The sequence below is a fragment of the Suncus etruscus genome, chromosome 4 (genome assembly GCF_024139225.1).
Source record: "Suncus etruscus isolate mSunEtr1 chromosome 4, mSunEtr1.pri.cur, whole genome shotgun sequence".
Taxonomy (NCBI): Eukaryota; Metazoa; Chordata; class Mammalia; order Eulipotyphla; family Soricidae; genus Suncus; species Suncus etruscus.
The window spans coordinates 15963230-16033721 of NC_064851.1; the positions used below are offsets into that span (position 1 = coordinate 15963230).

The 70492-nt window shown below is 47.2% G+C and overlaps 3 protein-coding genes and 1 non-coding gene across 4 annotated transcripts in view; 2 read left to right on the forward strand and 2 right to left on the reverse strand.

Annotated features, from left to right (window-relative positions):
• The first annotated feature begins 2000 nt into the window (after positions 1–2000).
• Positions 2001–17865, forward strand: SLC2A3 (solute carrier family 2 member 3). Its single transcript, XM_049772037.1, has 10 exons — positions 2001–2163; positions 4164–4256; positions 4911–5071; positions 7102–7342; positions 9905–10067; positions 12521–12708; positions 13866–13970; positions 14474–14575; positions 14905–15108; positions 16716–17865. Exons 1-10 carry the CDS (start codon positions 2149–2151, stop codon positions 16956–16958), a joined length of 1515 nt encoding a protein of 504 aa, XP_049627994.1. The 5' UTR covers positions 2001–2148; the 3' UTR covers positions 16959–17865.
• Positions 17866–33473: 15608 nt separating this feature from the next.
• NANOG (Nanog homeobox) lies at positions 33474–42624 on the reverse strand. The gene is made up of 4 exons (XM_049772504.1): positions 42465–42624; positions 38494–38750; positions 34656–34742; positions 33474–33857 (listed from the first exon to the last, which is right to left on the reverse strand). The coding sequence occupies exons 1-4, from the start codon at positions 42622–42624 to the stop codon at positions 33474–33476; spliced, it is 888 nt and encodes a 295-aa protein (XP_049628461.1).
• On the forward strand, positions 41480–41586 carry LOC126007333 (U6 spliceosomal RNA). Its single transcript, XR_007494914.1, has one exon. It is a non-coding gene; the product is annotated as a U6 spliceosomal RNA (small nuclear RNA).
• A 15164-nt stretch (positions 42625–57788) lies between the features above and the next one.
• The window catches only part of NANOGNB (NANOG neighbor homeobox), a 15461-nt gene continuing 2757 nt past the window's right edge, over positions 57789–70492 (reverse strand). Inside the window, exons 2-3 of the mRNA XM_049772505.1 lie at positions 59196–59440; positions 57789–57881 (exon numbers count right to left, since the gene is read on the reverse strand). Of these exons, the coding sequence (XP_049628462.1) occupies positions 57789–57881; positions 59196–59440 (338 nt within the window). The remainder of the gene's footprint in view (positions 57882–59195; positions 59441–70492) is intronic.

Below are 70492 nucleotides of genomic sequence, written 5' to 3' on the forward strand. Positions count from 1 at the left end.
GGCACTTTGTTAGGGTGAACTGTGGATTCTGTACATCAAAATCATAAAAGTGTGAGGGGCTGGAGAGATAACATGGAGGTAGGACATTTGCCTTGCATGCAGTAGGACAGTGGTTCAAATTCCGTCATCCCATACAGTTCCCCCAGCCTAGCAGGAGCGATTTCTGAGCATAGAGCCAGAAGTAACCCCTGAGTGCTGCTGGTGTGACCAAAAAAAAAAAAAAAAAAAGAATCATAAAAGTTAGCACAGTTGTAGGGTGTTTGTCTTGCACACAGCCAACCAAGGTTGTATCCCAGGTGTGGCCCCAAAACAAAACAAAAATTCCATAAACATTAAATATAGTAAACCACTGATCACTAATCATGTTACCTGAACTACAAAAAGATTTTGTTAATTCACAGTGGGGAATTAATAAGATTCTGATTATTCTCTCCAGTTGCATAAGAACCAGTTAAGTTGATCTTGTTCCCATTTTTTGGTGGGGGGGGTCACACTGGTGCTTATGGGCTACTCCTGGTTCAAGGGACTAAGTCTTTCCTCTAGAGCCCCCCCCCCTCCCTTTATTTGGCCACGCCTGGCAGTGTTCAGGGCTTACTTCTGACTCTGAACTCATAAGTCACTCCTGGCAGGTTTGGGGGGACCATCTGGAATTGAACCAGGCATCTAACATGTGCAAGGCAAACACTCTCCTCCCTGTGCTATTGTTCTGGTCCCTACACCCCCATTTTTAAATGAAAGATGGGAAATGCTACCAATTCCTTAAAGTCTGGGAGTTTGGGGAGAATACTCAGAAAGTAACCTATACCCTGGCAATAGCTCTTTTGTTAGTTTGGTTTGTTGTTGTTGTTGTTGTTAGTTTGGTTTTTTGGGGTGGCACACCCAGTGGTGTTCCAGGCCTACTCCTGATTCTGTGCTCAAGCAGTGCTTTGGGGGTCACTCCATCAGCTGTGCAAGCACCCTATCCGATTCCAGCGTCCTTGCAAATAACTAACTGAAATTGATGATGGTTTCCTCTGGTCTCTGGATGGATGCTCTGAAGCTGAGGCTAGAGGCAAAGCTTGTCAGACGAACAGAATTTTTTTTTTTTTTTTTTGGTTTTTGGGTCACACCCGGCAGTGTTCAGGGGTTACTCCTGGCTGTCTGCTCAGACATAGCTCCTGGCAGGCACGGGGGACTATATGGGACACCGGGATTCGAACCAACCACCTTTGGTCCTGGATCGGCTGCTTGCAAGGCAAACGCCGCTGTGCTATCTCTCCGGGCCCAGAGGAACAGATTTTTACATCCAGGCAAGATCTTGAATCACATTCCACTGGCAGAAGCTTTTCTCCTAGCTGAAGTCCAGCCAGAGCCGGTCTGGCTTAAATATCTAGATCCATGCACTCATCTCTCTCTGGGTCAGGAGAGCCCGAAATGGCCACATCCCTTGATTTTCTCTCATTGCACCCAACCATAAGGCCCCCAAATCCCTAGATAAATTGGTGAGGTCAGGGATTTTTCTGCTCGATCTCCAGAATTCACAGGTGGAAGCACCCACTCAACAATTTGTATTTGGAGAGGGATGGCACGGTTAAGGCCTTCACATATCTTGGAAGATCCATCTCAGTTCCGAGAAGGTGCCAAAGGGGGGGGGTAACAGTTTTTGAGCCCTCCCTCTAGTCTTTTCTGGTAGCATTTTGTCTGTGAAACGAAGAGGCTGCTTTAGAAGAGGGAAGAAGCTTTAAAAAAAAAAATACCACCAGAGTAGGAGGGTATAGGATGTGGTTTGAAAGGAAAGGGAGGGGGGGGGGCATCAAAGAAGGGGGCGCCTAGAGAGGTTGCCCAGGATGGGGGCAGTTTGAAGTCGCTCAATTCCGAGAGGTCACAGGATTGCTGGGGGCGGGGTGGGGTGGGGCCGGGAAGGCGGGTTTCCAAACGCACGAAGGGAGGCTCCGCCTGCTGCAGAGATTATAAAGGGGGTGCACGGCCCGGAGAGGGAGAGAGAGTGAGAAGGAGGCGACTCAGTGATGCTCTGAGTCCTGGAGCTAAGTTGCCGCTGAGCTCGGGGACATTTTGGAGGTTCTGATCTTTGGTTGGAGCATCTCTGGAAAGCCCAATCCGAAATCTTGTCTGGAAGCTTTGGAGAAGAGAATTAAGTTGAGGGCAGCCATGGGGAGCACGAAGGTAAGTGGGACTCGGCAGTGGCCCGTTATTTCTGCGTGCTTGGCTGCGCGGTTGTCTCTTTTTCTCTCTCTCTCTCTGTCTCTGTCTTTCTCTCTCGGACTGAAAGGCCACTCTTGACGGTGCTGGCCGAGCTCAGCCTCTGAGTCACTGGTCCTCCCCTTAGCCATTCTGCCTGCGCCTCCCTCCGCGCAGTGCTCCTGGGGTCTCTGGTTCCCTGGGGATGTCACATCTGGCCGGAGGTCTGTCGGGCCCCATTCATTCTCCTTCTGACCCCTTCGGATCAGGCGTGCGCCCTTCCCCGCTTGCTGCTGGGTCTCGGGGTTCTTGCTGGCTGACGTTGATTCTTGAGCGTAGGCGTCCGAGGCAGCCTTGGGGGACACCCCCGGAAAGCGATTGCGCCTTGGAAAGGGGGGTGTCTGGGGGCATCAATGAGATTTATCTGGGGGCAGGACTAGTCTCTCTGCCAGCTGTTTTCCCGACACATGCACGTGTCCTTGCGATGGGTACCTGATTGATGGTTGTGGAATCCAGGATCGATTCGTCTGGCTACGTATTGGGGTGTGTGTGAGTGGGTGGGGTACAAGATGAGCGTGGAGGGGGGGGAACAGGCATTTTTGGCCAAGATACACTTGGCAAAGGGCCTTCTGGGGTGCAAATGATTCGTGTGGGGGTGGAAGAAGGGTGTCAGCTTGAGGAGGAGGGGAGGAAGAAGGCGTTCTTAGGGGGCACACACACACACACACACACACACACACACACACACACACACACACACAGCCAAAGGATTAAAATGAAAGGTTTAGCCTCTGGCTGGGGCCTCAGCTTGTCCCCGAGGCAAGGTCACTTTGAGGAACGGTCACAGTAGCCTGATGGGCCTGGACACGGAGGACTCTAGATAAGGATGGGGGCTGAGGGTGGCTGGGGGGGGCCTTTGCCCATCGATGGCCTCGGACCCAGGTTTTACTTGCCCTGGGGACTGAGGGTGGTGGCAACTGGGCTGAACGCGTGGGGCCCGGGCGGGGAGATCTGACAGGACACTTGCCCAGCTAGGTGTCTTGCCTGATGGCCGAGGTCTCTGCACCCCTCAAAACCCAAGCTGTCGTTATCTGGGCGGCTGGGTGGCCGGTGAGCTGCGTTCTCCCCCTGCCGGGTAGGAGGTGGCAGTGCAGTGGCGGGAATGCGGTGGGTCACGATTTGATCCGGAGCGGTTGGGTGCTGGGGGACAGCTTGGAGAGGGAGACGAACCCCCAAATCGAGTCACGCGCACACACCCCACCTCGCCGCCTCCCGGGCTCCTGGGTGGGTGGAGGCGGACACAGCTAAAGAAACCTAGGGATGGGGGCCGGAGTGTTGGCACAAGCGGTAGGGCGTTTGCCTTGCATGCTGCTGACCCAGGAGGGACCTTGGTTCGATCCCCGGCGTCCCATATGGTCCCCCAAGCCAGGAGCGATTTCTTTTTTTGTTGTTGTCTTTTTGGGGTCACACCGGGCACCGCTCACGGCTCACGGGTTATTCCTGGCTCAGAAATCGCTCCTGGCAGGCTCGGGGGGACCATATGGGATGCCGAGATTCGAACCACCATCCTTCTGCCTGCAAGGCAAACGCCTTACCTCCATACTACCTCTCCGGCCCCCAGGAGCAATTTCTGAGCGCAGAGTCAGGAGTAACCCCTGAGCATCACCGGGTGTGGCTCAAAATCTAAAAGAAAAGTAAAAAAAAAAAATTAAATTAGGGATGTGGGGAGGAGGGTCCTGCAAACGGTGGTTTCTAGAAGGGGTCTGGGGATGGAGGTTTTATGGCTGAGCCCAGATGGGACTGGAACCGAAGTGAACAGTGGCTACTTTACCCCACTGACCTAGTTCCCCCAGGATTCTGGCCGTGCTCCCGCTAACACTCACTTTTGTTTGTCATTCCTCTCCTAAGTTGCTAAGTGTTGGGTTTGTTTTGCACCCCAATAAGACTTTGCCCTCCTAAGACAGCCTCTTCCTTCCCTCCTTCAGGTCACTTCATACCTGATCTTTGCCATCTCTGTGGCCACCTTAGGCTCCTTCCAGTTTGGCTACAATACCGGCGTGATCAATGCTCCTGAGACTGTGAGTGGGATCCCCCTACCCCTTGAATATCTCTAGTAGTGGGGCTGTTTCTTTTTGTAGGGTCTGAGAAGCCAAGAATTTGAAGACTATGGGGGGGGGGACTCTGAATCAATTAGGGGGGTTGCTACACCCAGATGCTTAGGGTTTAATATACTACTCCTGGCATTGTGCTCAGGAGTCACTCTTGGCAGGGCTCAAGGGATCAAATAGGGTATTAGGGGTTGAATCAGTTGAGGGTTTACTATACTTGCTGTCCTCCACCCCTTGTGAGGGGAAACCTTTTTGTATTTATAGGTTTTTAGTCACATTCTGCAGTGCTCAGAGCTTACCTTCTGGCTCTGGGCAGGGCTTAGGGGGCCAGATGGGGGTGCTAGGGATTGAACCCAAAGGGTGGAGAAGAAGACTTGAGTCCACCAAAGCAAGAAGTGTTTCTCACTCCCTGTGTGTGATGTTTTATTTCTTTTCTTTCAGAAGTGAGGTGAGTGGCAAAGAAGTGGGGTGGGAGGTTGATCTTAGAAGAGAAAGTCGGGGGGGGGGGAGGGGGGAACTTCTGGGAGATGTTACAGAACTTAGGGACCCATGCAAGGTCCTGCGTGCCCAATGTTTTGTGTTTTCTCATCCAACGCTCCATCCATTTGCCTGTTTAATTTGCAGATCATCAAGGAGTTTCTGAATAACACTTTGATAAATAGACAAGGAACCATACCCAGCGAGGTGGTGATCACGACCCTCTGGTCCTTATCGGTGGCCATCTTCTCCATTGGCGGCATGATGGGCTCCTTCTCTGTTGGAGTCTTCGTTAACCGTTTTGGCAGGTACTAACTAACCAGAATGGATCCTGAAGGGACTCAGCAGATGCTGAGAAGTTAGGGTGATAATGCTGCACTTGAAGGAGGACTTGATCTAGTCCAAACGGCTCTTTCTTTGGATTTTGGGCTCATCTGGTATAGTTGGGGAGAACCATGAGGTGTCTGGGATGAACCTGAGGGCAAGCATCTTAATCTCTGTACTATTTACCTCTGTTACCATGCTCTCCAGAGGTTGGGTATGGGACTGCCTGGCATTTGCAGTATGCTCTAGAATCAGTCCTAGTCAAGTAAAGGCACTTGCTCTATTCCCCTTGCATATCACCAACCCAGATGTGTTCCCTGGTGCCCCACTTAGCCACACCCCACCCCCACCAGGAATAATCCTTGAGCACCTCCTAGCTGTGACTTCAAACCTCCCATATCCCTAGTAAAGAAAAGTTCACTATCAAAAGTCCCAGAAATAGACTGTCTTCAAGGTCAGCCTGCTGTTTGATTTTCTTTTATGGGGGATGTGTGTGGTTTGGGCCACACCCTGCAAAAGTCAACTGTTCCTGGTCCTGAGCCCTGGAATAACCTCTGGCAGTTCTTGGGACCTATTACAAGGTGCCAGGGATCAAAACAGGGTTGGTGGGATACAAGGCAAGTTCCTTAGCCCCTGCACTATCTGTGGTTTGATTTTTGTTGTGTTGTTTTGTATTGGGCTACACCTTGTTTTGTTTTGTTTTGCTTTTTTGGATTTTGGGTCACACTCAGCAGCACTCGGGTTATTTCTGGCTCTATGCTCAGAAATCGTTCCTGGCAGGCTCGGGGACCATATGGGATGCCAGGGTTTGAACCACCATCCTTCTGCATGCAAAGCAAATACCCTACCTTCATGCTATCTCTCCGGCCCCCGGGTCACATCATTTTGTGCTCAGAGCATAGGCTCTGTGCTCAGGAAACCATATAAGATTCTAGGGATTGGGCCTGGAGAGATAGCACAGCGGCGTTTGCCTTGCAAGCAGCTGATCCAGGACCAAAGGTGGTTGGTTCGAATCCCGGTGTCCCATATGATCCCCCGTGCCTGCCAGGAGCGATTTCTGAGCAGACAGCCAAGAGTAACCCCTGAGCACCGCCGGGTGTGGGCCCCCCCCCCCAAAAAAAAAAAAAGATTCTAGGGATCAAATATATACAGATAACTATGTGCCAGGTAAATCCTGGGGCAAGAAGGTTAGTACAGCAGGTAGACTGACTCAGGTTTGATCCTCCTCATTCTCATGGTCCCTCAGAATGGCCAGGAGCAATTCCTGAGTGCAAAAGTCAGGAGTAAATCCTGAGAACCTTTAGGTGTGGCCCAAAAACATATTCCACCCCCCAAACAAGAGTACCTTAGGGAACCTTAGGTTCATCCCTGACACCACATGGGTCTCCTCAGCTCTATCAGATGAGCTCCCAAATCCAAAGACAAAATAAAAATGCTTTGGGGCTGGAGATAGCTCAGTGGGCCAAAGCATATGGTTCTCAGACAAGGGCCACCACTAGGTTCTGTTTCTGCTGAGAATGTGGAGGGTGTGAATTTCCGGTGACTTTTCCTGCTGCTGAGAGTTTGTAGACCAATTTGAGAATTGGTGGGAAGTACTTGCTAAAACCATATAATCCGGCTGACACTCAGGAAGGAAAATCTGATGACCCATTGCTAGTTTTCTGGATGAGTTTTATAAAAGCATGTCAAGGTGAAAAACAAAATCTGTGGTGCCGTGGCAGGCCTAGTGGCCCCTAGGACGGACCGCGGTTCGATCCCCCGGTGTCCCCCAAGCCAGGAGCGACTTCTGAGCGCATAGCCAGGAGTAACCTGGCTTAAAAACCAAAAAAATAAAAAATAAAAAAAAATGTGGTGCCAGCTCTCCCAAGTAGAAATGTTCTGCTAAAAGAGAAGTTAGATTCAAAGAGAAGAGCCTAGAAAGATTTTGAATGGTAAAGGGAAAAGGAGGCTTGATCAGATCTGTATTCAGACCTGTTTTTCACTGACTTGGCTTGTCTTTTGTTTGCCCCTCCAGGCGCAATTCCATGCTTATTGTCAACGTTTTTGCTGTCATTGGTGGCTGCTTCATGGGGTTCTGCAAACTGGCAAAGTCATTTGAAATGCTGATCATCGGCCGACTGGTCATCGGCTTCTTCTGTGGCCTCTGCACTGGTTTTGTCCCAATGTACATTGGAGAGATCTCCCCCACTGCCCAGCGGGGGGCCTTTGGCACCCTCAACCAGTTGGGCATCGTCATTGGCATTCTGGTGGCTCAGGTACTGTACAGCTTTTACTGAGTATTTATTTCACGGTTCCTTACATGAAGGGTTGATTTCCTGGACCGCTACATGACTTAACAAATTCAAGTCCTTCGAATGATGTCTCAGGCACTTTTTTTGGGTCAAGCATTCTTAATTACAGATGAATTGCAACAATTCCTTTTTTGTTTTGTTTTTGGCCACACCCAGCGGTGCTCAAGGGTTTCTTCTGGATCTGCTCTCAGAAATCGCTTCTGGAAGGCTTAGGGACCATGTTGAGTGTCGGGAATCGAACCTGGGTTTGTCCTGGGTCAACTGCATTCAAGGCAAATACCCTACTGCTATGCTATCACTCCAGCCCAAGTTGCAACAATTCTTACTGCAGCTCACAGGCAGCTTAGGAAGAGAATGGGGTGAAAATACATCAGGGACGCTAGAGCGATAGTACAGTAGGTAGGGCACTCCATATGGTCCTCTAAGCCCCCCCTAAAGCCAGTCCCCTGAACCCTGTCAGAAATTGAACTCTGGGGCCAGAGCAGTGGCACATCGGTAGAGCATTTGCCTTCCATGTGGCTGACCTAGGACAGACTACAGATCAATCCCTGGTGTCCCATATGGTCTCCTGAGCTAGGAGTAATTTTTTTTTTTTTTTTTTGATTTTTGGGCCACACCCGGCCGTGCTCAAGGGTTACTCCTGGCTGTCTGCTCAGAAATAGCTCCTGGCAGGCACGGGGGACCATATGGGACACCGGGAATCGAACCAACCACCTTTGGTCCTGGATCAGCTGCTTGCAAGGCAAAACACCCGCTGTGCTATCTCTCCGGGCCCTAGGAGTGATTTCTGAGCGCAGAGCCAGGAGTAACCCCTAAGCGTCACCAGATGTGCCCCCCCCCAAAAAAAAAAGAAATTTAATTCTGAGGACAGAAACAGAAGTAAGCCCTGAGCACTGCCAGATGTGACCCCCCCCCCCAAAAGAAAAACAGGAGAGCTCATTCTTGGAAGGGCTTTGGGTGGGCATATAGGATGTCTGAGATTGATCCCTGGTTGGCTGCTTGCAGGGCAAATACCTGACCTGCTGTATCATCACTCTAGCCCTTATTTTTTTGGTGGTGGTGGTGGCTCATTTGGTTGTGCTCAGGGCTTACTGCTGGCCCTGCACTCTGGAATCACTCCTGGCATTGTTAGTAGGATTATATGCAGTGCCAGGGATCAGTCACATGCAAAGCAAGCTTAACAACCTTGTACTAGCCCTCTGGCCCAGATTCTTTTGCTTTGTTCTGGGATTCCACTCAGCAGTGCTCAATGTTCTTCCTGAGTGCACTCAAGGATTTCCCCCCTGCAGTGCTAGAGGACCATATGTTATGCTGAAGCTTGAACCCAGGTCGGCTGCCTGCAAGGCAAGTGCCATAAACTCTGGCCTCTTTTTGGGTTGGTGAGGATGCCCACACTTGGCAATGCTCAGAGGTTACTCCTGGCTCTGCACTCACTCAGGAATCACTCCTGGTGGTGCTCAGGGAATTATATACAATGCCAGAGATTGATCCCCAGGCCCTGGTCCCTACCTATAGTATGATCATTCTAGTCACTTTTTAAAATTAGTTTTTGGGGGGTTGATTGCCTTCTTTTGTTTTGTTGTGTTTTTTTTGGGCCACACCTGGCAGTGTTCAGGGGTAACTCCTGGCTGTCTGCTCAGAAATAACTCCTGGCAGGCACGGGGGACCATATGGGACACCAGAATTCGAACCAACCACCTTAGGTCCTGGATCGGCTGCTTGCAAGGCAAATGCCACTGTGCTATTTCTCCGGGCCCTGGATTGCCTTCTAGTATAACTAGCAGTGCTCAGGGGAACACATAGTACTGGGGAGGGCTACATTTCAGCAAAGTACTTCATCTTCTCTCTTGCCAGCATTACTACTCTTGTAACTACAGAAAGGGGCCAAAGAGATAGAATGGAGGTAGGGCATTTGTCTTGCATGCAGAAGGACGGTGGTTCAAATCCCAGCATCCCATACAGTCCCCCAAGCTTGCCAGGAGCGATTTCTGAGCTTAGAGCCAGGAGTAACCCCTGCATGCTGCCAGGTGTGACCCCCCCCCCAAAAAAAAAAAAAAAAAAAACCCTTAGAAAAAATGGCTTTAAAGTTTGGTGATTTTTTTTTCTTTCTGTTTTGGCCTATACTTGGCAATACCTAGAGAACTATCTGATGCTGGGGACTGAACTGGGGCTGGGCCACATACAAGATGGGCACCTTAGACATTCTGTACTTAACCCCTTTAGCCTTGAACTTCAGATAGTGTGACCAACAAACATCTTATAAAGCTCTAGGCTTGGGCCAGAGAGAGAGTATCAGGGCATTTGCCTTACACACCGCCAATCCAGGATGGGGGGTTGTTCAAATCCCAGGATCCCATAGGTCCCCCGTGCCTGCTAGGAGCGATTTAGAGCACAGAGCCAGGAGTAACCCGAGTGCTGCCAGGTGTGACCCAAAAACCAAAAAAAAAAAAAAAAAAAAGAAAGAAAGAAAAAAAAAAGATAAAGCTCTGGGCTTTATAGTATTATAATTGTCTGCTTTCTTTCCAGATCTTTGGTCTGCAATCCATCATGGGCTCTGAGACGTTATGGCCTATGCTGCTGGCCTTCACCATCATTCCAGCCATCATCCAAGTCTTAACCCTTCCGTTTTGCCCTGAAAGTCCTCGATTCTTGCTCATTAACAAAAACGAGGAAGTGGAGGCAAAGACAAGTGAGTCTTCCAACATCCACTTGAGAAATTTTATGGTTATGGTTGAATTGAGCATGTAGGCATGGAATCCTTTGGTAAAATGTATCTTAGACATTTATTTTTTTTAGTTATTTCACTTTTTGGGTGGGGGGGTTGTTTTGCACCACACCTGGTGACGCTCAGGGGTTACTCCTGGCTATGCGCTCAGAAATTGCTCCTGGCATAGGGGACCATATGGGATGCTGGGGGATCGAACCATAGTCTGTCCTAGGTCAGCCACGTGCAAGGCAGATGCTCTACTGCTGCGCCACTGTTATATTTTTTTATTACCTGTTTATTTGTTTTTGTTTTTGGGCCACATCTGTTGGTGCGTAAAGGTTACTCCTGGCTCTATAAGCTCAGAGATCGCTCCTGGCAGCCTCTGGGGACCATATGGGATGCCAGGAATTGAACCTGGATCTATCCCGAGTTGGCCATGTGTTACTGCTCCAGCCCCTTGATTTTGGTGGGGGGCAAGACAATTGTATCCAATGGTTATTTCTGGATCTGTGCCCAAGATAAGAGTGACCCCTGGCAGTGATGGGGAAAATCACATACAGTTTTGGTGATCAAACATCCACATTGAAGGCAAACAAACTCAACCTCCTTTTTTATTTTTATATATTTGGGTTTTGGGGTCACATCTGGCAGCACTCAGGGGTTTACTCCTGACTCTGCATTCAGAAATTGCTTCTGTGAGGCACGGGGTACCATATGGGATCCCGGGATTCGAACCACCATCCTTGATAGGCTGTATGCAAGGCAAATGCCCTACTAATGTGATATCTCTCTGGCCCCATTCTTTTTTACTTAAAAGGAAAAAGTTTGGGGCTGGAGTGATAGCACAGCAGTAGTGCATTTGCCTTGCACGCTGCCAATCCAGAATGGTTGCATGTGAGACAAATGTCTAACACACTGTACTATTACTCTAGCCCCTCACCCACCTTTAATATCTTCCCTGGTCCCTTATTACTTTGTGGGGCTGGGGCTTGAAGAGGATCTCCCAAGTAGTGCTTATTTAGGGGTCTCCAGCATTACTCCCAGCAATACTCACACATTCAGGACATTTAATTCTGGGAGCACTCTGCCACAAGCACCTCTACTAGGATGCAAATTTGGGTTCCAGCACATAGAGGTAAAACATACAGAGCTCATGTATGTATGTGGCCCTGGATACCACTTTTTTCCCCCCTGCCCTTTTGACCCAAGTAGAGGGTTTTCTGAACTTTTTCTTTGCCCTTAATGAATGAGGTGAGGAAGGGATTTAAGAAAGACATGGATGCCAGATGGCCAGAACTCATTCCCAGTGTTCTTTGGAGATTCAGACATCACCTCATCTTTTCCCATTCTTTATTTTCTTCTGGGGAAATACTGACTGATATCATTGCTTACTCCTGACTCTGCACACAGTGATCACTTCTGGTGGGGCAGAAGGGACAAAATATGGTGCCTGGGTTGGTTACAATGCAACCCTACTTGATCTCTATAACTCCAGTCCTCCAGTCTCACCTGTGTCATTTTTGTTTTGGGTTTTTTTTTTTTTTTTTGGGTCACATCGGGCTGCTCTCCGGGGTTAATCCTGGCTCTATGCTCAGAAATCACCCTTTGTAGGCTCAGAGGATGATATGGGATGCCGGGATTCAAACCACCATCCTTCTGCATGCAAGGCAAATGCCTTACCTCCATGCTATCTCTCCAGCCCCTTTTTTATTTCGGGGCCACACCCATTGACATTCAGGGGTTACTCCTGGCTCTGTGCTCAGAAATCACTCCTGGCTTAGGGGACCATATGGGACTCTGGAGGGATCGAACTACAGTCCATCCTAGGCTTGCTCTTGCAAGGCAGACACCTTACCTCTAGCGCCACCGCTCAGACACGTTTTTTGTTTATTTTTATCTGGAGGTGTGTATGTGTGTGCCACACCCAACAATGCTCAGGGTTTTTTCCTTGGCTCTGCATCCAGGAATTGCTGTGAAAGTGCTTAATAGGATAACAGGAATAGAACCCAGGTTGGTTATGTGCAAGGCAGGCGCCTTATTGGTTGTGCTATTGCTACAGCCCCCACCCCACAACCTGTGGTCATTTTTTATTTGTTGGCTTTAGTGTAGGGAATCTCTTTCTTGTAGGTGCAACTTGGGGTTTATTTTGGAGGGGAGGAGTCATACCCCACTGTTCTCAGGGGTTAGTTACTCCTGGCTCTGCACTCAGAAATTGTTCCTGGTAGCCAGAGATGCTGGAATTCGAACTATCAACCATCCTGGATCCGCTGCTTGCCAGGCAAATGCCATACCACTGTGCTATCTCTCTGGCTCACTAGAAGTGCTTTAGAAACTTTTTGGGGGCCCAGGATGAAGCATGGGTGCCTCCTGCTCATAGAGCTAGTGCTCAGATCTTTGTTTCATCTCCTTCCACCCTCCTGTACTTTCCTTGCCAGTCCTCCAACGATTGTGGGGCACTGAAGACGTGGGCGATGACATCCAGGAAATGAAAGAAGAGAGTGTCCGGATGTCACAAGAGAAGCGAACCACCCTGCTGGAGCTGTTCCGGTCCCCCAACTATCGGCAGCCCATCCTGATCGCCATCATGCTTCAGCTCTCCCAGCAGCTCTCAGGCATCAACGCTGTGAGTAACCTCTGAAAGGGGTCCCAAATTCTTTGACACTCAGATGCATGCATATTACTTGGTGGTAATTACTTGTGCCCTCCCCATTACTAACAGCCACACCCAATCTGGATTGACATAGTCTCCCATTTATTCTCATTGGTGGTTGGGTTGGGTTGGGTTGGGTTAGGGAGAGGGACTTTTGGTGGTTCTTGTTGGACCATAGGGCTTCATGGAGCTCTCTGGCCCTTGGCTGTTTTGACTTATCTCTGGGGATCCAAGGATGTGTCTCAATGGAGAAGTATGTGTCTTGTGTACATGCAAGTTCCACATCTGGAAAATATGACGGAAGAAAAAAACATGTTGTCCATCCATAGTCTTTGAATTTTTGGGGTTTTTTTCTTTTTTTTTTTTTCTGTTCTAGACATTATGTATACACATTTCTCTAATCTTCCGTCATCTTAACTCTCCTTTCTCCTATGGTGTTGATTGGTGATAGATGACCATACAACCAAAGTGTTGTGTGATTGTTGTAATAATGTTTTTGCCTGTCATCCCACCTGGATCTTCCAGGTGGGGGTGATTAAGAAAAGAAATAAGTAGCTTGTTGGGGAGGCATAGAGAACTCTTTTGCCAGAGCTGACGGCTTGTTCAGTTTGCCTTTTGGAGCTGGCTGCAACTGACAAAAGACTTTCTTTGCTGAACCTTTGGTCCCCTAATCTTTTGCATTCGTTGATTATTCACGTCTGATATTATTATCAAAGTCTCCCTCAAAAAGGGGGGACGGAAGAATGGGATTCAATTTATCTTTTTGGGAATCATTCTTTGACTTGGAGACCATCAATAAGGGGTTTGACCTCCCACCACACCAAAGTAGATCTTTTTGGGGGTTGGACTCATTTGGCAGTGCTCAGGTGAATCTACTCCTGCCTCTGTGCTCTGGAGCAACACGCTGGCACTGCTTAGGAACCTTGTTAGCAGTGCTCGGGATCAAAAGCCAGGAACTAAGGTACACATTAGAAGAAGATAAGTTCTCTTGCCAAAAATTGATTTAGGTGCCAGGGATGTTACTGAGTGGTAGAGTGTCCTGAGTTTGATCCCTGACAATGAGAAATAAAACAAAACAAAACAAAACAAAAACCTTTTTTTACGCCAAATTGCACCTTGTTTCTTCCTAGGTATTCTATTACTCAACAGGAATCTTCAAAGATGCAGGTGTCAAGGAACCCATCTATGCCACCATTGGTGCCGGTGTGGTTAACACCATCTTCACTGTCATATCTGTAAGTTGGAGTGTTTTGATCATTTCCAGGGAGGTTGAGGAGGATTCTTGCTATAGGGTGGGAGCATGTACTTCCTTTTTTGAAGCACATGAAATGAAGTCATGGGGTAAGGGTGTCCAGTATAAGGCCATTTAGTTGGTGACGAGTTTTGACCATATTGAGCACTGTTTAGATGCTACTCCTGGGCCAGAGAGATAGCACAGTGGTAGGGCATTTGCCTTGCACACAGCCGATCCAGGATGGATGATGATTCGAATCCTGGCATCCCATATGGTCCCACTTGCCTGCCAGGAGCGATTTCTGAGCACAAAGCCAGGAGTAACCCCTGAGCACTGACAGGTGTGCCCCCCCCCAAAAAAAAAAACTAAATAAAAATAATAAATACATAAATTGGGCACTGGGCTAGACGACTGGGTGATGCCAGTGGTGAAACAAGGTCAGGCAACTCATATTATATGAAAGACATCAGCAGAGGGTCCCCTCACTTTCTTTTTCCCTTCCAGCTGTTTCTGGTGGAAAGGATGGGCCGAAGGACTCTGCATCTGATAGGCCTCGCAGGAATGGCTGGCTGCTCCATCCTGATGACGATTTCCTTGTTACTGAAGGTGAGCACTTTTGGAGAGGACCAAAGGGCTGCTCAGGGGGACTGGTGGGGTGGGTTGGAGGACAACAGCATGGTAGGAGTTGGAAGACCAGGAGATGTGCTCTTTCACTGCTGTCCTTGAATCCTAGAGAAGAGTTTGTTTCTTTGGCTAATTTTCCTCTTATGAGATCTGCTGTTATTCCCATTTACAGGTGATCACATGGCTTTGTAACTAAAGTTTAAAAGCCCTTAGGGATCCTTGAGGCCCTGTCATATCTCCTTTCACAGACTCTGGATGGGAAAGTGAGGTCTAACAGTCTTGACTGTTTTTGTTGTTTCCTTCTCACACAGACTGAATATGCCTCGATGAGCTTCGTCTGCATTGTGGCGATCTTGGTCTTTGTGGCCTTTTTTGAAATCGGCCCAGGCCCCATTCCCTGGTTTATTGTGGCAGAGCTCTTTAGCCAGGGACCCCGGCCAGTTGCCATGGCTGTGGCTGGATGTTCCAACTGGACTTCTAACTTCCTGGTGGGCCTGCTCTTCCCTTCAGCCGCAGTAAGTACATGGACTGGACGGACCACTCAACTAAAATGTAACTGACAACAAAACAGCAAACAAAACTTTTCAGGCCCATCTTGAAACCAAGTCACTTATTTTAGATAGTCCTTGAAAATGGCTACTGATGCCTTGAAGACATAAAGTAACTTAGTACAAAGGACTTTAAAACTAGATTTTCTTTCTTTCTTTCTTTCTTTTATTTAATTTAATTTAATTTTATTTTATTTTATTTTTTGTGGTTTTTGGGTCACACCCAGCAGTGCTCAGGGGTTATTCCTGGCTCCATGCTCAGAAATTGCCCCTGGCAGGCACGGGGGACCATATGGGATGCCGGGATGACCTTCTGCATGAAAAGCAAATGCCTTACCTCCATGCTATCTCTCCGGCCCCTAAAACTAGATTTTCTACCTCAACCACCACCTAATTTTTTGATGACTTCTCAAAAAAAAAAAAAAAAAGTGTAGGGCCGGAGCTGTAAAGCATCTGCCTTGTGCGCAGTAGCCTAGAAAAGACAGTGGTTCAATCCCCCAACCTCCCATATGGTCCCCCAAGCCTAGTGCGATATCTGAGTGCATGGCCAGGAGTAACCCCTGATCATCACCTAGTGTGGCCCAAAAACCAAAAAAAAAAAAAAAAAATTAGTGTATGGGGGATAGTAATGGATGCATAAAGGTGCCAGGTGATAGCATAGCAAATAGGGCGTTTGCCTTATATGGTGCTGATCCAGGTTTGATCCCTGACATATCCCATATGGTGCCCTGAGCCTGTCAGGAGCAGTTTCTTTTGTTGGGGGGGCCACACCTGGCTGTACTGAGGGGTTACTCCTGCCTCTGTGCTTAGAAATTGCCTTGCAAGTAGCTAATCCAGGATGGACCTCAGTTTGATCCCCTGGCATCCCATATGGTGACCCAAGCCAGGAGCGATTTCTGAGCACATAGCCAGTAGTAACCCCTGAGTGTCACCAGGTGTGGCCCAAAAACCAAAAAAAAAAAAAAGAAAAAATGACTGAGGGGATCGAACTTGGTTGCTTGGCCTTGTGCCAAGGCCCTTATTGATTAAACTATCACTCTGACCCTAGAACTTCTTTTTCTTGATTTTTGGGCCAGAGTGATAGTACACAGCTGACCTGGATTCAGTCCTCACCACTCCATATGGTCCCTCAAGCCCTGCCAGGATTATTTCCTAATCATGAGTCAGCTTTGAGCACTGCTAGGTGCATACCACTCCCCACAAAACATACAAAAGAAAAGTACCAAGCTAGACTCTTTTTTGTTTTGTTTTGTTTTGTTTTTGGGCCACACCCGGCGGTGCTCAGGGGTTACTCCTGGCTGTCTGCTCAGAAATAGCTCCTGGCAGGCATGGGGGACCATATGGGACACCGGGATTCGAACCAAGCACCTCTGGTCCTGGATCGGCTGCTTGCAAGGCAAAAACCGCTGTGCTATCTCTCCGGGCCCCCAAGCTAGACTCTTAAATGGATATGAAGAAAGTTGTTTTTCTTTCCAATGGATTGGGAGGGAGAGAAGTGGGGCCTAGTTAATGATGAGGCAGGGCCCTAGATTGATTTGCCAATACTGACCCTCTTTTTGTTTTTTTTTCCCTAGTTCTATATGGGACCCTACGTGTTTGTTGTCTTCACCGTGTTCCTCTTGTTTTTCTTTATCTTCACCTACTGGAAAGTCCCCGAGACTCGAGGCAGGACTTTTGAGGAGATCACCCGAGCCTTTGAAGTAGGGGGGGCGGTAAACACAGATGTATCCATGAAGGTGATCGACCCCTCTGTGGCCATGTCCAAGGCTGATGACGAATCCTCCATGGTAGCACAAGGTGTGAATGAAAGGGTCTAAGCCAGGCTCTCTTCTTCCCACCTCTCTCCCAACACAGAAAAGCACCCTCTCACAAGAAGTGAGGGGGCACCTCATGAGTATGGAATCCAGGACTGTTTACGAATGCTGCTACTTGATCTCTTCTCATCCAGGATTGCCCAACATGGGCTCCTGAGGCGCCATGTTGCATTGGTTGTCTCTTCAATGGCTGTCAACAGTTGTCCTTTCTTGGACATTTCTCTTCCACTGAAGAAAAACAACTTGGTCACTTCTCCCTTGGGCTCTAATCTTGCCTCCAGGGAGGGCATTTTGTGGGGGGGAGGATATCATGGTGCCATCCCCCAACCTCAGAAAGTAGCAGGTGTGCCATGGAGCATGGAGGGCAAGAGTTGGGAATCCCATGAGCCACCTGCCTCACTTCTGTATAGCTCAACAGAGCAACTTCACTTGAGTTTTATTTATTTTATCTTCTAGTGTTACTGCATAAATATTTATTTTTTTAACTGTAAAGGACTTTTACCAAATAATTATTAAAAATAATAAAATAAGGGCAATTGAGGATTAGAGGGAGGTGTCTGAAGAGAGGTGAGAGGAAGACAACTGGGATGATGGAAGTAAAGCTGAGGAGAGGGAGGTGAGGAAATTCTCTGAGGTTGGCCTCAGTCCCTCTGAAGGAAACACTTTGGTTTCTCAGAACAGTGATGTGCCTGTATAAAGAAGCTACTGAGGTTTTCTTTGGATTTTTTTTTCCCTTTGCTTGAAATTAAATGTAGTTATTACTTGAAATCTAGGGTTATCACGAAGACTAGCATTATTAGTTGGTGGTGGCTGCAGGGTTTTCACTAATGGGAACTGAACAAGGAACAGTTCTTTCTAGAAATCTCTACCCTATGTGTATAAAAACCTTTCCCCTTGTAATGAATGGACTGACTTTAAAACAAAAAAACTACTACAGTCCACGTGGTAGGAGCCAATGCCTCTGTTGGTTCTTGGTTTGAGGTTTGAGGTTGATTATTTTCTCCCATCTTTATCCTTTAGGGGATTTTTGGATATTGACTTTTTTTTATTTAGTTTTAAACAATACTATTATTAGCTGGTGTGGACTGGTATGGAATTTGTAAAGTGGCTTCTAAGAGTTTGTTTTTTCCTGACTGGTTCTTAATGAATGTTGTTGATCTTAGGGCATGCTTGTCTATGTTTATGACCTGTATTAATGTGTCATGTGCCCAGATCTTTCCACCAGACACCTCCAAGGCCACAAAGTCTACCAGAGTTTTAACTCTGGAGGGGGTCCTGGGCAGCCCCAATTTCCCTCTCTTCACTTTTTCTTAGATTACTCCATCTCCGTTTCCCTTGGTGCTTACATATTTCAGATCCTTGCCTGGAACAGGATTTGGTTCAATTCTCATCCCTCCTCTGAAGCTGGGATGTTGGGGTATGGGAGGTTGGCTGGAACATGGGGGGCTCTCTGGGTGAAAGTATTCCTCTTTTTTCAGTAACCAGATGGTGAATATTTCCAAGTGGATTTCTTATTATCATGTTAAACTGGTTCTGTTTTGAAATAAAAATTTTGAATGTATCTAAGATGGCACATGTTTGTTTTGTGGTTTGGTTTTAGGGGTTTTTATGGGCTTTGGGCCACACCCAGTGGCACTTAAGGTTTACTACTGGCTCTCCACTCAGAAATCACACCTGGGGGGCCAGAGCCATAGAACAGCAGGCAACAGGGTACTTGCTTCCTTGCAGCCAATCTGGGTTCTATCCCCTACATCCCATATGGTCCCCCGAGCCCGCCAGGAGTGAGCACAGAGCCAGAGAGTAACTCCCGAGCATTGCCGGGTATGGTCCAAAAGATCCAAAAATTTTAAGAAAATGAAATCCTACAGCTGTTTTATTTGCTGTCACCCTACCCCACCCCCCATTGCAGAACACAGGAGCTATTCTCAGCTATGCTCAGCAGTGACTCCTACTGATGCTGGGGGACCAGGTGTTCTTAAGAAGCTCAACTTGGGGCCAGAGAAATAGCATGGAGGTAGGGCATTTGCCTTATATGCAGAAGAATGGCGATTCGAATCCTGGCATCCCATATGGCCCCCCGAGCCTGCCAGGGGTGATTTCTGAGAGTAGAGCCTGGAGTAACCCCTGAGCGCTGCTGGGTGTGACTCAAAAACAAAAAAAAAACTCAACTTGCATGTGTCTCATCCTGGTACCACACGACCCCCTGAGTACACTTAGTCCCTGATCTACACCAGGTATGGCCCAAGCTCTATTGAGTCCCCAAATTTGGATAATAAGTGCCAGAAAGATTGTGCAGGAGTTAAGGTATGCAACTGGGCAGACAGGAGTAAGCCCTGACCACCATAGTTGTGGCATAAGCCCTGAATACTGGGTGTGGCTGGAAGAAAAAATGCTTCGGAATAAGATCGCAGTCTTACACCAGGGGAAAGAGCCTAAATTCAAAAGACTGGAAATAACCAGTGTTGGCAAGATGTGGTGAAGGAACCTTTATCTACTTGGGAATATTTGGGTTAGCTTCTGGAAAATGGAGTTGATCCACCAATTCTACTTCTTGAAGTATTTCTCAAGAATATGTAAAAATGGGTCTGGAGCAGTGGTGCAAGTGGTAGGGCATTTGCCTTGCACTGCGGTTCAATCCACCAATGTCCCAGATGGTCTCCCAACCCTGGAGCTATTTCTGAGTGCAGAGCCAGGAGTAAACCCTGAGATTCACCGGTTGTGGTCCAAAACCAAAAAAAAGTAAAAACACTGGAGCTGAAGATTGTGGGCATAGGGATGTGTGTGAGTAAGCAAGAATTGTTCCAAGTGGTTTTTTTTTTTTTTTTTTTTTGGTTTTTGGGTCACACCCGGCAGTGCTCAGGGGTTACTCCTGGCTGTCTGCTCAGAAATAGCTCCTGGCAGGCATGGGGGACCATATGGGACACCGGGATTTGAACCAACCACCTTTGGTCCTGGATCGGCTGCTTGCAAGGCAAATGCCGCTGTGCTATCTCTCCGGGCCCCAGGTGGGTTTTTTTTTGTTGTTGTTTTGGGATCACACCAGCAGCACTCAGGGGTTACTCCTGGCTCTATGCTCATATAAATCACTCCTGGCAGGCTTAGGGGACTATATGGGATGCCGGAATTCGAACCATCGTCCTTCTGCATGCAAGGCAAATGCCTTACCTCTTTTTTTTTTTTTTTTTCGGTTTTTATGTCACACCCAGTGGTGCTCAGGTTACTCCTGGCTCTGCTCAGAAGTCATTTCTGGCAGGCTCGGGGACCACGTGGGATGCCGGGATTCGAACCAGGGTCTATCTAGTGTTGGCTACGTGCAAGGCAAAAATACCTTACATGCTGTGCTATCGCTCTGGCCCCATCCTGAATATTATTTTTAAAGTTCATCAAAGGCTGCAGAGATGGCTCAAAACAATACTTTTGAAACAAACAAACGCCTTTTTTTTTTTTTTTTATGGAAGGCATTTGTGCTTGGGCCACACCTGGCTGCACTTCTGCCTTACTCCTGGCTCTGAGCTCAGAAATCACTCCTGGCAGGCTCTGAGGACCATATGGGATGATGGGGATTGAACCCCAGGTCCATCCCGGGTGGGTGCGTGCCTTAGTGCTCTACTATCTCTGGCCCCTATCTTTTTGTTTTGTTTTGGTTAGCCCTGGAGACTCCTAAGCACCTCTGAGATGATTTGGGTGTCCCCAATATAACATCCTCATTCATGGAACGTGGATCTATTGACCAAAAACCACTAGTGAGGGGCCAGAGAGATAGCAAGGAGGTAAGGCATTTGCCTTTCATGTCGGAGGTCATTGGTTCAAATCCCGGCATCCCATATGGTCCCCCGAGCCTGCCAGGAGCAATTTCTGAGTGTGGAGCCAGGAGTAACCCCTGAGCACTGCCAGGTGTGCCCCCCACAAAAAAAAAATCACTAGTAAGTGGGATTGGAGAAATAGTACAACAGAAAAAGCACTTGCCTCTTATGCAGCACTCTGGTTTCAAGCTCAACACCCTATATCAGGGGTCTCAAACTCAATTTACCTGGGGGCCGCAGGAGGCAAAGTCGGGGTGATCCTTGAGTACAAAGTCAGTAGTAAGCCTTGAACATTGGGGGGTGTGACTCAAACAACTAAAACAAAACTAAACATAAAAAGATTCCTCTAGGACAGGGCCACAAAATGTTGTACGGAGGGCTGGAAATGGCCCTCGGGCAGCGAGTTTGAGACCCCTGCGGCCTATATGGTCCCACAAGGACCGCCAAGAGTGATTCCTGAGTGCAGAGCCTGGAATAAGAATAAACCCTGAAGAAATGACTTTTAAACTTTGGTTTATTAGTTCACACAATAGAGTGTTAGTAAAAAAAAAAAAAAAGAAGAAAAGAATAAGTCCTGAGCACTCACTGACATGTATGTGATATGGCCCCAAAATCAACCAAACTAGCCAACCAACCACAAAAACAAAACAAAACAAACAAAATACACCAAAACATTCAAAATATTTGCCAGAACAGAAAGAACTGTGGCAGAAAGATTAGACATTTGATGTTAAGCAGGTCAAGGAAAGATGGTTCTTATCATGAACAAAGTCTAGAGAAAGGTTACTGGAAAGACATCCTGATAAGAGGACTGGGAGAGGAGTTCTGGGAGCACGTAATAGAGAAGGTCAGCTGTGCATTTGAAAACAAAGGGTTAGCACCTTTTAGAAGAACAAGAGTATGATACTAACTCTAAAGGTATTGTGTTTACACAAGGAGTTAAACATTAAGCATTGTTGCCATTCATTGAATTTTTATCTTTTTTTTTTTTTTTTTTTTTTTTGGTTTTTGGGCCACACCCGGCGGTGCTCAGGGGTTCCTCCTGGCTGTCTGCTCAGAAATCGCTCCTGGCAGGCACGGGGGACCCTATGGGACACCGGGATTCGAACCAACCACCTTTGGTCCTGGATTGAATTTTTATCTTAATGTCACTTTCTTATTTGTTTGTAGGCCACACCTACACTGAAGGGACACAACCTGGGAAACACTCTGGGTTGTACTTAGTCCTGGCAGTGCTCCCAGCCTCTGGGTCACCAGGGCCTCATCTGATGGTGATTGGTGGAAGGATAGCTGCCTAGGTATTCAAGTTACCTCTCTGACCATGGTGTCTCAGGGGATCTCTGGGTTGACCTTAGACAATAAAAGTGCCTTAGGAGAGCCTGGAGAGAGAGCACAGCGGCGTTTGCCTTGCAAGCAGCTGATCCAGGACCAAAGGTGGTTGGTTCGAATCCCGGTGTCCCATATGGTCCTGCTATTTCTGAGCAGACAGCCAGGAGTAACCCCTGACACCGCCGGGTGTGACCCAAAAACCAAAAAAAAAAAAAAAAGAAGAAGAAAGAAAGAAAGTGCCTTAGGAGCAGGAGTGGCCACTGAAAAATAAAACACAGGGCCAGAGTTTCAATATAAAAGATAGGGCAATTGCCTTGCATATAGCTGGCCTGGATTTGATTCCTGATATCTCCTATGATTCTCCCAAGCCTGTCAGAATCAGGCCTCCCAAGTCTTGAATGCAGAATCAGGAGTAACCCCAGAAGTAGTGCAGAGGAGGGCCAGAATGATAGTATGGCAGGTATGCTTGTGTTGCACAGGACTGACCTGGGTTCGATCCCCAGCTCCTGAGCACCACTAGGAGTGACTGTTTTGTTTTGTTTTTTGGGCCACATCCTAAGGTACTCAAAGGTCACTCCTGGCTCTGCACTTAGGAATCACCCCTGAGAGGCTTGGGGATTGAACCCAAGTCTGTCCTAGGTCAGAAGCATGCTAGCCAGGTGTTTGCCTTGCAGGAAGCTGATCCAGGACAAATGCCCTACTGCTGTGCTATTACTCCAGCCCTAGGAGTGATTATTGAATGTAGAACCAGGAATAAGCCCTAAGTACTGCTGGTAATGGCCCAACCAATCCCCCCATACAGATGTTAAGGCATGTGTTTTGCATGGGGATGATCTGGATTTGATCCCTGGAACCATATATGATCTCTGGCATTACCAGGATTCCTGAGCACAGCTGGATGTAGTCCCATCAAAATTAATAATGGGAGGGCCAGAGAGATAGCATGGAGGTAAGGCATTTGCCTTGCAAATGGTCCTGGATGGGCTGCTTGCAAGGCAAACACCGCTGTGCTATCTCTCCGGCCCGATCTTTATTTATTTTTATCCCTACTCCCGTTATTAACTTTTTTTCCTGGTTGTTGGGTCACACTCGATAGCGCTCAGGGGTAACTCCTGGCTCTACGCTCAGAAATCGCCCCTGGGGCCCGGAGAGATAGCACAGTGGCGTTTGCCTTGCAAGCAGCCCATCCAGGACCAAAGGTGGTTGGTTCGAATCCCGGTGTCCCATATGGTCCCCCGTGCCTGCCAGGAGCTATTTCTGAGCAGACAGCCAGGAGTCACTCCTGAGCACCGCTGGGTGTGGCCCAAAAACCAAAAAAAAAAAAAAAAAAAGGCAAATGCCTTACCTCCATGCTATCTCTTCGCCCCGGATCCTTGGTTTATTAAGCATTATCTGTGAGTTTTAATTACAATTCACTGCTGATTTCTACCTTGAGCCACTTCATCAGAGGAATTAGGCAACGCATCACTTTCCCTAAAGAGATGGTGACAACAGCGTGGGGAGTTCAGAGCAAGTGTGTCACTGGGGTGTGAGTCTGCCAAGCAATCTGTGCTGCTTTCTTTGGCTTTGCTCAGAACATGCTTTAGTCTGCAAGTCAGAAGTCCAGAATCTCATTATCTTTATAGGTGATAGGACAGGTAATATAGGGATAGAGAGACTGCAGAGCAGGTTGGGGCACTTTGCCTTGCTTGTTGTTCAAGTTCTATCTCTGGCACCAGCAGGAGTAATCCCTGAGACAGTCAGTAATAAACTCTGAGCATCACCAGTATGGCCTATAAACAAACAAACAAACCAAAATGACAGGTTATTTAATTACTTTCATATTTCAAAATTGCTGGGGGCCAGAGTGATAGCACAGTGGTAGGGTGTTTGCCTTGCACAGAGCCAACGGGGAACCAAGCCCGGTTTGATCCCCAGCATCCTATATAGTCCCCCCTGAGCCTGCCAAGAGTAATATTCTGAACACTGAGTCTAGACTAACCCCTGAGTGCTGCTGGGTATGGCCCACTTCCACCCCCAAATAAATGTTGAGAAGGAATTTGTTCTTTTTTTTGGGGGGGGGGTCACACCTGTCAATGTTCAGGGGTTGCTCCTGGCTTGGCATTCAGGAATTACAAATGGGGATGTGGAGGACTGTATAGAATGCTGGAGTCAAACCCAGGTCCAGTAGGCACAAGGCAAATGCCCTACCTGCTGTACTATCCCTACTACCAACGACCTTGAAACAAATATCTTCATCTGCTTGCCTGGGTATAAATTCTTAGGAATGGGTCAAAAGGTAGTCAATTAAAAAAAAAAGTGTAGGGGGGGCCAGAGCAGTGATAAGTGATAAGGTGTCTGCCTTGCACATAGCCAGGAGTAACCCCTGAGCATCACCGGGTGTGGCCCCAAAACAAAGAACATTTTGAGGGAAGGGGAAAGCATCACATCCAGAGGTGCTCAGGGCTTACTCCTAGCTCACTGCTCATAAATCACTCCTGGAAGTACTTGAGGGACCAAGTTGGCTGCATAGAAGACAAGTATTTTACATACTGTAATATCTAGAGTTCAAGATCCTAAAGTTTTCAAGTAACTTACCATGGGGTCTCTAGACCCCACATAGAAAAGCAGTTAGGTGGTGAAGGAGGATGTTTTGTGACTGAAACCCAACTACAATCATGTTTGTTATCATGGTTCTTAAATAAAGATATTATAAAAGAAAAGAGCAGGGGCCGGAGAGATAGCATGGAGGTAAGGCGTTTGCCTTTCATGCAGGAGGTCATCGGTTCGAATCCCGGCGCCCCATATGGTCCCCTGTGCCTGCCAGGAGCAATTTCTGAGCCTGGAGCCAGGAATAACCCCTGAGCACTGCCGGGTGTGACCCAAAAACCAAAAAAAAAAAAAAAAGAAAAGAGCAGCAGTTAGGATGTTTACCTTGTACATGGTCTAGCTGGGTTAGATCCCCGGCACCCCGAAGAGTCACCTGATCCTGCCAAGAGTGATCTTTGAATGTGGAGCCAGAGAGATAGCACAGCAGTAGTGCATTTCCTTGGAAGCGGCCGACCCAGACAGACACAAGTTCGATTCCTAGCATCCCATATGGTCCCCCAGCCTGCCAGAAACGATTTCTGAGCGCACAGCCAGGAGTAACCCCTAAGCACAGCTGGGTGTGGCCAAAAACAAAACAAAACAAAACAAAACAAAAATAAAGTAACTTGGGGTCAGAGCTGTGGTGCAAGAAGTAGGGTATTTAGGGAGGGTCTGGGTGGGGCTCTGAACTTCTGGTCTCCCAGCTTCTTGAAGGATCTCTCCTTCCTGGGAGCCGGGAGTCTAGCAGGAGGAGGTTTGGCAGGCCCACGCCATGCCAGAGGCCTGCTTGGCCAGGCCTAGGGGGGGGTGCGGGAGTTGGGTAACCCCAGCGCCCCTCTGCCGCCTTGCTCCAGATCTCCAGGGCTTCCCCGGGCCACACCCCTGGGCAAGCCGGTGAGTTGGGTCCCTTGGTGGAGCTTGAAGGTACCCTAGGCCTTCCCCCACTATCCATGCGGCTCCTTAGGGAGGGTCTGGGTGGGGCTCTGAACTTCTGGTCTCCCAGCTTCTTGAAGGATCTCTCCTTCCTGGGAGCCGGGAGTCTAGCAGGAGGAGGTTTGGCTGGCACTGGTAATCTCTGTCCAGTCTACATTTTCAAAATCGCGCGGGGGCTATCGCCCCCACGCGCACAAGAAACGTTAATAGTACTCTCACAAGAAACATTAATCGTACTCACTATCATTGAATTATGTTTTTATGTATGCAGAATGTCCATTTTGTACTCTGCCCTTTTGCATACCCCTTCATAAGTTCATATTTCTCTTTAACTTCTTTAACTCCTATCATCATTACTCCTTTTTTACGCTTTCTAACTTAAGTACTGTTGAGTCCTAAGTCACAGACCAAAGTGGTGCCCTAGAGTTAACACCCACCCAACTATTTTAAAAGGCATAAAAAGGACACATATCTTTTCAACATTTTATGGGTGTTTTCTTTGACGGCTATAACTTTTGCTAAATACTTTCTTATACATTGATGATCCCCCCCCCCCATGTTTTTTATCTTCTCTTTGTGAACTGCTCAATATGGAATTTGGTGTGAAAGAATCCCTCAGTTTAATACTTATGTTTGAACCAAGTCATGGGTCTTGTTGGAAATGTTCTTATGCCCCCATATATCTGATAGCACCACGTGGCTTTATATCTTGTTTGCGTAGGCACACTAACATGGGAAAATACTATACAGACCAATAAGTTCTTATCTAATAGAAATGGGAACACACATATCTTGTAGTGCAATGAGACCTTACACCCTGAACATTGACATAAAGACCTGGCACAGGCCTCAGAAGAATGGGCATTCTCCATTTACCCCTTGATCTACAGAAGACATTTACAAAACATCCAAGGTTGTATATAACATCACCCGGAGGCATTCCTGTACCAGAATCGACCCTACAGCTGCTCTGACATCGATCTACTCAAAAGAGACATCCCTTAACACTGAGAAGACAACAAGAGCAATGACCTGCTTACTGGACAGGGCTTGCTGTATGGCCCCTTTATGGTGAGGTTTGTCTATAACATCACCTGGAAGCAATCCTCTACCACGGAAGACCCTACCACTGCTCAGACATCATCCTGCTCAAAAGAGACTTCCCTTAACACTGAGAAGACTTAACAACAACAACCTGCTACAGGACAGGGCTTCCTGCATTCCCCTTTCATGGTGAGGTGAAACGAGAAGGCACTCCACATCATGACTTCAATGTAGGACATGCAGATTCCAGAATCTTTAATACAGAAACATGAGACCAACAACAGAGACTGTGTGATAAGTGTGTTGGCACTATGGACAATGTCTTGGAGCGAACGATAACTTTCCTGAGGCCTAGAGCTGGTCTTATGCCAGGAAACTTCAGGGGTAGGATCTCTTTGTATTTAGGCCAAGGCTATTCCTTTCCATGCCTCTCATATTTTGGTGGGCCTATGCAAACAACAATTGCCACTCTAACACCGTTTTTACTGTGCTCCTTTGACTCTAATCCTTAAAACGCACCCACTTAAAATTTGAGGTTAACTTAAGCTAATATACATGTACATGGAAATGTAAAAAATACTATGCCTCTAATGTTTAAGGAGTTACATAAGTTTGATGGCTTTAGATTGCCTTATGTGCTGTTAAGAAATATTATAATGTGCTACAATCTGGGGACTTGAGGGACAAAGTAATTGCACATGGATTCTGTTTTATTTATCTTAACTTTCTTTGGTGAAAGTTCAAAGTTAAGATATCAGCAAGGGGACTTCTTCTGATAATTATGTTATGGGTGATTGTCCTTCCACTGTAACTTTACCTTATCCTCTTTCTTTGCATCTTTTGTTCTCATAATTCATAATAAAAAAATTATAAAAAAAAAAAAAAAAGAAGTAGGGTATTTGCCTTGCATGTGGCTAACCTAACTAAGATGGACCATGGTTCGATCCCCCAGCGTCCATATGGTTTCCAAGCTAGGAGCAATATCTGAGCACATAGCCAGGAATAACCCCTGAGCGTCACCGGGTGTGGCTCAAAAATCCATTAATTAATCAAAGAGCCCTGGTTTGGTTCCCAAATACCTCTGCCTGTGATTTTAAATTCAATAGATACTTAAGCAAACAAACAAAGAAATAAAATAATAGGAAGTGAATTGCTCATTGCTCACATTGACAAATGGTAGAACAGGGATTTTGTTTGCTCGAATTTTTTTTTCTTTTTTAAATCGTATTTTTTGTCTATTTATTTATTTTGGTTTGAGGCCACACCCAGCGGTGCTCAGAGGTTACTCCTGGCTCTGTGATCAGAAATCACTCTTGGCAGGCTTAGGGGATCATATTGGTCGCCAGGGATTCAACCTGGGTCCTACCCAGGTCAGCCGCATACAAGATAAATGTCATACCCCTGAACTATCACTCTAGACCCTCTTTTTCTTTTTTGTATATGTGTGGTATATGTATATGTGTATATGTATTTTGTATATGTGTGGTCTTAGGGTCTTAGCCAAGGGTGCTTAAGGACTTACCCCTAGCTCTGCTAGTAAACACTGCTGGGCTTGCTTAGAGGACCTTATGTACTCTGAACCATTTGTTTGGGGGCCCAGCTGGTGGTGCATAGGGGCGTCTTTTGACTCAAGGGTCTCTCCTGGAGCTACATGGGGGACCATCTGGGATGCTGGGATTGAATCAGGCAAGGACTCTTTGCCTGGGTGGAGTCAGGGAAAGCTCATAGTGTGTGTGTGTGTGTGTGTGTGTGTGTGTGTGTGTGTGTGTGTGTGTGTGTGTGTGTGGTGGGTGTCCTAGTCCAAATCATCCTGCAAATTCTCAGCCCTTGTTTTAGGATTCAACCACCTTGAATTGCAAGGTGAATACCTTAAACTGTGTAGTTGCTGACTTCCTGGCAGGTCACTGGAGCTGGGTTTTTTTTTTTTTTTTTAAATTTCCGGTTGGTTTTTGGGCCACATCTGGTGATGCTCAGTGTGTACTACTGGCTCTGAGCTCAGGAATTACTCCTGGTGGTGCTCAGGGGACCATATGGGATGCTGAAGATCCAACCCAGGTTGGCTTCAGCAAGGCAAATGCCTTTCCTGATGTGCTATAGCTCCAACCCTTGGAACTGAACCCTTAATTTTGGTTAAGAACAAGGATTTGAGTATTCAGAAGATCCATTTATCCTAAACCTCCTCAGTCCTAAATATTGGTCAATAATTTGTATTGTTTTGTCTGAAAATTTGAGCTATGAAGAGGAATTACTGGGGCCAGAGTGATAGCACAGCAATAGAGCATTTGCCTTGCACACAGGACCCTGGTTCGATCCCTGGCATCCTAAAAAACCCCCCGAGCCTGCCAGGATCGATATCTGAGTGCAGAGCCAGGAGTAACACCTGAGTGCCTCTGGATGAAGCCCAAAAACCAAATAAAATAAAATAAAACAAATAAAAGAAAGGAAAAAGAATCTGCCAGTCAAAAGAGGGGTCTTTGCCTGGGTGGAGTCAGGGGCAGCCCACTTTGTGTAGTCCCAGTCCAAACCATCTTGCAAATTTTCTGGGTTTTTTTTTTGGGGGGAGGGGGTCTACACCTGGCAGTGCTCAGGGGTTCCTCCTGGCTCTACATTCAGAAATCGCTCCTGGCAGGCTCGGGGGATCATATGGAATGCCGGGATTTGAACCACCGTCCTTCTGCATGCAAGGCAAATGCCCTACCTCCATGCTATCTCTCTGGCCCCATCTTGCAAATTTTCAACCCCAGTTCTGGTCCTCCAGCAGGAACCTCCCAACTCAGAATACACCAATAAGCAGTTTGGCTTAAGTCCCCACGGGTCCTTGCCCAGGGTCCTGTAAATCAGGTTGAAGAATTCTAGCATCTAATTAATTGGACTTGAGCTACTGTTAGCATTTACTTGATGGTAAAATCATGGGGGGCCAGAGAGATAGTACAGCGGTAAGGCATTTGCCTTAGATGCTGAAGGACGGTGGTTTGAATCCCGGCATCCCATATGGTCCCCCCGAGCCTGCCAGGAGCGATTTCTGAGCATAAAACCAGGAGTAACCCCTGAGGGCTGCCAGTGTGACCCAAAATCAAAAAAAAAAAAATCGTCAGAGGGAATCAAACTTCAGCATGTGAGATTTTCTGCTGGAATTTATCCTCTACAATTCTCAAGGACGATGGGTCCACAGACCAGAGTTTGCACTCCAGAGTCATTGCAAATTACCTTTCAGTAATTTCCCTTCAACCACACCTAGAGGAACCTATTCAAATGCTTACACTGGAGAGTATCCTTGGCCAAGGGAGCTTCCTGTGTCAGAAGCTTTTGTCTGCTATTTCTTTCTTTCTTTAACAAATTCCCTTTATCTCCAGCTACTAGTGTTTTGGAGTCCCCAGGAGGCCTGCCTTCGAGACTAGGGGCCCTGCCCCCAACACTCTCCAGCCTGTCTGGCAGTTGTCTGCCTTACCTTAGGGGTCACAGCAAAGGCCTGTTTTGATGCCAAGCTTTCTGAATAGGATTAGTCAGTACAGAACAAACCTTGTCCTTTCTTTACCTCGAAATTTCTAGCCCAAACTCCTCCTGTTTGAGCTTTATACTGGCTGAAAACCTTAAAGAGCTGGGGTACCGTCTTCCAATGGGTGAGAAAAGAAATGGAATACTGGGGGGTGGAGAAACCAGCACAGAAAAAAAAAATAAAGGCAAAAACTACCATCATTCTTAGATTTTTTTTCTCATAGAGCACACATTAACTCCCATAGATATTAACTTTCTATTTTAAGGAATGGTCAAATCAGGAAATTCTTGAAATCATGACGCTGAAACCAGCTCTATTTTTGTTTGTTTGTTTGTTTGTTTGGCCACACCTTGCAGATGTTCAGTGGCTACTTTGTGCTCAGGAGTCATTTCTGGCACTTCTGGGATGACAAAAACTCAACCTGGGTTGGCCACATGCAAGGCAAGCACCCTACCCACTGTGCTATCTCCAGCCCCCTCGAGCCATTTTTTTTTAGGTTACACCCTGTAGTTGAAGGGTTTCTCCTGGCTCTGTGCTCAGAAATTAGTGGGGGGGGGGGGGAGGAACCATAAGAAATGCTGGGAATTGGGCCCGGAGAGATAGCACAGCGGCTATCAGCAGCTGATCCAGGACCAAAGGTGGTTGGTTCGAATCCCGGTGTCCCATATGGTCCCCCGTGCCTGCCAGGAGCTATTTCTGAGCAGACAGCCAGGAGTAACCCCTAAGCACTGCCGGGTGTGGCCCAAAAAACAAAAAACAAAACACAAAACAAAAAAAGAAGAAATGCTGGGAATCGAACCCAGGTCTGTCCAGGGTCTGCCACATAGAAGGCAAATTACCCTACCGCTGTGCTATCTCTCTGGCCTCCCAGTTCTCTAGAAGACCTTTTTCCAAGTTGAAGAAAGACCAAATTTGAAAACATTAACTCTGCATTAAGAGCACAATTTATAGTGGCAGGTAGCCCAAATCTATCAAGGGAGACATAGCATAGCAGGTAGGGTGTTTGCCTTGCAGGGTTACCTGAGTTTGATCCCTAGCACCCCATATGTGGCCCCAAAAGTGACTTTTTTGGTGGGTTTGCATTTTGTTTTTTATTTTGTTTTTTTGGGCCACACCTGGCAGTGCTCGGATTAGTCTTGGCTCTGCTCTCAGAAATTACTCCTGGAAGGCTTGGGGTCCATATAGGATGCCGGGAATCGAACCCGGGTTCATCCAGGTCAGCCATGTGCAAGGTTAATGCCTACCATTGTACTATCTCTCTGGCCCCAAAAGTGATGATCTGTTATTTTGAAGAGTGAAATTGCAACGTTTAGCTTCAGTGGTCCTCAATTATGTTGTTTCTGTAATCTCAGTCCATAATGAGTAGCATAAAACTCAAATGATATATTGGGGCTGGAGAGATAGCACAGTGGCAGGGTATTTGCCTTGCAGGCAGACGATCCAGGATGAACCATGGCCATATGATCCCCTGTGCCTGTCAGGAGCGATTTCTGAGCGCAGAGCCAGGAGTATCCCCAAGAGCGCTGCTAGGTGTGACCCAAAAACAAAAACAAACCAAAAAATACCCTCAAATGATAGTTCAATGGGCTGACCAGGTTTGATTTTTGGCATCTCATGTTCCCCAAGCACTGACAGACATGTTTAATAAACTCAGGACAAGAGGTAAGCCCTGAGAATCACTGAGTGTGATATCCCCCAAAAAGGGCTCAAACACGGGACAATTGAAAGTGAACTCTGCGTTAGCAGGTATTGTACACTCAAGAACTGGACTCAGTGTCCCATATGGTCCCCCGTGCCTGCCAGGAGCTATTTCTGAGCAGACAGCCAGGAGTAACCCCTGAGCACCGCCGGGTGTGGCCCAAAAACCAAAAAAAAAAAAAAAAAAGAACTGGACTCAGTTTTAGCATTGAATGGGCCCCTCCCTCCACCCTCCCTCCACCCTCCAAGACTCCCAGTACAGAACTGGAGGTAGCCCCACTAAGTGGCACCCCAGCACAATATGGCCTCAAACCTCACAGAATGGAGGAAGGAATTATGTTATACTTAGGTCTTGGCAGAAATTTGTAACTTTTTTTTTAGGTCAAGTGTCTAATAGGATCGGCTATTAATGAAAGCAATAATGAAAAAGATTTGGGGGCCAGAGAGAGAGCAGAGCAGTCGGGCGTTTGCTTTGCATAAGGCCAACAGGGACAAACCCGGATTCGATCCCCAGCATTCATATGGTTCCTCCTCCCAACCCTGCCAGAAGTGATTTCTGAGCTCAGGGCCAGGAATAACCCCTGAACTACTCCAGGTGTGGCCCAGAAACCAAAAGAAAAAAAAATTATTACTAAACTCATTTGGGGGCGGAGTAATGGCAGTTTGTAAGGTGTTTGCCTTGCATGCAGCAGAACAAACCGAGTTTGATTCCCTACATCTCATATGGTCCCTCAGAGACTTGTCAGAAAGAAGTCCTGAGCACTGCTGCCAGACATGACCCCCCCAAAAAAAGCTCATAAATATATGGGAGAGTCCATAAGCAGAGCCAAGTGGTAAAACACAACACCTATATAAGATTTAGCCCCCAAACCAAAAAGGGCCAGATAGTACAGAAGGGGTATTTGCCTTGCATGCAGCCATGTGGGTTCAATCCTCAAAACTTCATATGGTCCAGAGTTTTGCATGGGAACTTTAGATCATGACTGCAGGATGTAACTGAAAAACCAACTCACCTTTTTTTTTTTTTTTTTTGGTTTTTGGGTCATACCCGGCAGCGCTCAGGGGGTTACTCCTGGTTCTCTGCTCAGAAATCGCTCCTGGCAGGCTCAGGGGACCATATGGGATTTGAACCACTGACATTCTGCATGCAAGGCAAACACCTTACCTCCATGCTAGCTCTCCAGTCGTCTAACAATTTCTGAGTTCAGAGCCAGGAGTGGCCCAAAAAACAAAATCAAAAAGAAATAAGATGGAGACAACGAGAGGCAAACATGTAATTTCCTTTATTAGTGCTTCAAATTCTAAACCAACTGTCTGACAACTAATATCACTATTACAATGGAGAAAAAAATGTCTTTCTAAAAGTATAAAAATGCTTATTAATAGAACAAGGGAGGCCAAGGCCATCCAAACACATGCAAGAGTTCAACCATTCACTTGTCACTAGTCCTGAAGCTAAGAGTCTAGAATAAAGACACTAAGCAAAAACTCTATCTACTGACTTATCTCTAGCAGCAAGATATTGGGCAGCAGCAAAGATTCAGGTTCCAAAACTACCCATCACCATCACCCTCCACAAAGGAACATAACATCCCCAAACCCCCATTAAATAACACAGTCATCACGCTTACAAATACACGCACGACTTTACACATCTCCCAAAGGCATATTCATGGAGTAATTGGGGGGAAAATCCAAAACTTGCTGGGTACTGAAATACTTAATGGTCTGCGGGATTATATTCTGACTCTCGACGGAAGTTTCCAAGATGCTTTCCAAATCATCGGCAGGTAAATTTTGCTGGAAAGGTAACAGGGTTTGCTGCAAGGGGTCCTCGCCGTAGTTGGGGAACTGACCGCTCCAGGTCTGCATGTGCCAGGCCTGATTGTTCCAGGCCTGATTGTTCCACTCCTGACAGACCCACGGGTTGCTGTTCCAGGGCTGGCCGCTCCAGGCCGTGAGGTTATCAGGGGTGTTCACCAGGCATCTCTGGTGATAGCAGAAACCAGAGCACTCAGCAGGTAGTAAGGTCTGAAAGAAAAGAACGCGTTAGCAGGCCAGAGTCTAGAGATCAGACTTTCAGACTTTTTTGTTTTTGTTTTTTGTGGTTTTTGGGTCACACCCGGCAGTGCTCAGGGATTATTCCTGGCTCCAGGCTCAGAAATTGTTCCTGGCAGGCACGGGGGACCCTGGGATTCGAACCGATGACCTTCTGCATGAAAGGCAAACGCCTTACCTCCATGCTATCTCTCCGGCCCCCTTTATTTTTTTGGTTTTTGGGTCACATCCAGCTGCACTCAGGGGTTACTCCTAGCTCTCACTCCTCACAGGCTCAGAGAACCAAACTGGATGTCAGGATTTGAACCACTGTCCATCCTGGAGCGGCTGTGTGCCAGGCAAATGCCCTACCGTGTGCTACCTCTTGGACCCCCAAAGAACAGACTTGAGACTGGGGAGGTACATCAGGCTCCTAGCGTTGGATCCCAAAGCCGCTTTTTTTGGTTTATTTTTGGGCCACACCCAGCAGTGCTCAATCCAGGATTATTCCTGGGCTCTGCACTCAGGAATCACTCCTACCAGAACTGTATGGGGACACAGAGAATCAAACCTGGGCACGTCCATGCAAGGCGAGCACCCAACTCACTCACTGTACTATCTCTCTTGCTCCTCAAAGCCCAAATTTAATCCCCCAGAGGTGCTGCATGATCGAGCAGCGTAGCTAGCGTGACTCTGAACTAACACACAGATCAGGAGTCTGGATGGAATAGACTCATGAATGCACCAGCAGAAGTCATGAATGGCAAGAGCATGAACATTGCTTCCTTGTACCTGAGCAACACCGTTACTGTTCTTGGGCCAGTTGTTTTTCTGCCACCTCTTATATTTCATTCTCTGGTTCTGAAACCAGGTCTTGACCTGCAGGGAAAAAAAAAAAGATGACAGGCAAACATAAAAAAATACTAGCACTGGGGCCTGAGCAATAGCTCAGAAACGGGGCATTTGCCTTGCACACAGCAGACCTGGGTACCCGGGTTCAATATCCAGCATCCCATGTGGTCCCCCACCCTGCCAGGAGTGATTTCTGAGCACAAAGCCAGGAGTAACTTCTGAGCCCTGCCAGGTGTGCCCCCTCCCAAATACTACAAGGCGGTGTGAGGGGATGTAAGGACACTTGTCTTGCACAGGGCTGGTCTTGGTTCAATCCTCAGCACAGTATACTCTCTGTGTATCAACAGCAGTAGTCCGTGCATAAGCAGAGCCAAGTATGACCCCTAAATCACAATTCCCACCCCAAAAAATGAGGAAACAGAAAACTGTGTAAATACCATATTAAATGTGGCAATGTTTAGAATTTTTATTTCCTTTTTTAAAACTTGATTAATTGGTATCTCTCCAGCCCCGAATTTTTATTTCTTTTTTTTTCCTTTTTTTGGTTTTTGGGGCACACCCAGCAGTGCTCAGGGATTACTCCTGGTTCTATGTTCAGAAAATGCTCCTGGCAGGCTCGGGGGACCATATGGGATGTTGGAATTCAAACCACCATCCTTCTGAATCTAAGGGCAAACGTCTTACCGCTGTGCTATCTCTGCAGCCCCGAATTCTTATTTCTTAATGCTATCTATAACCACAAAAAGGGGATAATTTTGAGCCAGAGAAATAGAACAGGTAGGGGCCCGGAGAGATAGCACAGCGACATTTGCCTTGCAAGCAGCTGATCCAGGACCAAAGGTGGTTGGTTCGATTCCTGGTGTCCCATATGGTCCCCCGTGCCTGCCAGGAGCTATTTCTGAGCAAACAGCCAGGAGTGACCCCTGAGCACTGCCAGGTGTGGCCCCCCCCCAAAAAACAAACAAAAAACAAAACAACAGGTAGGGCACTTTTCTTGCACAGCTCCAACCCAGGTTTGACCCTCAGCACCACATATACATAAACCCCATCCCAGAACCCCACCAGAAATGATACCTGAGCACCTTTGGGTGTGACCCAAAAGCCAAAAGCCAAAATATAGTGAAAGTAGAGATAAATAATTTTGGATACATTTTTTTTGGGCCACACCCTGTGACGCTCAGGGGTTACTTCTGGCTATGCGCTCAGAAGTTGCTCCTGGCTTCTTGGGGGACCATATGGGACACAGGGGGATCGAACCGCGGTCCGTCCTAGGCTAGTGCAGGCAAGGCAGGCACCTTACCTCCAGAGCCACCGCCCGGCCCCACATTTTTTTTCTTTTTCTTTTTGAGTCACTCAGGGGGCACTCAGGGGTTACTCCTGGCTCTGTGCTCAGAAATCACCCCTGGCAGGCTCAGAGGACCATATGGTATGCCAGGATTTGAACCACTGTTTCTCCTGTGTTGGTATTGCTCCAGCGATATCCATAAGATACAATTTTTTTATGCTTTTAATTTGGGGTCTTACCAGCTTTGTGTGTAAGGGAATGCAGAGCTACAGACCTGTCCCCTGAAACTTATTACCTTTATCACAAGAACCTCCCTAGAAGCATCCGGCCATCTCCAGAGTATGGGGATGCCAGACTCTGGAGGGGGGGGAACCCAGATTTGGGATACTGTATATACACACGGCCAACATAATTTGGATCTTCAGTATCCTCATATAGTCCTAAAACAAATCAAAAAAACTTTGGGACCACACTCAGGAATGAGGGACACATATGTGATGTCAGGATGCAGAATCTGGGTTGACCACTGTCCATGGTGCTATTTCTAAATCTCTATAGCATCTCCTTAAATTAAAGAAAAATGTAGGGGTAAGAGATATAGCACAGTGGTAGGGCGTTTGCCTTTCACCAACCAACACAGGACAGACCCCAGTTTGATTCCAGCATCCAATATGGTCCCCCCCAGGCTGTCAGGAATTATTTCTCAGGGCAGAGCCAGGAATAACAACCCCTGAATGCTGGTGAGTGTGACCCAAAAACAAAAACAACAACAACAAAAATAAGAGGGGCTGGAGAGATAGCATAGAGGTAGGGCATTTGCGTTGCATGCAGAAGGACGGTAGTTCAAATCCCGGCATCCCATATGCTCCCCCCCCCCCAGCCTGCCAGGAGCAATTTCTTTCTTCCTTCTGCATGCAAGGCAAATGCCTCATCTTCCATGCTATCTCTCCAGCCCCCAATTTTTTCTTTTACAGGAGCGATTCTTTTCTTTTTTCGGGGGGAGGGCACACCCGTTTGATGCTCAGGAGTTACTTCTGGCTAAGCACTCAGAAATTGGGGGGACCATATGGGACGCAGGGAGATCGAACATCGGTCCTTTCTCAGCTAGGGCTTGCAAGGCAAACACCTTACCTCTAGCACCATCTCTCCGGCCCCTGCAGGAGCAATTTCTGAGCGTAGAGCCAGGAGTAAACCCTGAGAGCTGCTGGGTGTGACCCAAAAACCAAAAAAAATAAACAAAACCAAACATATCACAAAAAAAAACAAAACAAAGCAAACATATCACAAAAACATTCCTTTCAATATATTGGCAAGGAGGGGCTAGACCTATCGATGCTGTCAAATAATTCCTGAGTGCAGAGCCAGGAGTAACCCCTGAGAGCCACGAGGTATGCACCTCCCCCAAAAAATTGGCAGGAGGGATAGTACAACTGGGTAGGGTGCTTGCCTTGCATGTGACTAACCTGGGTTTGATTCCCCAGCATCCCATATGGTTCCCCTGAGCCAGCCAGGAGAAATTTCTGAGCTCAGAGCCAAGAGTTACCAATTATGACTGAAACCCAACTACAACCATGCTTAGAATCATGGTGCTTAAATAAGTATTTTATATAAAAAGATGATGCTAAGAGAAAAGAAAAATAAAACCAATTTATTTAAAAAATAAAGAGTGGGCCCGGGGGCCGGGCGGTGGCGCTAGAGGTAAGGTGCCTGCCTTGCCTGTGCTAGCCTAGGATGGACCGCGGTTCGATCCCCTGGCGTCCCATATGGTCCCCCAAGAAGCCAGGAGCAACTTCTGAGCGCATAGCCAGGAGTAACCCCTGAGCGTCACAGGGTGTGGCCCAAAAACCAAAAAAAAAAAAAAAAAGAGTGGGCCCAGAGAGATAGCACAGCGGCGTTTGCCTTGCAAGTAGCCAATCCAAGACCAAAGGTGGTTGGTTCGAATCCCGGTGTCCCATATGGTCCCCCTTGCCTGCCAGGAGCTATTTATTTTATTTTATTTTATTTTATTTTATTTTATTTTATTTTATTTTTGGTTTTTGGGCCACACCCGTTTGATGCTCAGGGGTTACTCCTGGCTATGCGTTCAGAAATCGCCCCTGGCTTGGGGGACCATATGGGACACCGGGGATCAAACCGAGGTCCATCCTACGCTAGGGCTTGCTATTTCTGAGCATGGAGCCCGGAGTTTCCCCTGAGCACTACCGGGTTTGACCCAAAAACCACACACACACACACAAAAAGCAAATAAATAAATAAATACATACATAAATGATAGAAAAAAATAAATTATTGGCAAGTATATATTCATGTGATCAATTTTCTTTCCTGGCTCTGCACACTCAAGTTGCTCATGGCAGGCACAGGGAATCATGAGATGCTGGGATTCAAACCACAGTCCAGTTCTGGAACGTCTGCGTGCCAGGCAAATGCCCTACCGCTGCGCCACCGCTCCGACCCTCCCAAAAGATGTTTTTAAGCTGCGACCAGCACTACCTGTTTGTAGCTCAGGTTCAGGATGGCGGAAAGCTCTTGCATCTGCTGGAGGCTCAGGTACTTCTGCTTCTGGAAGCGGTCGTTGAGCACACAGAGCTGTGTCTGTGAGAACTTGGTCCTGCTCTTCTGCTTTCTGCCCAGGACCTTGTGGTCTTTCTTTCTCACTGGTTTCTCTTCTGTAACGGGGGGCACTTTGGGACTGGTGGAAGAATCAGGACTGTCCTGGACGGGCAGATCCATGGAGGAAGGAGGGGAGACTGTGGGAATAAAAGAATATTTTTTTCTTTAAACTGCTTCAGACATGGCGAAACTGATTCTTTTCAAAGCACTTTCCAAGTGCAGGCAGCCCCAACGCTTGCCTAGTTAACCTGGTCAATTTAAAGCAACTCTTTAAATTTTCAAGTAACTTTATTTTATTTTTCAGGGGTTCCTCCTGGCTCCATGCTCAGAAATTGCTCGTGGCAGGCTCAGGGGACTATATGGGATGCTGGGGTTCGAACCACAGACCTTCTGCATGCAAGACAAATGCCTTACCTCCATGCTATCTCTCCAGCCCCATTTTCAAGTAATTTTAACTTGGACACTCTTTTGCACAGGCCAGATTTCAAATATAGGATATTACCATGGTGTTTGCACACACACCTTTTCTGGGCTTACTCCAAATGGATGTTTTCAAGTGCATACACTGGCTGTTGCTAAATCAGAAAAGCATCACTCAGGGACCAGTGAATCCCTCCAGAACCCTTTTTTTGTTTGTTTGTTTGTTCGTTTGTTTGTTTTGGATCATATCTGGTGATTCTCAAGACCTTATTCTTGGCAGTTGTGGGGGGACCATGTGGGAGGCTGAGGATCCAACCTGAGTTGGCACATGAAAGGCAAACTCCTTACTAGCTATACTATCTGACTACAGACCAGATCAAATTCTGCACACAGCATTCTACACGTGGAAATTAGAAAAAAACATCTTCAGGCAGATTAAGTCTCTTCAGCTCACCTCCAATTTCACTCAAAATCTTTTTTCCCATCAAAATCTTGAGACTAAATAGACTATTTCTTTTGGCTACATCCAGCATTTATTATCTCTGGCAGGGAGAACCTGTGGCATGCTGGGAACTGAGCACGCTCCCAGGCCTGAGACTCTCCCATCCCACCTCTAATACTTGCTAGTAAATCTCAGGGAAACCTTCAACCAATGCCAATCCTAAAGAACAAGCTCCAAAGCAAGTGATAGCACAGCAAGTAGGGCGTTGCATGCTGTGACCCAGGTTCGATCCTAGGCATCTCATATAGTTCTTGAAGCTTGCCAGGAGTGATTTTCTTTTTTTTTTGTTTTGTTTTGGTTTTGGTTTTGGTTTTTGGGTCACACCTGGCAGCACTCAAGGTTACTCCTGGCAAGCTCGGGGGTCCATATGAAATGCCAGGAATCCAACCCAGGTCCATCTTGGGTCAGCCTCATGAAAAGCAAATGCCCTATCGCTGTGCTATCTCTCTAGCCCCCAACATTGAATTTTCTTTCTTTCCTTTTTTTTTTTTTGGTTTTTGGGCCACACCCAGCATTGCTCAGGGGTTACTACTGGCTGTCTGCTCAGAAATAGCTCCTGGCAGGCACGGGGGACCATGTGGGACACCGGGATTCGAACCAACCACCTTTGGTCCTGGATCGGCTGCTTGCAAGGCAAATGCCACTGTGCTATCTCTCCGGGCCCACCAACATTACATTTTCTTTTTTTTTGTTTTTGTTTTTGTTTTTGGGCCACACCCATTTGACGCTCAGGGGTTACTCCTGGCTATGCGCTCAGAAATCGCCCCTGGCTTGGGGGGACCATATGGGACACCAGGGGATCGAACTGCTGTCCGTCCTACACTAGCGCTTGCAAGGCAGACACCTTACCTCTAGCGCCACCTTCCCGGCCCCAACATTACATTTTCTTTTTTTTTTTTTTTTTTGGGCCACACCCTGTGACGCTCAGGGGTTACTCCTGGCTATGCGCTCAGAAGTTGCTCCTGGCTTCTTGGGGGACCATATGGGACGCCGGGGGATCGAACCGCGGTCCTTCCTAGGCTAGCGCAGGCAAGGCAGGCACCTTACCTCCAGCGCCACCGCCCGGCCACCCAACATTACATTTTCAATGTTTGAAGGACTTAAGTCCTTCAAGGACAGTAACACAAGGCTTGGGTAAAACGTTAAGGACATTGACACAAAAAGTTGGGCAGAATAAATGACATTCCTCCTCAGGAAGGAGGAGTAAAGCTCAAAGGGGTAATTGCAAAGCAGGCAGGAAAGACCCAAGTTCTCCACCCCCCACTTAAGCAACCTCAACAGAGATGGGATAGCCCCTCCCTGCACACCTCTAAGGATGACCCACAAACCAAAACCAACCATTCAAATATAGCAGCTTTTTGTTCATTTATTCCTTCCCCACAATGTATTTTTAATGGTCATCATAGAGCAAATACTTTCTTTTTGGTTTTTTTGTTTTGTTTTGGGGCCACACCTGGCGGCGCTCAGGTTACTCCTGGCTCTTTGCTCAGAAATTGATCCTGGCAGGCACAGGGACCAACCATATGGAATGCCAGGATTCGAACCAATGTTGGTCCTGGGTCGACCACTTGCAAGGCAAACGCCCTACCACTGTGCTATCTCTCCGGCCAGGGCAAATACTTTTTAAGCACCTCTTTTTACTATAAAATACTGAAAAGACTATTATTGGGTAAAAATTGAAGCTTTCAGTAATTTTAAAAATCAAGCAATATTTCAAAAAGAACAACTTTTTTGTTTTTCTTTTTTTTTGGGGGGGGGGGGCCGGTCACACCGGGTGGTGCTCAGGGGTTACTCCCAGCTCTGCACTTAGAAATTACTCCTAGCAAGCTCAGGGACCATAAGGGATCCCGGGGATTCAAACCACTGTCCGTCCCGGATCGGCTGCGTGCAAGGCAAACGCCCTACCACTGTGCTATCTTTCCAGCCCTCAAAAAAGAACTGTTAATGCTCACTTCAGCAGCACACATACTAAAATTGGAAGGATACAGAGAAGATTAGCATGATCCCTGCGCAAGGATGACACACAAATTCGTGAAGCATTCCATATTTAAAAAAAGAAAGAAAAAAGAGCTTTTAATGCTTGACCTAACAACATTCATTTCCAATGAACAAGAAGGTTTGCTATTTGTACCAGTAATTTGTTGACTTCACTGGTGCTATAACTAAGATTTACTTTCAGGATCTTCTACACGGCCAAGTTTTTAGCAGCTTTCAGATAAGCTACAAGTATGCGGCTGCATGCTAAATACACTACATCCCTTAACTTATTTTATAATTGGAAGCCTTTCCTCTTTGACTTACTCCCTACCAGTGCTGAAACCACTTGGGCTACATCTGGTGGAGATCAAGAGGGAGCCAGGAGTGATGATGATAGAAGTTGGATATCTGTGCATTCTGAGTAGCGCTGGCTTCCAGCTTCTAACCTTTTACTGTTAGTTCTAGGAGCCCTATTGGACAGTTTAGGGGATTATTCCTAGCTGTTTGGCGGAATAACTCCTGGTGGGGCTAGGGGGACCGAGTGAACCTCCAATCCTTGCCTGGTTAGTTCACAACTCCTGACTTTAACTAGGATGCTCATGATATAAAGTCAATTGCCAATCAGACACTCTATGATGTGTAAAGATTAACGGCAACATCTTCTCTTTAAAAAAAAAAAAAAAAAGGCTTAGGCCCAGATAGATAGCACAGCGGCGTTTGCCTTGCAAGCAGCCGATCCAGGACCTAAGGTGGTTGGTTCGAATCCCGGTGTCCCATATGGTCCCCCGTGCCTGCCAGGAGCTATTTCTGAACAGACAGCCAGGAGTAAGCCGTGAGCACCGCCGGGTGTGGCCCAAAAACCAAAAATAGGCTCTAGTTGTAACTATTCCAAAGGGGCAGGTGGAAAACCCTAAGCACCAACCAACCCCCCCCACCCCAGTTTTTTCCTTACCCATCTCCAGTTGGGTTGTCTCAGCGGAGACCATCGGCAGCGGTTCTTCTTCTTCTTCCTTTTCTTCCCCCTCACAAATCTGAAGCTTTGGTGAAGCATCACTAACATCGGATTCTGCCTGGTATGGTTGATCTTGGGCACATTCGACCTCTGCACTCATGTTGTCATGAGAAAATGGACAATAGCCACAAATCCAAAGAGTTGGATTTTAAGAAAAACCCAGACTGAAGTGCCTAGAGAATTAAAACGTCCAAGAAGGTCAAAGGATTTTTTTTTTTTTTTAAGCAAAAAGAGACACTAAACCAGCCAACCACGTCAAATTGAGCAAAGGTGAGAACATTTGGAATTTCTTGATTTATATGGTTTCCAGCATCCCTAGACACGCCCCTGCTGGCCTCCCCCACGCCCAAATACGCCCTTTTGAATTCACAATTAATTCTGTCTGCCTGTCTCATCTAGGCCTTTGTAATGCAGAAAGGTAGCTGGAGGGGAGGACTGAACTTGGTGGAGAACTGGAAAACTTGGGCCCCAAACCTGCAGACTGCGATAAAGAAAAAAACAGTGAGGGGTAAGTTCACCAGACTTCCAGCTTTGAAAATGAAGGCAGCCCCACAATCCATTTTTAGGTTGGAGATCTTCTTAGGGTCTTTAAAGCTGTATGGGGAAACTCCATTCTCCTGTGGTTTCAACCTAATTTCACCTAACTTCTCATTCAAGGTGTCTGTGGCCCAAACTTTGTGAATGTCCTCCTGCCCAACACCTTTGTATTTTTTTAGTTTAAAGAAAAGAAAGAGTAACTCTAAAAAAATAAAAAAAGGAAAGAAAGAAAGCAAGAAAGAAAGAGTAAGTCTTTTCTCCTAAATGGTTGGGTTTGAACTTAAATCATATAGAAAAGGATCAGGGTCTTATTTCTGGAAGACTCTCGGTGCCTGGCTACTTAACAACACATCTATCACTCCTGTGAGAGGTTTTCAAGAGGTTTTATATTAGCTTACTATGTACCTCTAATAATTCTTTCTCCTTTTTCTCATCTGGAAAAAGGAAGGTTGTGTTGTAAGAACTAAAAAACTAGAGCTAAGTGTTCAAAAAACTGTTAAGTAACTCTTAATAATTGATTTCTTGGTGTTATCAGCAACCCACCAACTGTAGGGGTTGATAGAAATTTTAGCAGGAGGGCCACCAGAGAGATAGTACAGTGGGTAGGGTACTTGTCTTGCATTTGGCCAACCTGGGTTCAGGTTCTATTCCTGGCATTCCATATGGTCCCCAAACCTGCCAGGAGTGACCCCTGGGTTAAGAGCAGAAACAGAGGGAGGGAGGGAGGGAGATAGGGAAGAAGGGAAGGAGGGAAGGGAGGGAGGGAGGTAGAAAGGGAAGGAGGAATAAATTCTAACAAGATCCTTTATCTGCCACATCTCCAAGATACTTTGTTTTGGAACCCCCACCCCACCCCCGGCAGTGCTCAGGGGTTACTCCTGGCTTTGCACTCAGTAACTACTACAGAAAGGCTTGGGGGGCCATATGGGATGCTGGAGATCAAACCTGGATTGGCTATGTGCAAGGCAAACAGCCTACCTGATGTGATTTCGTTCCCGCCCCACCTTTTCTCTTTTTTGTTGTGCTTGGGGAATTGAACTCTGGACCTCACACAAGCAAGTGGTCAACCTGGAGCTACATTTTGGGTGTGATTTTCCTTAATCCAGGCAAGAGCAAAATTCCTCTGCAACCTTGCTAACAGTACATTAATGACATCTATTGACCTCTAAAGCAACCCAACTGAAAAGAGGGGAGGTCAAAAATATCCCCAAGGGACCAGAGAGATAGCACCAGGGTTTAAAGTGCTTGCTCTGCACTCAGCCTCCATGGACCTATCCCCCAACACTTCCTATGGCCCCTGAACATCACCAGGAGTAAGGAGAGCCCTCCTCCCATCAGCAGGTCCAGGTATGGCCTAAATTAAAATTAAAAGGAGGGCCAGAGTGATAGCATAGCCATAGGGCATTTACTTTGCACAAGCTGCACACCCGGGATGGACCTGGGTTTGATCCCCGCCATCCCATATGGTCCTCCGAGCCTGCCAGGAGCAAATTTCTGAGCTCAGAGCCAGGAGTAATCCCTGAGCACTGCCGAGTGTGGACCAAAAACAAATCAAAAGAAATATTCCTGGCAATGATGTTCCTGTAAGTGTATTTGCCAGAGTATGGGGATGGTTAGAAAGTTTAGAATCTGTGTTTGCTTCTGCCTATCTTTGGCTAGTCAGTCAAATTTTTCTTTTTCTTTCTTTTTTTTTTTTAGTTTGTGTGTGTGTGTGTGTGTGTGTGTGCGCGCGCGCGCGCGCGCGCGCGCGCGCGCGCTTGCCACACCCAGCGGCTCTCAGGAGTTACTCCTGGCTCTGTGCTCAGAAATCACTCCTGGCAGACTCGGGGGACCATATGAGATGAGATGCTGGGAATGGAACCTGAGTCTGTCCCGGGAAGCAAGAGTGCAAGGCAAATGCCCTACCCCTATGCTATCACTCCAGCCCCATAGTCAACTTTTTCTGACTATTTTTTCTTCTGGCTATTTATTTATTTATTTATTTATTTATTTATTTATTTATTTATTTATGGTTTTGGGATCACACCCAGCAGCGCTCAGGGGTTACTCCTGGCTCCACATTCAGAAATCGTTCCTGGCATGCTCGGGGGACCATATGGGATGCCAGGATTCAAACCAATGACCTTCTGCATGAAAGGCAAATGCTCTATCTCCATGCTATCTCTCCAGCCTTCTAGCTTTTATTTTAATTTCTTTTTCCTTCTCAGATTTGGCAATGCTGTCATATGCAGCTCCATTCCATTTCACTGTGTGTGGGGGGGGGGCAGGGAATAGGGCATGTTTTCAAAAGGAAAAATCATACACTTTTAATTTATAATTAATTTAACATTTTGTTTGCTTATTTTTGTTTTGAGGCCACACCCAGCAGTGCTCAGGGGTACTCCTGACTCTGCACTCAAAATCACTCCTGGCAGGCTTGGGGGGGGATCATATGGAATGCCGGGAATCAAACCTGGGTCTGTCCTGGATTAGCAGCATGTGCAAGGCAAACGTTCTACCGCTCGCACCACCACTCCAACCCCAACCCCTCAATTTTTTTTCTTTGGTTTTTGGGTCACACCCGGCAGCGCTCAGGGGTTACTCCTGGCTCTATGCTCAGAAATCGCTCCTGGCAAGTTCAGGGGACTATATGAGATGCTGGGATTCGAACCAATGACCTTCTACATGAAAAGTAAATGCCGGACCCGGAGAGATAGCACAGCGGTGTTTGCCTTGCAAGCAGCCGATCCAGGACCAAAGGTGGTTGGTTCGAATCCCAGTGTTCCATATGGTCCCCCGTGCCTGCCAGGAGCTATTTCTGAGCAGACAGCCAGGAGTAACCCCTGAGCACCGCCGGGTGCTCAATTTTTTTTTTTTTAATTTTTTGCATATGGGTCCTACCTGAAAATGCTCAGAACTAAGGCCTGGCTCTACACTCAGGCATTACTTCTGGCAGTGCTTGGGGGACCATATCAGATGTTGGAGGTTGAGTCCAGGTCTCCACAAGTAAGGCCTTACCCACTATATATCTCTGTGGAGTAAAATATTTATTATTTGGGGATTGGAGCAGTGGGGCAAGTGGTAGGACGTTTGCCTTGCATGTGCTGACCTAGGACAGAGAACAGTTGTGGTTCGATTCTCTGGTGTTCCATATGGTCCCCCAGATTACCTATACAAGTTTCTTCACCCCCAAGCTAGGAGCGATTTCTGAGCGCATAGCCAGGAGTAATCCCTAAGTATCATCAGGTGTGGTCCAAAAAACAATAAAACTTTTTTTTTGGGGGGGGAGGCCAGAGAGATAGCATGGAGGCAGGGCATTTGCCTCGCATGCAGAAGGACAGTGGTTCGAATCCCAGCATCCCAGATGGTCCCCCGAGCCTGCCAGGAGCGATTTCTGAGCATAGAGCCAGGAGTAACCCTGAGCGCTGCCAGGTGTGACCCAAAAGCCAAAAAAAAAAAAAAAAAATTTTTTTTTTATTTTAGTTTGGGGACAATACCCAATGGTACTAAAGGTTTTCTCTTGTTTCTGTGATCCAAGACTACTCCAACTAGGGCTAGGGAGTAAGGTACTTACTTGCTGTACTATTTATCTGTTCCAAAAGGAATACATCTTAGATTTCTGCAAAAATAACGGCCTAGATTCCCCCCACCCACCCAAGAGGCCCAAAACCTGATGGTACTCAGGGGTTACTCCTGGCTCTGCATGCAGAAAACCATATTGGATTCTGGGGTTTGAACCCAGGTCATCTGCATGCAAAGCAAGTACCTAATTATTGCTCCCGCACCAACAGTCAAAATTTTCATTTTGGCCAGAGAGATAGCACAGCGGTAGGGCATTTGTCTTGCACGCAGCGATCCAGGACAGATGGCGGTTTGAATCCCAGCATCCTATTTCGTCCCCATGCCTGCCAGGAGTGATTTCAGGAGTGATTTCTGAGCACAGAGCCAGGAGTAGTAACCCCTGAGCACCATGGAGTATAACTCCAAAAATAAAATAAAATAAAAATTTCATTTCACCATCCTCTCCATTTTTTTTTTTTTTTCGGTTTTTGGTTTTTGGTTTTTGGGTCACACTCAGCAGCGCTCAGGGGTTACTCCTGGCTGGCTTGGGGAACCAGATGGAATGCCGGGATTCAAACCTACTCCTACCTACTACTACCATCCTCTCCTTTTTCAATTCAATCTTCAAGAAACCTAAATAGTTTTTCTCTTTTGCAGTTTCTCATACTCATAGCAAATTCTTAGCAAATTTTATTTAAGTATTTTTCTCTACATAGTTGAATCCCCTAGGTAGTCTTACAGTGGGTTGGCCCTTGCCTTGCCTTGCATGCAGCTGACTCAGGTTCAATCCCTGGCATCCCAGATGGTCCCTGAAGCACAGCTGGGAGAAATTCCTGAGTACAGAGCCAGGAGTAAGCCCTGAGCATCTTGGGGTAAGCTCTCCCCAGTAAATAAATAAAAGGACAAATGAAAATGCACATACAACAAGTCATTCTGCTGAGTACCTAAAATTGACACAGTATAGTTACAGATAAAAATAAATAAATAGGGCCTGGAGAGGTAGCACAGCGGCGTTTGCCTTGCAAGCAGCTGATCCAGGACCAAAGGTGGTTGGTTCGAATCCCGGTGTCCCATATAGTCCCCCGTGCCTGCCAGGAGCTATTTCTGAGCAGACAGTCAGGAGTAACCCCTGAGTATCGCTGGGTGTGGCCCAAAAACCAAAAATAAATAAATAAATAAATAAATAAATAAATAAATAAATAAATAAATAAAAATAGGGGCCAGAGAGATAACATGGAGATAAGGCGATTTGCCTTGCATGCAGAAGGACAGTGGTTCGAATCCCGGCATCCCATATGGTCCCCCAAGCCGACCAGGAGCAATTTCTGAGCATGGAGCCAGAAGTAACCTCTGAGCACTGCCGGGTGTGACCCAAAAAACAAGAAACAAAAAAATAAAATAAAAATAACTTTGGAAAATGGAAAAGGATGTTGGAAGATGTATTCATGAAACCTAATCAATGATAGAACTGTCAAACTGGAAATCACAGAGACAAAGATGAAAAAGTGGCAGGAACCAATAGCACAGCGGGTAGGGCTTTTGCCTTGCTTGCACTTGGCCCACCTGGGCTCTTTTTCCTACACTTTAAGTGGATCCCCAAGCCAGCTAGAAATGACCCAAGAGCACAGAACTTGAGTGCCTCCGGGTGGAGTCCAAAAACCGAGGTAAAAGCTTGACTTTGTGATACCCAAAGGGCAGATTTTGGAGGAGGACGGTCAAGGTCATCACTCTAAACTTAAGTTTGCCTACAACTCTCCAACCTTTGTTCCTGGCAGCTGCCACCTAAGGTCTTCACAGGAAAGCCCCAGAGGAATTCCCCAGCCCCCCACCCACGTTCCATTGTCTTTGGGGTTTCAGTTTCCAAAACCAGACACCCAAGGGAAGGGGGGTGGTAGCCAGAGGAGAGACTTAGTAGAATTCTTTACCCAGGAAAACAATTTAAATTAGGTCGGGAATGCTTTGACAGCAGTTGGAAGTTTTGGGGGTGTGGTAGCTTTGGGAGTTTTCAGGGGAAAGGGGGGGGGAGGTGCATTGTAATGAAGTTTGATCAAGGGCCTCAAATGAAAAAGCGAAATCTTGGTTAATTTAGTTTTTGTTTTCCTACTAACATCTGCGGAAGAAGTGGGGGGAAATGAAACTAAAACCAAGGGAAGAAAAAAAAAAAACAAGGAGAAAAGGAAACCCAAAATATGCTAAGATATGAACATATTAAAAATATATGAACATATTAGGAACAATTAATGGTACTTATAGATCATTATAATGGGTACATTAAAAACAAAAAAGAGGGCCCGGAGAGATAGCACAGCGGCATTTGCCTTGCAAGCAGCCGATCCAGGACCTAAGGTGGTTGGTTCGAATCCCGGTGTCCCATATGGTCCCCCGTGCCTGCCAGGAGCTATTTCTGAGCAGACAGTCAGGAGTAACCCCTGAGCAATGCTGGGTGTGGCCCAAAAACCAAAAACAAAACAAAACAAAACAAAACAAAACAAAAAAGAGCGCCAGAATGATAGTACAGATGGCATATATCTTGTACACTTGGCACCCCAAATGGTCCCTCTCTCCAATAGGAATGATCCCCAAGAACAGAACCAGGGGGTAACTAGTACCAGAGCACTGCGGGGTATAGCCCAAAAACAAACAAACAAACAAACAAACAAAAACCCAAAAGAGCAGAAACTCAAAGTATCTTATAGATTTCTTAAGTATGTCCTTGAGACACATAGATGTCATTTTGCACATCCATGTACAAGTAGGAGCACTTGTTCTATTAATTTTTCTTGCCAGCACAAGTTGTGCTCAGGATTCTATTATCCTTGGCTCTGTACATTCCCCTGTGGTGCTCTGGGGACCAGAGGGGAGAACCTGGGCCTCCAGAACACAAGGCTTATGCTCAGCCCTTTGTTTTTTGTTGTTTTTTTTTTGTTTTTTTTTGTTTTGTTTTGGCTTTTGGACCACACCCGGTGGGTGGGTCCCCCAGCCTGCCAGGAGCGATTCCTGAGTGCCGAGAGCGCCAGGAGTGATCCACACACACCACTGGATATGCCCCCCCCCCCAAAAAAAAAAGTAAGGGCCAGAGAGATAGCACAGAGGTAGGGCATTTGCCTTGCATGCAGCCAATTCAGGATAGATGGTGGTTAGAATCCCAGCAATCCATAAGGTCCCCCATGCCTGCCAAAAAAAAAAAAATCTTTTTTTTGTTTTTGTTTTTGTTTTTGGGCCACACCCGGTGGTGCTCAGGGGTTCCTCCTGGCTGTCTGCTCAGAAATAGCTCCTGGCAGGCACGGGGGGGGGGGGGGGGGGGGGGACCATATGGGACACCGGAATTTTAACCAACCACCTTTGATCCTGGATCTGCTGCTTGCAAGGCAAACGCCGCTGTGCTATCTCTCCGGGCCCACAAAAAAAAAAAAAAATATATATATATATATATATATATATATATATATATATATTTGTGAGTGTGTGTGGTTTTTTGGGTCACACCCGGAAGTGCTCAGGGGTTACTCCTGGCTCTATGCTCAGAAATTGCTCCTGGCAGGCACGGGGGACCATAAGGGACGCCGGGATTTGAACTGATGACCTTCTGCATGAAAGGCAAACGCCTTACCTCCATGCTATCTCTCCGGCCCCCAAAAATATTTTTTTTTTTTTGGTTTTGGGGCCACACCCAGCGATGCTCTGGGGTTACTCCTGGCTGTCTGCTCAGAAACAGCTCCTGGCAGGCACGGGGGACCACATGGGACACCGGGATTTGAACCAACCACCTTTGGTCCTGGATCGGCTGCTTGCAAGGCAAACGCCGCTGTGCTATCTCTCCGGGCCCCAAAAATATTTTTTTAATACAATTTTTGTCTACTTTATCACACATCAGGCATGTGTTTTATATATATATATATAAAATGCTCCTGGCAGGCTCAAGGGACCATATAGGATGCTGAGGATAGAACCCTGGTTTGTTCTGGGTCTGCAACATGCAAGGCCTCCCACTGTGCTATCAGTCCAGCCCCTAGGAGCAATTTCTGAACTCAGAGCCAAGAATAACCCCTGAGCACCGCCGGGTATGGCCCAAAACAAATAACAACAAAAAGTATTATCTAGCAACTATTTATTACTTATTCCACTCATAATTAATAAGTGCCTATCATGTATCTGAGAGAAAAAAATCATTTTTCTTTCTAAAGAAATAACTTTGGGGGCCGGAAAGATAGCGTGGAGGTAGGGCGTTTGCCTTGCATGCAGAAGGTTGGTGGTTCGAATCCCGGCATGGTTCCCTAAGCCTTCCAGGAGTGATTTCTGAGTGTAGAGCCAGGAGTAACCCCTGAGCGCCATTGGGTGTGACCTAAAAAAACAAACAAACAAACAAAAGAAAACAACTTTTATTTTATTAAAATTTTCTTTTCTGGGGCTGGAGAGTTAGGTGTGACCCAAAAACCAAAAAAAAATTTTTCTTTACTTCTTTTTTTATTTTTTGTTTTTTGGATCACACCACGTGATGTTCAGGGGTTACTCCTGGTTCTGTGCTCAGAAATTGCTTCTGGCTTGGAGGACTATATGGGACACTGGGGGATGGAACCACTATCGTCCTAGGTCAGCTGCTTGCAAGGCAAAAATCCCTACCACTGCACCACCGCTCCAGCCCTTAAAATTGTCCTCTGTGTGTGTGTGTGTGTGTGTGTGTGTGTGTGTAGTGTGTGTGTTGTATAACACCCAGCAATGCTCAGAATTTACTCCTGGATCTGCACTCAGGTATTATACCTGAATGGGATCAGAGGACCATGAGGTGCCAGGGACTCAAATCTGGCTCTGCCACCTGCAACGTAAGCACCATCCCAGATACATCCAGAGGTGCTCAGGGGTTAATTCTGGTTCTGTACAGCACAGGCAAAGTAAGCACTCTCCTTGTGCTATTGCTCAGCCCCTAAATTAATTGATTGATTCAGAAGACATTAATTCTCTATCACACATCTCTTGATTTTGCTTGTTTTGTTTTAGGCTACATCTGGCATTGCTCAGGCCTTCCTTACTTCTGGCTTTTCGCTTAGGGAGCCCTGATGGTGGTCTTGGAAGTGCTGGGAATTGAACGCACATCAGCTGTCTGCAAGGCAAGAGCCCTATCTGCTGTCCTATTGCTCAGGCCCCAAAGGCAAAGTTTTTAAAAAGTTAAAAGGAAGGGCCCGGAGAGATAGCACAGCGGCATTTGCCTTGCAAGCAGCCGATCCAGGACCAAAGGTGGTTGGTTCGAATCCCGGTGTCCCATATCCCCCCCCCCCCCGCCGTCCCCCCCCCCCCATGCCTGCCAGGAGCTATTTCTAAGCAGACAGCCAGGAGTAACCCCTGAGCACCGCCGGGTGTGGCCCAAAAACCAAAAAAAAAAAAAGTTAAAAGGAAAAAATAAATAAAAATAAAAAATAAGTTAAAAGGAAGAGTCAAGGGCCTGATTGAGAGCACAGTGGTAGGGCATTTGCCTTGCACGCTGCCAATCCACGTTCAATACCCACCATCCATGTGATTCCTCAAGCCTGCCAGAGGTGATTTCTTTCTTGGAGGAGGTTGAGGCCACACCCAGAGGCGCACAGGGGTTACTCTTGGCTCGGTGCTCAGAAATCACTCCTGGAGGGCCCAGAGTGATAGTACAATGGTAGGGCATTGTACAGGATAGACCCAGGTTTGATCCTCAGCATCCCATATGGTCCCCCGAGCCTACCAGGAATGATTTCTGAGCTTCTGAGTAACCTCTGAGTGCCGCTGGGTATGGCCCAAAAACCAAAAAAGAAAAAGAAAAAAGAGGGGCCAAAGTGGTGGCGCAAGTGGTAAGGTATCTCTGCCTTACACACTCTAACCTAGGACAGACTGCCATTCCTGAGTGCATAGCCAGGAGTAACACCTGAGCGTGATTGGATGTGGCTCAAAAACCAAAAAAAAAAAAAAAGGAAAGAAAAGAAAAGAAAAAAGAAACCACTCCTGGCAGACTCCCGGGACCATATGAGATACTGAGGATCAAACTCAGGTCAGACCGGTGTGGCAGTGTGCAAGGTAAACGCCCTCCCACTGTGTTATCACTCTGGCCCCAACCAGAAGGGATTTTTTTGGGGGGGGGGCCACACCTGGTGATACTCCTGGCTACCACTCAGAAACCACTCCTGGTTGGGGCCCAAGAGATAGCAATATAGATAAGGTGTTTGCCTTGCAAGCAGAAGGACAGTAGTTCAAATCCCCCAAGCCTGCCAGGGGCGATTTCTGAGCAGAGAACCAGGAGTAGCCTCTGAACGCAGCCGGGTGTGACTCAAAAAAAAACAAAAACAAACAAAAAAAAAATCACTTCGGGCTTGGGAAACCATGTGGAACCCCGTGTATCAAACTGAAGCTCAGTCGGTCCTAGGTTAGTGCGTGTAAGGCAGACGCCCTATTGCTTGCACCACAGCTGGGGCCCCCCCAGAAGTGATTTTGAGTGCAGAGCGACGTGTAATCACTGAGTCACCCCAGGTATGGTCCAGAAACAAAACAAAACAAAAAAAGTGATCCTTGGGGGCCTGAGCCGTATATCTAAGATATACAAGCAACTGACAGTTTGGTTTTTTTTTTGGTTTTTTTTTTTTTTTTTTTGGTTTTTGGGCCACACCCGTTTGACGCTCAGGGGTTACTCCTGGCTATGAGCTCAGAAATCACCCCTGGCTTGGGGAGACCATATGGGACGCCGGGGGATTGAACCGCGGTCGGTCCTACGCTAGCGCTTGTAAGGCAGACACCTTACCTCTAGCGCCACCTTCCCGGCCCTGCAACTGACAGGTTTTAACACAAAATTTTAATTTTAAGAATTAGCACAGAGGGGCCGGGCGGTGGCGCTAAAGGTAAGGTGCCTGCCTTGCCTGCGCTAGCCTTGGACGGACCTCGGTTCGATCCCCCAGTATCCCATATGGTCCCCCAAGCCAGGAGCGACTTCTGAGCACATAGCCAGGAGTAACCCCTGAGCGTTACTGGGTGTGGCCCAAAAACCAAAAAAAAAAAAAAAGAATTAGCACAGACGGAAGGTGTTTGCCTTGCATGCGACCAACACAGGACAGACCCTGGTTCGAATCCTGGCATCCCATATTGTCCCCTGAGCCTGCCAGGAGTAACTCCTGAGTGCAGCCAGGTGTGACCCCAAAATAAAAATTAAAAAAAAAAAAAACAGGGGCCGGAGAGATAGCACAGCAGTAGGGCGTTTGCCTTGCATGCAGAAGGATGGTGGTTTGAATCCCGGCATCCCATATGGTCCCCCAAGCCTGATGGGGGCGATTTCTGAGCATAGAGCCAGGAGTAACCTCTGAGTGCTGCCAGGTGTGACCCAAAAAACAAAAAACAAAAAACAAAAAAAAAAAAAAGAATTTAACAAGAAAAGTCATCAGGCCAGAGAGATAGCATGGAGGTAAGGCATTTGCCTTTCATACAGAAGGTCAGTGGTTCGAATCCCAGCATCCCATATGGTCCCCTGAGCCTGCCAGGAGTGATGTCTGAGCATAGAGCTAGGAGTAACCCCTAAGTGCTGTCTGGTGTGACCCAAAAACCAAAAAAAAAAAAAATCATCAAAAAATGGGGAGAAAAAAATGAACAGACAATTTCTCAAAGAAGAAATACAAATGGCTGAGGCACATGAAAAAATATCCTCCACATCACATCAGGGAGATGCAAATCAAAACAACAATGAGATACCATCTCAAGCCACCACAGAGACTGGCGCACATCACAAAGAATAAGAACAACCAATGCTGGCAGGGATGTGGGGAGAAAGAAACTCTCATTCACTACTGGTGGGAATGCCATCTAGTCCAGCCCTTATGGAAAATAATGTGGAGATTCCTCAAAACTCTGTAAATTTAGCTCCCATATGAGCTCCTAGGAACATAGAAACACAATACAAAACCGCCCTCTGTTGGAGCTGGAGCAGTGGCACAGCAGTAGGGCATTTGCCTTGCACGCAGCTGACCCAGGATGGACTGAGGTTCCATCTCCCAGCATCCCATATGGTCCCCCCAAGCCAGGAGTGATTTCTGAGCGCCCTTTGGTGTGCCCCCCCCCAAAAAAAAAGCCCTCTGCCAGCCTATGTTTATTACAGATCTATTTATGATACTAATATCTAGAAAAATCAGATGCCCAGCAACAGATGAGTAGCTAAAGAAACTGTGGAATACTATGCAGCTGTCAGGAAAAATAAAGTCATGAAATTTTTCTATACATGAATGGACAGGAAGGAAGGAAGGAAGGAAGGAAGGAAGGAAGGAAGGAAGGAAGGAAGGAAGGAAGGAAGGAAGGAAGGAAGGAAGGAAGGAAGGAAGGAAGGAAGGAAGGAAGGAAGGAAGGAAGGAAGGAAGGAAGGAAGGAAGGAAGGAAGGAAGGAAGGAAGGAAGGAGAAAGAAGGCATCATTCTGTGGAAGACATCTTCAACAGAGATGAAGGCTGGAAGGTCTGGCCCACAGTATGAAAGCTTACCACAATTATAGGTGAATTCAGTTAGAGAAATAACTACACTAACAACTATGGTAGTGAGAGGAATAGAATGTCTGTCTGGAATACAAGCAGGGGGTGGGGGAGGTGGGAGATGGGGGACATTGGTGGTGGGAAGGCTGCACTGGTGAAGAGGGTGGGGGTTCTTTTTTATAATTGAAACCCAACCCAAAACAAACATGTTTGTAATCATAGTGCTAAAATAAAGATATAAAAAAAAAAAAAAAAAAAAGAGTAGGGGCCGGGCGGTGTCGCTAAAGGTAAGGTGCCTGCCTTGCCTGCGCTAGCCTTGGACGGACTGCGGTTCGATCCCCCGGTGTCCCATATGGTCCCCCAAGCCAGGAGCAACTTCTGAGCACATAGCCAGGAGTAACCCCTGAGCGTTACCGGGTGTGGCCCAAAAACAATAAAGAAAAAAAAAAAAAGAGGTGGACTGGGGAGAGTTGAAAAGGATGGAGCACATGCTTTGCACACAGGAAACTGGGTTCAGTACCAACATTGCATATTTTCTGGAATACTGCCCTGAATCCCACCATGGGTGCTTACTGAGCACTGCTCTGGAACTCCAAAAAGTAAAGCAGACAAACAAAACTCAACTAGAAAAAGAAGTAGGAGACAAGATTTGAAAAACTCTTATTAGGGGCCGGGCGGTGGCGCTAGAGGTAAGGTGCCTGCCTTGCCTGCGCTAGCCTAGGACGGACCTCGGTTCGATCCCCCGGCGTCCCATATGGTCCCCCAAGCCAGGAGCGACTTCTGAGCGCATAGCCAGGAGTAATCCCTGAGCGTCACCGGGTGTGGCCCAAAAACCAAAAAAAAAAAAAAAAAAAAAAGAAAAACTCTTATTAAAATTTTAATAGAGATCAGTAACATATATAAACTATATACAAAGCACGAAATTGATACAACTTTGAATATTTCTCAGGTTCAGGCCCGGAGAGATAGCACAGCGGAGTTTGCCTTGCAAGCAGCCGATCCAGGACCAAAGGTGGTTGGTTCGAATCCCGGTGTCCCATATGGTCCCCCATATCTGCCAGGAGCTATTTCTGAGCAGACAGCCAAGAGTAACCCCTGAGCATCGCCGGGTGTGGCCCAAAAACCAAAAAAAAAAAAAAAAATATATATATATATATATATATATATATATATATATTTCTCAGGTTCTATCTAAAGACACGTGGCACATACAAGTAAACTATGAAAATATCAATTTAGGTTTAGCAACCAACACTTATTGATGAAATCATGTTATTTCCCAGAAATTCTATCCTTCATTTAAGATTTAGAATGAAGTGTAAGTGTGGATATACATAGGCATTTATATACAAATAGACAAAAAAAATATATAAAATTCTATATACAGTCCAGTGCTATTTAAAACGCCAAATTTGCTCATCTCCGTTCCTTAGGATTACTTGAGGTTCTGCCAAGAGAGAAAAAAAGACAAACATTAAATATATTCTGCACTAAAAATAAGTTAATGTATACTGCATCTAAACAACAGAAAAAGACAAAAGCATTCATTATCTGAGCCTGAGATATAGTACAACAGGTAGGGAGTCTGACTTGCATGCAGCTGGTTTGATTCCGGGATGATTCCCAGATCCTATTAGGGATGGTGTCTTTCTTTCTTTTTTTGGGGGGGGGGGTTTGGGTCAGGTACATTCAGCAGAGCTCAGAAGTCATTCCTGGCAGTCTGAGATGTCTGGAATCCAACAGGGGTTTGTCCAGGGTTGGCCTGTGCTATAGCTCCTGCCCCCCAGGGGTGATTTCTGAGCTCAGAGCCAGGAGTAACTGCTGAGAGCAGCTGAGTGCGGCCCAAAAACGACCAACTAAAAAAACAAAACATCTACTGCAATTGATAAAAATGTAGAGGGGGAGGATAGAGCAATAATATAACATGTAGGGTGGTTTTTTTTTGCACTAGGCCAGTGCTTCTCAAATAGTGGGACGCGCCCCCCAGGGGGGGTGCAAGACTCCGTAAAGGGGGACACCCGTTTGACCTCGGCAAACACTGTCCTAACAAGCTAAGCCCCGTGTTTATGTCTCTGTATATCTCTGGAGCTGAAAGTTGTCTCTGCTCCTGAAAGTTGTCCTGCTTCAAACCCCACTTTGAAAACTACGCATTGAGGGGCCGGGCGGTGGCGCTCGAGGTAAGGTGCCTGCCTTACCTGCGCTAGCCTAGGAGACGGACCACGGTTCGATCCCCCGGCGTCCCATATGGTCCCCCAAGCCAGGAGCGACTTCTGAGCGCATAGCCAGGAGTAACCCCTGAGCGTCACCGGGTGTGGCCCAAAAACCAAAAAAAAAAAAAAAAAAAAAAAAGAAAACTACGCATTGCAAAACATGCTCATTGTAGCCATTCATCCAGACATCAACTCTGATGAAAAAATCAACTCAAATTATTTGATATATTTTTGTTTTGCAGGTTAAAGTATTTTTTTTAAATAAAGATACTATTTACAGTTGCACGGGGGGGGGGGGGCCCGCAAAAAATGTTTTCTTCTTCCTAGGGGGGCATGACAGAAAATAATTGAGAAACACTTTACTAGGTTGACCTGGATTGGTCCCTGTTACCCCATATAGTCCTGTGAGCCCTATCAGGAGTGATCTCTGAATGCAAAGCCAGGAATAAGCAGCTGGGTGGCCACATGCAAGGCAAACACTCTACCTCTGTGTTATCAATCTGGCCCCTGAAAAATAATCTTACTTTCTTTTGTTCCTGTATCTTTTCTTGTATTTCAACTTGCGTATTTCTTTTTTGTATTCCTGTCTCATGTTACAAAACCATTGGTGTACCTGCAAAAAAAAAAAAAAAAAAGGAATAATTGTGGACAGTTGATTATGCTAGGAAAGAAGGTATAGGAAGCAAAGCTACAAAGAAAATATATTCGGGCCGGAGAGATAGCATGGAGATAGGGCGTTTGCCTTGCATGCAGAAGGTTGGTGGTTCGAATCTCGATATCACATATGGTCCCCGAGCCTGCCAGGAGCAATTTCTGAGCGTAGAGCCAGGAGTAACACCTGAGAGCTGCCGAGTATGAGCCCAAAAAAACAAAAACAAAAAACAAACATACAAACAAAAAGAAAATATATTCTGGGACCAAAGTCACTTGCCTTGCACTTGACTGAGTCAAATTCAATTTCTTTTTTTTTTCTTTTTTTTTAGCTTCTTGGGCTACATCCATTGACACTCGGAGTTACTACTGGCTCTGCGTTCAGAAATCGCTCCTGGCAGGCTCTGGGGACCATATGGGATGCCAAGATCAAACCCTGTTTGTCCCAGGTTGGCAGCTTGCAAAGTAAATGCCCTACAGCTATGCTATCACTGCTCTCAGGACTAAAAGGCAGGGTGCTTGCCTTGCACACAGGCTACCTGGGTTCTATACCTGGTTCTCAAAGTCCTGCCAGGAGTGATTCCTGAAAACAGAGGCAGGAGAAAACCCTGAATGTTGCTGAATGTGTCACCAAATAAACAAATAAAATGAACAAGAAGAAAAAACAAACAAACAAAAAAATAGGGGCTGGAGTGATAATACAGTGGAGAGGACATTTGTCTTGCAAACGGCTGACTTGGATTTGATCCCCAGAATCCTATATGGTCCCATAAAACATTCCAGGAGTAAACTTCTGAGTGCAAAACCAGGAATAACCTCTGGCTTCACCGTTGGGTGTGGCCCCCCAAAATAAACAAACAAAAATCTATGGTCAGGCCAGAGAGACAGTACAGGTGTTAAGGCACTTGCCTTCCTTTCTGCCAACAGAGGTAGATTCCCAGCACGCCCCATGGTTCCCCAAGCAGCCCCAGAAGTCACTCCTGAGCACAGAGCCAGGAAAAGCTCAGACGCACCTCTGGAGTATGGTTCAACCTGCTCCCCCAAAAGAGAAAAATTAATTTGTCCTGGGGCCGGGCGGTGGCGCTGGAGGTAAGGTGCCTGCTTTGCCTGCGCTAGCCTAGGACGGACCGCGGTTCGATCCCCCGGCGTCCCATATGGTCCCCCAAGAAGCCAGGAGCAACTTCTGAGCGCATAGCCAGGAGTAACCCCTGAGCGTCACAGGGTGGTGGCCCAAAAACCAAAAACCAAAAAAAAAAAAAAAATTAATTTGTCCTACCTGTTTAGCTGTCAGGTCGAATTGAAATGCCAATGCAAAACTATCTCTCGCCGTGAAACCTTCATTGGCCTTAAACTTGGTCCAGAGAGTGTCCAGGAGGGGCTTGCTAACTTGTTTTTTGCAGGTAGGTTGTTCCTCAGTTTCTTCCTCTGCCTTTCTCTGGTCCTCATGTTCCACTGCCATTTCCCTTTTTCTTTTCTCTTTGCAGTTTTGGGTCACATCAGCTTTGTGCTCTGGGGTTGTTCCTGAAGGTATTCTGGGGCCCAAGCTGTGCAGGGAATTGAACTTGGGGCTTTCGCATGCACTGCCTTGTCTGCAGCCTTCCCAGCACTCTTGCCTACTCTCCTCTTCCTCTTCTTTCTCTTTCCTCCTTCCATCCACAGTATAATTCCTGTCCAGTTGTTCTGGCTCTTTATCACAAGGTATAGCTTGCAAGACCTGTAGAATAAAAATTAAGCGTAGCTAAGTTGTTTTGGTTTTGGTTTTCGGGTCACACCCAGCAGAGCTCAAGGTTACTGTGCTCAGAAATTGCTCCTGGCAGGCATGGGGGGACCATATGGGATGTCAGGATTCGAAACCACCATTCATCCTGGATCGGCTGCTTGCAAGGCAAACGCCCAACCAGCTGTGCTATTTCTCTGACTCTGCAGCTAAGTTTAATTTTTGTTTTTGGCCCACACATGGCAATGCTCAGGGGTTACTCCTGACTCTGTGCTTAGGAATTATATTTTGGTGGTTCTCAGGGGACCCAATGTAATGCCAAGGATCAAACCCAGGGCCCGGAGAGATAGCACAGTGGCGTTTGCCTTGCAAGCAGCCGATCCAGGACCAAAGGTGGTTGGTTCGAATCCCGGTGTCCCATATGGTCCCCCGTGCCTGCCAGGAGCTATTTCTGAGCAAACAGCCAGGAGTAACCCCTGAGCACCACCGGGTGTGACCCAAAAACCAATTAAAAAAAAAAAAAAAGGATCAAACCCAGGTTGACCAAGTGCAAGATAAGAGCCCTACCCACTGTATATCTCTCAGGCCCTTACTCCAATTTAAAAAATTGGGGGCCGGGAAGGTGGTGCTAGAGGTAAGGTGTCTGCCTTACAAGCGCTAGTGTAGGACGGACCGCGGTTCGATCCCCCGGCGTCCCATATGGTCTCCCCAAGCCAGGGGCGATTTCTGAGCTCATAGCCAGGAGTAACCCCTGAGCGTCAAACGGGTGTGGCCCAAAAACCAAAAAAAAAAAGTAAAAAATTGTGTTCAAGGGGTTGGAGAGATAGCATGGAGGTAGGGCATCTATCTGCCTTGCATGCAGAATGACAGTAGTTCAAATCCGGCATCCCATATGATCCCCTGAGCCTGCCAGGGGCTATTTCTTCTTTTATTTTTGTTTTGTTTTTTTTTTTTTTGGGAGGAGTCACACCCGGCAGTGCTCAGGGGTTACTCCTGGCTCTAAGCTCAGAAATCGCTCCTGGCAGGCTCAGGGGACCATATGGGATGCCAGGATTCGAGCCACCGTCTTTCTGCATGCAAGGCAAAAGCCCTACCTCCATGCTATCTCTCCGGGCCCCAGGAGCGATTTCTGAGAGCAGAGCCAGGAGTAACTTCCTGAGCGCTACTGGGTGTGACCCCACACACACACACAAAAACAAATAAATAAATAAAAAAAATTTGTGTTCAGGGGCCAGAGAGATAGCACAGCGGTAGGGCATTTGATTTGCATGCGACTGACCCTGGAAGGACCCGGTTCAATTCCTGGCATCCCATATAGTCCCCCAGCTGCCAGGGACAATTTCCTGAGTGCAGAGCCAGGAGTAACCTATGAGCATCGCTGTGTATGCTACCCCACCTACCACCTCCCTCCCCCCCAAAAAATAAAGAAAATAGGCCCGGAGAGATAGCACAGCGGTGTTTGCCTTGCAAGCAGCCGATCCAGAACCAAAGGTGGTTGGTTCAAATCCCGGTGTCCCATATGGTTCCCCCCCCCCCACCCCCGTGCCTGCCAGGAGCTATTTCTGAGCAGACAGCCAGGAGTAACCCCTGAGTATTGGCTGGGTGTGGCCCAAAACCAAAAAAAAAGAAAAGAAAAAAAAAAAAAGAAAGAAAGAAAATACAAATTCTCTGGAATACCTGTGGACAGAGCAGCAGCTGAGTCTTATGGGAACTCTCTCCCAAGTGTTCTTTGTGTCTGGAGATGCTGTGGAAATGCAGTCATTGAAGTCTAAAATGGGAAGTTCTGAACTCATGGTCTCTTCCTGATTCCTGCCACTGACACCATCCTCCGAGGGTGGGCTAACACTCAGTGACAGATCACTCCAGTTCTTCTGTGAATGAGAAATGACCGTGTCCCAGGATGAAAGGATCATCCCTGGGTCTGGGCTCAAAGGGGTCACTTTTGCCCCTCCGCCAGGCCAAGAACCTCCAGAAATAAGCGTGAAGCTCCAGAGCAAAGCTGGGTAGTGGCTCCTAGAAACACAACAGAGAAGCAGTTAGAAATAAATTCCTGGGGCCGGGCGGTGGCGCTAATGGTAAGGTGCCTGCCTTGCCCTGATTCCTGGGGGCCCGGAGAGATAGCACAGCTGCGTTTGCCTTGCAAGCAGCCGATCCAGGACCAAAGGTGGTTGGTTCGAATTCCGGTGTCCCATATGGTCCCCCCGTGCCTGCCAGGAGCTATTTCTGTGCAGACAGCCAGGACTAACCCCTGAGCACTGCAGGGTGTGGCCCAAAAACCAAAAAAAAAAAAAGAAAGAAAGAAATTCCCGGGCCCGGAAGAGATAGCACAGCGGTGTTTGCCTTGCAAGCAGCCTATCCAGTACCAAAGGTGGTTGGTTCGAATTCCGGTGTCCCATATTGGACCCCTGTGCCTGCCAGGAGCTATTTCTGAGCACACAGCTAGGAGTAACCCCTGAGCACCACCGGGTGTGGCCCAAAAACCAAAAAAAAAATAAAAATAAAAATAAATAAATTCCCGGGGCCCGGAGAGATAGCATGGAGGTAAGGCGTTTGCCTTTCATGTAGAAGGTCATCAGTTTGAATCCCGGCGTCCCATATGGTCCCCTGAGTATGCCAGGAGCGATTTCAGAGCGTGGAGCCAGGAGTAACCCCTGAGCACTGCCGGGTATGACCCAAAAAACAAAAAAATAAAAAATAAATAAATAGAAATAAATTCCCGGGCCAGGAGAGATAGCACAGCGGCGTTTGCCTTGCAAGCAGCCGATCCAGGACCAAAGGTGGTTGGTTCGAATCCCGGTGTCCCATATGGTCCCCCGAGCCTGCCAGGAGCTATTTCTGAGCAGACAGCCAGGAGTAACCCCTGAGCATCGCCGGGTGTGGCCCAAAAACCAAAAAATAAAATAAAATAAAATAAATTCCCGGGGGCAGAGCAGTGGCGCAAGTAGTAGGGTGTCTGCCTTGCTTTTGCTAACCTAGGAGGAACGGCGGGTTCAATCCCCAGGCATCCAAAATGCCCCCCAGGCCAGGAGAGATTTCTGAGTGCATAGCCAGGAGTCACCCCTGAACGCTGCCAGGTGTGACCCAAAAAATAAAAATAAAATAGTGGTAGGGTCTGATTTGACCACCCAAGCCAATGCTAAGAGTCAGAAACCACCTCCAATAATGCATGGAAGGCAAATGCCCTACCTCCATGCTATCTCTCGGGCCCCTTGTTTTTTTGTTTTTTGATTTTTGTGAGAGATAGTACAGCGGGTAGGCCATTTGTCTTGCACACAGATGACCTGAGTTCTATCTCCACCATCCCATATAGTCCCCCCAAACACCCAAAGGAGTAATTAATTGCTGAGTGCTGAGCCAAGAGTAATCCTTGGATATAGTTGGGTTGACCCAAACACAGAGACAAAAAAATAAAATACAAAGAACCTTAGCATTGTGAGGCATTAAGGGAAGGGCTCCAGCTCCCCATCTTACCTGCAAAATCTGTAGAGCTCTCCAAGGTAGAAAACTTCTCCCGGTCCCTTCCCACATTCCCTTCTAGAGCAAACAGTTGCTTTTTCTCTTGCACTTCAATGTAGCACTTCTATAGATTCCTGGCCGACTACGCCTCTCTGGCTCTTAGCTCCTTTATATACACCTAGAGCCTCGGAATCTAATGTCTCATCTCATTTTTCAGTGCTCAGGAGCCTCCCAGAGCCCCACCCTACACCATAATCCGATCACAGGGACTTTAATCACTGTCCAGGTGGTGACTTTTTTTTTTTTTTTTTTTTTTGGTTTTTGGGCCACACCCAGCGATGCTCAGGGGTTACTCCTGGCTGTCTGCTCAGAAATAGCTCCTGGCAGGCACAGGGGACCATATCGGATACCGGGATTCAAACCAACCACCTTTGGTCCCAGATCGGCTGCTTGCAAGGCAAACGCCGCTGCTGTGCTATCCCTCCGGGCCCTACACCTTACCTCTAGTGCCACCTCGCCGGTCCCACTTTTTTTTTTTCTTTTTTTTTTTTTTTTTTTTGGTTTTTGGGCCACACCCGGTGACGCTCAGGGGTTACTCCTGGCTATGCGCTCAGAAGTCGCTCCTGGCTTGGGGGACCATATGGGACGCCGGGGGGATTGAACCGCGGTCCGTCCTAGGCTAGCGCAGGCAAGGCAGGCACCTTACCTCCAGCGCCACCGCCCGGCCCCCACTTTTTTTTTTTTCAATCACACCCAGCAGCACTCAGACTCCAGGCTCTGCACTCAGAAATTGATCCTGGCAAGCACCAGGGGGTGGGGTGGGGGAACCATTTGGGATGCCGGGATTCAAACCACCATTACCATTGGTCCTGGGTCAGCCACTTACAAGGCAAATGCCCTACCGCTGTGCTATGTCTCCAGCCCCCTTTCCTTTTCTTGAAGGCCTTACTCAATTTTTGGGGGGTCCACACCCTGTGATGCTCTGGGGTCTAGGGTCTTCACTATGCTCAGAAATCGCTCCTGGCTTGGGGGACCACATGAGACAGAGGGGATCTAACTGAAGTTGGTCCTGGGTCAGCCACATGCAAGGCAAGCGCCCTACCACTGCTCCAGCCCTTACCTAATCTTTTGAAAAAGGTTATTTTTATTTTTCTTTTTTTTTTTTTGGTGGGGGAAGATATACAGTGACTATATTTTCCCTGAAGCTCTCTGGCGTAAGACCAACTCTGGGCTCCCAGTGACTATATTTTCACTCACTACCATGTCTTACCAAGTAGATATATTTCTCCCAACCAGACATATTTCCAAACGCCTTGTTTCTGTCTTTGCTTTTCACACTCCACAGTTTATTTCCATCATTTCACATGCCCATGTATGTATGTGCGAGTTTACAGAGATTGGGATCAAATCCAGGACCTCACAGAGACAAGTCAAGTGCTTTACCCCTGAGTCACACCTCAACCCTTATATTCATGTTTTACTTGGGGGGAGGGGTTGTGGATGAGTGTTGACAGTCATACCCCACAGTGTTTAAGAGCTTCTCTGGGCTCAGTCATTTCTGGCAGGGCTTGAGGGACCATATGACTACATGGAGTGGCAGGAGTCAAACACCTTAGAAAGCAGCGTTATCTCTCCATCTCCTATGAGGGGTGGTTGGGCCACACCCGGTGGAACTGGGGGCCGGGGGGGGGGGGGTTATGCTTGGCTCTTTTTTTTTTTTTTTAGTTTTTGGGCCACACCTGGAGTTGCTCAGGGGTTACTCCTAGCTGTCTGCTCAGAAATAGCTCCTGGCAGGCACAGGGGACCATATGGGACACTGGGATTCGAACCAACCACCTCTGGTTCTGGATCAGCTGCTTGCAAGGCAAACACCGCTGTGCTATCTCTCCAGGCCCTATGCTTGGCTCTTTGCTCAGAAAATTATTCCTGGGGCTGGAGAGGTTAGCACAGCGGTAAGGTGTTTGCCTTAGATGCAGAAGGATGGTGGTTCGAATCCCAGCATCCCATATGGTACCCCGAGCCTCCCAGGAGCAATTTCTGGAACCAGGAGTAACTCCTGAACACTGCTGGGTGTGACCCAAAAAGTCAAAAAAATAAAAATAAAAATAAATTATTCCTGGCAGGCTTGGGGGACCATATAGGATGCCAGGATCAAACCCAGGTGGGCAGCATGCAAGGAAACTATCTCTTATTTTTGGTGCTCTTTTATTATTTATTTATTTTTGGTTTGGGGGGGTCACATCCAGTGGCGGCGGCGTTTAGGCTCAGGGGTTACTCCTGGCTCTGTGCTCAGAAATCATTCCTGGCAGGCTCAGGGGATGCAGGGGATCGAACCCAGGTTCGTCCCAGGTTGCTGCATGCAAACTCACTATCACTGTGCTATCACTTTGACCCTGTTTTGGATTTTTGGGGCCATACTTGGTGGTACTCAGGCACTTTCCTTCCTCTGCCCTGAAAGATCACTCCTGGCAGACTCAAACAACCATATGGGGTGTCAGGAATAGAACTCAGGTCAGGACCCTCAAGGTAAATACCTTCCCCTCTGTACTATCTCTCCAGGTCTGGGAAGAAAATAGTTGGAGGTGGGAGTAGGCTGAAAAGTGGGCAGGCTAGAACCAGCTGGTAGTTCGACCCCCAGCATCCCATCCCACATGGTCCCCCCCCCACAAGCCTACCAGGAGCGACTTCTGCGTGAAGAGCCAGGAGTAGCCCCTGTGCAGCTGGGTGTGACCCATAAAACAAACAATAAAAAGAGAAAAGTGGACAGGTGAGTAGAAGGGGGCTTGATGTGCCTCACACCCATTCTTTTCTTTTTTTTTTTTTTTAATATAAATTTTTATTTTGATCATTTTTTTTTCTTTTTTTGGTGTTTGGGCTACACCCATTTGACGCTCAGGGATTACTCCTGGCTATGTGCTCAGAAATCGTTCCTGGCTTGGGGGGATCATATGGAACGCGGGGGGATTGAACCGTGGTCGCGGTCCTTCCTTGGCTAGCGCTTGAAAGGCAGACACCTTACGTCTAGCGCCACCTTCCCGGCCCCCTCACACCCATTCTTGAGGGCCAAGACTGAGATTTTATTTTTAGGAAAGCCTAATTCTATGTCAGTGCTTCTTAAATAGTGGGTCCCGCCCCCAGTGAGGCTCCATAAAGGGGGGTGCGTTTGACCTCAGCAAACACTGTCATAACAAGCTAGGCCCCGTGTTTATGTCTCTGTATGTCTCTAGAGCTGAGCTGAGAGTTGCTGTGGCCTGCCTCAAACCCCACTTCAAAAAGCTATGCATTGCAAAACGTGCTCGTTGGAGTCATTAATCCAGACAGCACCTCTGATTAAAAAATCAGCTCAAATTATTTTATATATTTTTGTTTGCAGGTTTTTTTTTTTTTTTTTTTAAATAAAGATACTATTTACAGGGCCCGGAGAGATAGCACAGTGTCATTTGCCTTGCAAGCAGCCAATCCAGGACCAAAGGTGGTTGGTTCGATTCCCGTTGTCCCATATGGTCCCCCGTGCCTGCCAGGAGCTATTTCTGAGCAGACAGCCAGGAGTAGTAACCCCTGAGCAAAGCCGGGTGTGGCCCAAAAACCAAAAAAAAGAAAAAAAAAAGATACTATTTACAGTAGTGCGGGGGTGGGTGGGGAGGGTTTAAAAATGTTTTCTTTTTCTAGGGGGGCATGACAGAAAATAATTGAGAAGCACTGCCCTATGTTAACCTTGACTTGGTGTTGTTGGACCATAATGTCAGATAAGCTTTTCTCATTCTCCCCAAAGCAAAGGTGTCAGTGGGGTCTGGAACATCTCAGCTGAGCCATGTCCCCCGAGGTTCCAAAGAAACTGTTCCCAGGACTCAGGAATGCAGCCCACGGAAGAAAAGACCCAGGCAGGCTGAAGGAGGCTCCTGTCTGGCTCAGTCCTGTGTCTTTTTCCTCATCTCACAGACAATCGCTGCACTGTTCCCCCTTTCATGGCCTAGAAGAAGAATGTGGTTTGAGGGGGAGCGTCCAGGTGGACATTCACCAGCAAATGTGTCAGCTCTGAGAAGCGCCTCTTGGACGCTGAGGCTGCCCCCTTCTTGCTAAGTGCCAGGTCCACCTCCAGGGGCCCTTGCTTGGGAGAAGCTTCTAGCTCTGCCCAATTTTCCCCTAGAACTCACTGTCATGGACATTCTTCACATGAAAAGTTGTACATTCATTTTGTTTGTTTTGGGGCTGCACCCAGCGATACTCAGGGTTTACTCCTGGCTCAGTGCTCAGGGATCACTCCTAGTGAGACTCAAGGGACTATGTAGGGTGCCAGGAAGATCAACCTTGGTTGGCTGCATGCAATATAAGGTCTTACCCATTGTGTTGTCTCTAGGGCTCTAGTAGGGGCTCTGTTTTTTTGTTTTGTTTTGTTTTGTTTTTTTAAATGCTCTGTTTTGATGACTTGTCCATCCTTTGAGGATAGCAGAGGCCTGCAGGATACCATTTGGAAGCTGTTGCCTTAAAAAAAAAAAAAAAGAAAGGGGGGCCGGCGTGGTGGAACTAAAGGTAAGGTGTCTGCCTTGCCAGCGCTAGCCTAGGACGGACCTCGGTTCAATCCCCCGGCATCCCATATGGTCCCCCGAGCCAGGAGAGACTTCTGAGAGCATAGCCAGGAGTAGCCCCTGAGCGTCACCGGGTGTGGCCCAAAAACAAACAAACAAATAAATAAAAAGACGGACCGGAGGATAACACAGTGAGTAGGGCATTTGCCTTGCATGCGGTCAACCCAAGTTCAATACCTGTGCCGAAATCCCTAGAATCTGGCAGCAGTGATTTCTGAGTGCAGAGCCAGGCATAACAACAGAGTGTCACCAGGTGTAGCCTTACATAGGACCAATTCCAACTTGATTCCTGACATCAGATAGGAGTGAACCCAGGAGCACTGTTGGTTGTAACTAAATCCTTCTGTACCACCCCCTACCTACAAAGACCAAACCCAATACAGCCTAGCAGATCTTCTGAGTGGAGAAGAGTTCTTTCTTGTCCATTTCCCAAAGTTTTGGGTGAAGATAAAGGAAACTCTTAGACACCTGAGGTGTTTACAGATACTAGATGGGCCTCTGGGTCTAAGCACTAGAAGGAATTTATTGGCCACACTGAGGCCGATATCAGCAGCTGGCCCTGTCTTATTGCTTTCTCTCTGGATAAACATCTCCTCTAGGGGCTAGAGAGATAGTACTGCCAATAAGGCTCTTGCTTTGACAGTGACAGACTTGGGTTCGATCCTCCATATCCCCATATGTGGCCCCCAGCACCACTTCCTGAGCACAGAACCAGGAGTAACCCCAAGAACTGAATGTGGCCCCAAAGAAACAAAAATCAACAAATAGAAATAAAGCATGGGGGCCCGGAGAGATAGCACAGCGGCGTTTGCCTTGCAAGCAGCTGATCCAGGACCAAAGGTGGTTGGTTCGAATCCCGGTGTCCCATATGGTCCCCCGTGCCTGCCAGGAGCTATTTCTGAGCAGACAGCCAGGAGTAACCCCTGAGTATCGCTGGGTGTGGCCCAAAAACCAAAAAAAAAAAAAAAAAAAAAGAAATAAAGCATGGGGCCCGGAGAGATAGCACAGCAGTGTTTGCCTTGCAAGCAGGGGACCTAGGACCTAAGGTGGTTGGTTCGAATCCCGGCGTGCCATATGGTTCCCCGTGCTTGCCAGGAGCTATTTCTGAGCATAGTCAGGAGTAACCCAAAAAAGAAACAAAACAAACAAACAAACAAACAAAAAAGAAAGCACAACCCTATGAGGTAGAAGCTGTATCAAATCCTCCTTTTAGGAATAAGGACACTTAGTTTAGAGCTGGGCCTTTGTTTTAGTTAGTGAAGGGCAGAGGACAGGTCTGGAGAGGAAGCAAGACTTGTCAACCCAGATCCTACATTCAAAGAAGTTAAAAGATACATGGCTGGGGAGGGAGCAGAGAATTGGGGTGGGAGACTATTTTCTGATCTGCTTAAAACTTTTTGTTTGTTTGTTTATGTTTTGGGGTTACTTTACTCCTGGCTCTGTGCTTAGAATCACTCAGAAATCACTTCTGGCAGGCTCAAGGGACCATATGGGATGCCAGGAATCTAACCAGGTCTGTTTTGAGTCGGCTGTGTGCAAGGCAAACTCCCTACCTCTGTGCTATCTCTCCAGCCCCCGTTCTTCATTTTTTTTTTTTTTTTTTTTGGTTTTTGGGCCACACCCTGTGATGCTCAGGGGTTACTCCTGGCTATGCGCTCAGAAGTTGCTCCTGGCTTCTTGGGGGACCATATGGGACGCCGGGGGATCGAACCGCGGTCCGTCCTAGGCTAGCGCAGGCAAGGCAGGCACCTTACCTCCAGCGCCACCACCCGGCCCCCCGTTCTTCATTTTAAATATTGTATTTATTGTCCCCATTTTGATTTCTTTTTACTTCAATATAAGATATGTGCAGTGTGCATAGGAATTTGTTCAGAGTTGTGTGTGTGTGTGTGTGTGTGTGTGTGTGTATGTGTGTGTGTGTGTGTTTACATATAATCTGGCCCTCCAACTATCTGAGTGAACTGACCCCCACCTCCTTTTAAAAAGTTTGAGGACCCCTGCAGAAAATTTTAGCACTTTCAAAGGGGGGTGGGGAGGCCAGAGCAAGTAGGTGAGAAAAGGAAGCAGCTAAACTGTACCTTTTCCTACCAAAATACAAATACTGGGTCTGAACTATCTCTCTCTCTGGGGGTCTAATCTGCGTAACAAGGACCTGGTTTTCTCCCCCCCCCCTTTGGTTTTAGATTTTGGTGCCACTGGTGGTGGTTCTCAGGGATCACTCATAGCCAGGCTTGGAGGGACCCTACTGTGGTGCCTTGATCAAACCTGGGATGATTTCCGTGCAAGGCAAGTGTCCTCCCTGTTGTACTACTGCTCTGGCCCCAACAAAGACTGTTTTTAGTAGGGAGCAAAGTCCATAGATGTTTCTTTTAAACTTGATTGATTGATTCATTGATTGGCTTTGGGCCACGCGCAGCGGTGCTCAGGAGTCACTCCTGGCCCTTACACTCAAATGTCACCCAGACAGGCTGGGGGACCCATATGGGATGCCAGGAATCGAACCAGGCCCCCCCCCCCCCCCCCCCCAGGTCAACCGCATGCAAGACAAATGCCCCACCCGATGCACCATCCCTCCGACCCCCCATAGATGTTTCTTTTTGTAAATGTTCCCGAGCTGTTGAGAGGAACAAATTTGGGAATCAGCTGGCAAACCTCCTCTTTCAGCCATTCTTGGCCCCCAGCCTCTGAAGGTTGTTAAATCTGAGATCCCTGCCCCTCCTCCGCCCAGTTCTGTCTGCAGCTCCAAAAATCCCACATTTGCATGTCTGATAAACTCCCTGGTGTGTCTGTAGCACCTAATCCAGGGGTGTTCTT

Bases quoted from the DNA above. Each gene is read 5' to 3' on its own strand.
- SLC2A3 (XM_049772037.1), top strand. The intron at 13,971-14,473 runs GTAAGTTGGAGT...TTTCCCTTCCAG, and splicing joins CCATCTTCACTGTCATATCT to CTGTTTCTGGTGGAAAGGAT. The intron at 14,576-14,904 runs GTGAGCACTTTT...CTTCTCACACAG, and splicing joins CGATTTCCTTGTTACTGAAG to ACTGAATATGCCTCGATGAG.
- NANOG (XM_049772504.1), bottom strand. From the start codon at position 42,624: ATGAGTGCAGAGGTCGAATGTGCCCAAGATCAACCATACCAGGCAGAA. The intron at 38,751-42,464 runs GTAAGGAAAAAA...TTATTCCCACAG, and splicing joins GACAACCCAACTGGAGATGG to TCTCCCCTCCTTCCTCCATG. The intron at 33,858-34,655 runs GTACAAGGAAGC...CTTTTCTTTCAG, and splicing joins ACAGTAACGGTGTTGCTCAG to ACCTTACTACCTGCTGAGTG.